This window comes from Dromiciops gliroides, chromosome 3 (assembly GCF_019393635.1).
Source record: "Dromiciops gliroides isolate mDroGli1 chromosome 3, mDroGli1.pri, whole genome shotgun sequence".
In the NCBI taxonomy this organism is placed as follows: domain Eukaryota; kingdom Metazoa; phylum Chordata; class Mammalia; order Microbiotheria; family Microbiotheriidae; genus Dromiciops; species Dromiciops gliroides.
In genome coordinates, this window is record NC_057863.1 from 594,247,930 (window position 1) to 594,307,869 (window position 59,940).

At 45.0% G+C, this 59,940-nt stretch overlaps 1 protein-coding gene across 7 annotated transcripts; it reads left to right on the forward strand.

The window, feature by feature from the left end:
* Nucleotides 1-15,556: 15,556 nt before the first annotated feature.
* LOC122751919 (CYFIP-related Rac1 interactor A-like) lies at nt 15,557-46,996 on the forward strand. 7 transcript variants are annotated; one of them, XM_043999162.1, is made up of 13 exons: nt 15,557-15,750; nt 23,763-23,825; nt 24,166-24,253; nt 30,170-30,250; nt 35,586-35,707; nt 35,802-35,907; nt 40,775-40,911; nt 41,779-41,856; nt 42,649-42,765; nt 43,225-43,304; nt 44,530-44,656; nt 44,860-44,930; nt 46,181-46,996. In XM_043999162.1, exons 4-13 carry the CDS (start codon nt 30,181-30,183, stop codon nt 46,242-46,244), a joined length of 972 nt encoding a protein of 323 aa, XP_043855097.1. In that variant the 5' UTR covers nt 15,557-15,750; nt 23,763-23,825; nt 24,166-24,253; nt 30,170-30,180; the 3' UTR covers nt 46,245-46,996. The 7 variants fall into 7 exon arrangements, with proteins under 7 accessions (XP_043855097.1, XP_043855099.1, XP_043855098.1 ...); XM_043999164.1 differs by having other exon boundaries at nt 23,763-23,789; XM_043999163.1 differs by lacking the exon at nt 23,763-23,825 and having other exon boundaries at nt 15,557-15,781.
* Nucleotides 46,997-59,940: the final 12,944 nt, after the last annotated feature.

A 59,940-nucleotide genomic window follows, 5' to 3' on the forward strand; every position in this document is an offset into this window, starting at 1 on the left:
GCGAGGCTACGGGCAGCAGAGGGCGCCATTGATCACACTTTGGACAAAGCTTGTAAGGAAGTTGTAAGAGAGGAAGCTTTTCCCCCATGTATCATCCTACCTTGGGGTGGATGGGGTGGGAAGGGAAGGGAGAGTTCCTAGGGGGCAGTGGAAGAAGCTGAGGCAGACAACAGGAGCTCCTACTTCTAAGCTTCTAGACAAACTCTTAGAAACGAGAAGGCATTTTATAGAGGACATCTAGCCCAACTTCCTCATTTTATAGGTAAAGAAACTGAAGCCCAGAAAGGTAAAAGGACTTGCCCAAGGTCACACAAATAGTAAGCTGCAGAACCAGGTGCAGGTCTCCTAACTCCTAGGCTAGAGATCTTTCCGTTAAAGCTCTGAGGCCCCTAACTTGGTGCTGGACTGAGCCAGGTACTAAGGTCTCCAATGGATTCTTCCTAATACCAAAAATTGTCTTGGATTTGAAATGGATCTGGGTTCCCCTGAATAGCCTTAGACCATGTACTTTCTGTCTTGCAAGAAAAAGCACCGCGTTCTATTACTGACTCACTGTGTGACCTTGGGCAAATCCCTTTCCCTGTCTAGGGACTCACTTTTCTTGTCTGTGATTTCCTTCCCCCAGTCCTGATATCCTGTGTTCTAAGGGCCCTCCCAGCTCAGACTTTCTGTGTTCTAAGGGCCCTCCCAGCTTTGACATTCTGTATTCTAAGATTTCTCCCAGATCCAAGTCTAAAGTCATAGGGCCATAGATTCAGAGCTGGATAGGATCTGGGAGGCCATGGAACCCACCTTCCCCAGCCCCCAACTTCATTAACTCAATGTGGAAAATGAGTTAAGGGATCATATAGCTAGTCATTATGCCAGGTCTTCCTGGTCCCCAATCCGGCACTCTAGCTGTCACCACATGGCTGCTGAGTCTAACATTCTGCATCCTGAGGCCACTTCCAGGGCTAACAGTCTATGTCCTTCCCAGTTTCCCAAGCATGGGCCGTCATCCCATCTCTCTCTGGTGATGGGGAGGGGCCAGGATCATCATAGGTGGAGGGATTCGTAGACTGGCAAAACCAGGAATGCTCAAAGTCAAAATGGCCTGTTCTCCTTTCTAGCCTCCTCTTCCTCTCCCTCTTCCTCCTCTCTGTCTCTCTGCTACTCTCCCTCTCTGCCTTCCCTCTGCCTACCATGGCCTGTAGGGTCAGAGCATTGAGAGGTAAAAGATGTTCCCATCTAACAAGCCCACAGGAAGGTTAGAGGATGTGCTGGCCTGTGTCCCTGGGCATCCCTCTCCAAAGATCTCCTAGCTCCAAGGTGGGGAGTTCTGGGCTCTGGCCTGAAGGGGACCAGACAGTCCTTGCTCTTCTCTCAGGGTCCTCACCTCCAGATCTTCTGCTGCGTGCTTGCTTTCTTCTTTTTCCCTGCCTCAGCATATATTCTTTCCTGCAAGTTCAGCGCTACTCAGCCCTCCCCCCTCCCCCACGCCATCACCCACCTCCTCTCCCAGCCAGATGCTTAGAATGTTCCCTTACAATATCTCCATTCAGGGGCTGGTGACGCCTGGCTGCATTTTAGAAGTCACACCCATAGCCTTCCTTTCTAGACTCAAAAGTACTTGTAATAGTGAATACAGAGAGCTCCAGCTTCTCCCCATTCTGCACTGTCTCCCTTAGGTTTCCCTTTGGGGGAGGGAAGGTGTTTTTTCCCACCCCCTCATAGAGATGGTTCTTTTCAGGTTGGATTGTTTCTCGAACAGATTGGCTGAAGCAGCCAAAAAGAGGGGTGCCTCCTTAACAGGTAATTGGTACCGTGGAAAAAGCACTGGTTCTAGAGTCAAAGGAATTGGGTTCAAATGTTGGTGGCTTTGGGCAAGTTGTAAAACCTACCTGAGCCTCAGTTTCCCCATCCATAAAATAAGAGTGTTAGACAAGATGGTGTTTGAGAAGCAGCTAGGTAAGTATAGTCGATAGGCCTGGAATCTGGAAGACCTGAGTTCAAATCAGGCTGTAAACATTTACTCACCTCAGTTTCCTCATTGATAAAATGGGGATGATAATAGTACCTACCTTCCAGGACTGTTGTGAAAATCAAATGAGATCACTTTTATAAAGTGTGTAGCATATAGTGGGTGTCTAATAAATGCTTATTTCCTTTCTCTCTTCCGTTCTTCTTCCCTCTCTCCTTTCCTTTTGTTTTTTCCTTCTTTCCTTCTCTCCTTCCCTCCCTCCTTCCTTCCTTCCCTCCCTCCCTCCTTCCTTCCTTCCCTCCCTCTCTCCCTCCTTCCTTCCCTCCTTCCTTCCTTCCTTCCTTCCCTCCCTCCTTCCTTCCTTCCCCCCTCTCCCTCCTTCCTTCCCTCTTTCCTTCCTTCCCTCCCTCTCTCCCTCCTTCCTTCCTTCCCTCCCTCCTTCCTTCCCTCCTTCCTTCCTTCCTTTCTTCCTTCCCTCCCTCCTTCCTTCCTTCCCTCCCTCTCTCCCTCCTTCCTTCCTTCCTTCATTCCTTCCTTCCTGCCTTCCTTCTTTCTTTCCTCCTTCCTTCCTTTCTTCTTTGCTTCCTTCCCTCCTTCCTTTCCTCCTCTGTTTTCCCTTCCAGCTCTAGCCTATATATGATCCCTAATATCCCTGTGATCCAACCTCTTCCTTGTGATCCAGCACTTCCTCCTTTACCCCAAGGTGGCTTCCAGGCTTCATTTGCTTCCTGCTTCCCCTGGGGTCTCCTCTATCCCTTTTAGATCATGGAATCAAACCTTAGGACCATGGCCTGATACCACGTTCTTGCTCAGTGTCCCCAGTGCACTCTCCAATAGGTTTCCCCATCTGCCACAAAGCAGAGGATTAAAGGGCCCGGCTAAAACCAGGTTTCTGGCACCGGGACAAATTCAGTTTCAGAGTGGAGTAGAGGAGCATGCTGGAGAGGGGGATCGATGGTATGAGCCCTGCTGTGCATGGCTAAGGCGGATGGAAACAGAGGTCCAAGGAGCTGAAGCAGCGGAGGGCTGGGAAGCCAGGGTGTTCCAAGGTGGGCAGGGTTTGGGGGTGGAAAAGAAGCCTGTGGGCCAGTGGAGAGAAGGGAGACTGGCCTGGAGGTCTGTAGCAGGGACTGCCACATGGAGCTAGACAGGATGGGGTGAACCTCAAAGAGGGGAAGGTGGCTGCCCAGTGATGGCCATAGGCAGATGCCAACTCCTCCTCCAGACCTGGGAGAGGGAGGGAAGGAGGGAGGGAGAGAAGGAGCCTTCAGCCATGGGGACAGTGCCAGGGGAAGGGTGAGCAAGGTTAGGCTTCAGCCAACCCAGAAAACAGAAGGCATTTCAAAGGGAGAGCTGGAGGATGCTGGAGAGTTTGTTAACAGAGGAGGGAGGATATCAGAGGGTGGAGGAAGATAGACACTGGGCAGCGCCAAGGGCTGTTCCATTTTCTCACCCTTGTCTCCCCAGAACCAAGCACATGGTTCTACATGTAGTAGGTGCTTACTAAGGGTTTGTGGAAACTGAAAATATAATTCAATCGAATAGTTCAGTCTTTGGTGTCCTTTGGGCCTAAGCTTTGCAGAACAGCCCAGCACCCAAGACTTCCTCATCTGTATACAATGCAGGACATCTTGATCTTATTCAGGGAAAGGCATGGCCGACCCCCAGAGTCCACTGCTCTAGCATCTTTCTAACCTACTCATCTCTCTGACCATCACAGGGTAGGCCAGGCCAATTCTGCCTCAAAGAACCCCTCTGTTCTTGAAGCACCTCCAGCTTGACTTTCTCTACCGGGGCCTTCCTCATCTTCCAACTGCCAATGCCCACCCCACCAAGAGCCTTGGATCTATTTTGTCATTGATTCTCTCTTTGCTCATTCTATATATATCTATCTATGCCCTTGTTGTCATCTCCATTAAAAATCTAAGCTCATTGAGAGCGGGAATTGCTTCATTTTTTTTTTTTTTTGGTCGGGGCAATGAGGGTTAAGTGACTTGCCCAGGGTCACACAGCTAGTAAGTGTCAAGTGTCTGAGGCCAGATCAAATCCTGAGTCCAGGGCTGGTGCTTTATCCACTGTGCCACTTAGCTGCCCCCTGCTTCATTCTTTATTAACCAGAGATCTAGCAAACTGCCTGGCATTCAGTAGGTACTTAAAAAATGATTGTTGATTGATTTATCCAATGGTTACAGGGTTTTTTGTTAGTTTGTTTTTGCTGTTTGTTTTGTTGGGGTTTTTTGCGAGGCAATGAGGGTTAAGTGACTTGCCCAGGGTCACACAGCTAGATGGTTATGGTTCTATGATTCTAGATTACAGGGGCTGGAGACCAGATAGATCTCTGGTGGTAGAGAAGATAGACTCTGCTGCTGCTGCTGCTGGTGTGTGTGTGTGTGTGTGTGTGTGTGTGTGTGTGTGTGTGTGAAATAAAATAGAGACCAATTTACTAGGATCAGATGAGACTGAGGCTTGGTCACAGGGGAATACCAGAATTGCCCTATTACTAGAATTGGGATACAGGGGCAGAGTAGGATCTGACAAGGCTCATGATGCTGGACTGCCAACTTACCAGCCAGGCAACCTTAAATTCCCCCTGCCTAGTTAGGGGAGGATGTGTCCCTGGACAATTTTCCATTCCTGGCAGGGATAAAATTACAAGTGAAATTCCCCTGGGGCATCTAGTAAGCACACAACAGTCAAGTCAGGCTATATGCATTTATTAAGCTCCCACTATATGTCAGACACTGTGCTAAGCACAGGGAATACAAAGAAAGGCAAAAGTAGCTCCCAATTTGCCATAGAGACGAGCTATATTTAGAATCAAAAGGGAAATAGTTAACAGAGGGAAAGGACTGGAATTAAGGGGCTCTAGGAAAGGCTTCCTGTTAAAGATGGGATTTGAGTTGGGACTTGAAGGAAGCCCAGGAAGCCAGAAGGCAGAGATGAGGAGGGAGAGAATCTGGGCGTGGGGGAAAGCCAGAGAAAATATCCCCAGCCAGAGATGGAGAGCCTTGTTCAAGACACAGTCAGGAGAGAGGCAGCTAGGTGGTGCAGTGGATAAAGCACCGGCCTTGGATTCAGGAGGACATGAGTTCAAATCCAGCCTCAGACACTTGACACTTACTAGCTGTGTGACCCTGAGCAAGTCACTTAACCCTCAGTGCCCCACAAAAACAAACAAAAAAACAAAAAAAAAAAAGAAAGAAAGAGTCAGGAAGCCAGACTCACTGGGTCACAGATTATACAGGGGAAGAAGGTATAAGAAGATGACAAGTGGAGGCAGGGAGAGACTCTCCTAGATTATATAGAGGGCTTCGAATGCCAAATAAGTCATTGATCTGAATTCATAAAATCATTGAATCACAGGTTCCTAGAACTGGAAGAGACCTCTATACGGGAATCCCCTCTCTGTCATTGCTGACAAGTGACCATCCAACCTCCTTCCCCATCAAGAGGACCATCTCCATAGCATGTTGCCTATCACTCAGCCCAGGACATCCTCCATCTCCCACCCTTATGACATCGGGTAGTGCAGTGGAAAGCAGGCTATCCCTGAAGCCAGGAAGACCTGAGTTCCAATCCAGCTCCAGATATTCAATATCTGTGTGACCCCAGGCAAATCACTTAGTCTCCCTTGGCTCTAAATTTCCTCAGCTATAAAAGGGAGCTAATAATAGCACCTGCCTCACAGGATTTTTGTGAGGATCAAATGAGATAATATATGTAAAGAGCTATATAAATGCTAGCTATTATCACTTGCTATTACACCACCCTGGGTGTACCCTCCTACTTCTTCCTCCCCCTTGCTTTCTAACTCTAGCTCTGAAAACAGCAATCACACCAACACTACCATTCCTGGAAAGAACTAGGAACCAGTCCCCGGTGACTCAAATTGCCAGGCCCAGGCGTTGTGTCCTAGCCGATCTTGCAGCCCCGAAAGCTAGCACTCTTCTGGGCTGCATTAAGAGAGGCTGAGGAGCCCCTCATGGGGAACCACGTCTAGAGGACCACATCCATTTCTGGGCATTGTATTTTAGGAAAGACGCAGCCCAACTTGGGCATGACTGGGGCAACCAGGCCCATGGGGGCAGCAGAGGAACAAGCCTGACAAATGTCAGTTGAAGTCAGCAAGAGATGCTTGGAGAAAAAGGAGACTCAGCGGGGGTGAGGATGTGGTATTTATCATTTTCAAAAGTCTGTTTTGAGGAAGAACAATTAGATGTGTTCTGCTTGGCCCCAAAGGACAGGACCAGGAGCAATGGGATGTAAAGAAGTTCAGTTAGACTTGCTGAATGTAGGTCCTGGGGTCAGGAAGCTCTGAGTTCAAATCTGGACTCAGACACTTACTAGCTGTGACCCTGGGCATTTAGCCTCTATCTGTCTCAGTTTCCTCATCTGTGAAATAGGGGCCATGATAGCACCTTACTTCCCAGGATTGTTGAGAGGATAAAATGCAAGCCACTTTACAAACTTTAAAGTCATATTTAAATATGAACTGACATTATCATTGCTTTTTTTGTTTTGTTTTGTGTTTTTTTGTGTTTTTTTTTAGTGAGGCAATTGGGGTTAAGTGACTTGCCCAGGGTCACATAGCTAGTAAGTGTTAAGTGTCTGAGGATGGTTTTGAACTCAGGTTCTCCTGATTCCAGGGCGGGTGCTCTATCCACTGGGCCATCTAGCTGCCCCCCACCTACAGTATGATTTTAAAAGCATGATTCTGGGAAGAGTCTGTAGGCTTCTCCAGACTGGCCAAGCGGCCCAGGACACACCAAAGATGCAGAATCCCTGGTGGGGGGTGAGAGTTCTTGGTCAGATATGGGGTGATCTAATTGCTCCCAAGTGTCCTTTCTGATTTTTCAGACTCTGGTTCCTCAAGCCCCAGCTCTAACACTTCCTGGCTGGGTGACTTTGGGCAAATCACTAGCCCTCTCTGGGAAATGAGGGCGTCGGAGAAGATGCTCTGTAGTCCCCTCTCCGGCACTGGCTCACTAGATTCTGAGGTCTCTTCCCAGCTCCGATACTCTATGATTCTGACTCTGAAAGGGAAAAAAAAAAGTCCTGCCGGCATCTGACCTGGTTTTTGTGCAGAGAGTTTCCTGATAGGCCCCGGCAGGCTCCATCCTTCCCCTGTGCTGTCCTGTGCCCCCACCGAACAAGGCCTTGGAGAAAAGAGCGAGTTGCCTGGAAGTGTTCCCAATGAGAGCTCCTGTCGGTGGATGTGGCTTCCCAGCTCCCACCTTGGCTTTCAGCTGTAGCCCAAGGGCTCTCTCTGGCCTCTCCACACTAAAAGCCTCTCTCTTGCCTGACGCTCTTTCCTTGGGCGTTGAAGAAGGGGAGGGGAAGGAGGGAGAGAACAGCAGGTGGTGTGTCCATCAGCCATTGCTCTCCTGCCTCTGTCCTGAGAGCCCAAGCCAGGCTGAGGCATGAGTGGATGGCCCCAAGTGCCCTGGCAATGGGTCCAGAGATCGGAAGCTGGGAGGGACCTCAGAGGTCAGCCAGCCCAACCCCTTCACTTTATAGGGGAGAAAACTAAGGCCCAGGGAAGTGATGTGATTTGCTCAATATATTAGAGGAAGCTAGCTAGGACGGTGGATAGAGCGCCGGTTCTGGAGTCAGGAAGACCTGAGTTCAAATCCAGCCTCAGATACTTACTAGCTGTGTGACCCTGGGCAAGTAATTTAATCTGTGTTTACCTCAGTTCCCTCATCTGTAAAATGGACATTTACCTTGCAAAGTTGTGAAAATCTATAAAAAAAGTACTTGGCACACAGGAGCTACACAAATGCTTATTCCCTCCCTTTACCCTTATAATATCTCATTAGATCCTTGTAAGGTAAGCAGTCTTATTATCACCATTTAACAGATGAGGAAATTGAGGCCGAGTCGCCCCACATCTAGGCATGCCCCTAGTGTGTGACACTTGTCTCACACCCAGGAAGAGTCCGTTTTTTGTGTCTTCCTGACTCCAAGTTCATTGATCTATCCATTCAGTCACATGACCATCAATATTGGTAATCAACGATGGTAGTCCTAACAGGCTCTTATAGGGAGGGAAGGTTTTCAAAGGTGCTTTCCCTGGGAAGTGGGTGGTATGAGTGTTAACCCCCACCCCAGCTAAATAGAGGAGGACACTGAGATGCCCACAGTCACACATATTAAGAGTCAGGAATAGGACGTGAAACCCTAACTCCAAGGTAGCATACTTTCCATGATGTCATGCCAGCTGGTGGGGTCAGTTCTATCATTGTGATATCTCACTTGTTCAGCCTCTCCTTTTCTCCATCTCCCCAGCCTAATATAACCCTGTCTGACTGACTACAGTAGTTCCCTATCTGGTTTCCCACTTCCTCCTTTCTATAGTGAGAGAAATTATTATTAATAAGCAATATCTTGGGAAGATTCAGAGCTCTTTCCTTCTTCCAAAGTCCCGATTTTAAGTTCAGTCTCTTGAAGGACGTTAACTCTTCTCAATCTTGATCATACCCCATCCAACCCTACAAGAAATTTAATCTAAGCCCATTGTGTTCTTTTCTTTTTTTTTTTTAGTGAGGCAATTGGGATTAAGTGACTTGCCCAGGGTCACACAGCTAGTAAGTGTTAAGTGTCTGAAGCCGGATTTGAACTCAGGTACTCCTGACTCCAAGGCCGGTGCTCTATCCACTGTGCCACCTGGCTGCCCCCCACTGTGTTCTATTCAAGCTTGGTAGAGATAGCGCAAGGCTGGGAGTGGTCTGGGATAGTTTCTCTCAGCTAATCATTTAATATAGCTCACATTCCATTGTGTTCTCCAATCAGAGTCAATTGTAGCGCCTCATTGAACTCTTCCAAGAGTATATAAACTGTGATGATTGTCTTTGGTCTAAGAGAGAGGCCAAACGACCATTCTTTTATTAATAACCTGCTGATCTTATTAATAAAATGATTACATTACCTAGAAACTATGTCTCTCAAACCTTTTTAATCATCACATCTAGATTTTCATGACAATCTTCATACTGGTTCCCCTCCTACTCATCCGAACACTCTTTCTCCACCTCCCTTGCTGGATCTTTGTCCAGGTCAAGCTCACTGATGGTGAATGTCTCCCTGGCCTCTACCCTGGGAGCCTCTTCTCCCTCTATACTATTTTGTTTGATGACCTCATGGTTTAAATTATCATCTCTAATTCTCAGATTTCTGGCCTCCAGTCTCTAATCTCCAACTGACTACTTGGCATCTCAATCTTAAACTCAACATGCTCCAAAATGAACTCATTATTTTTCCCCACTCAAACACTTCCCCTATTCCAAGGGCTCCACCACCCTCCCAGTCACCCAGGTACAAAACCTCAGTATTTCTCTCTCTCTCTCTCTCTCTCTCTCTCTCTCTCTCTCTCTCTCTTTCTGTGTGTGTATGTGTGTGTGTGTCTGTGTGTGTGTGTGTCTTTCTCTCTCCCCCTTTCTTTCTCCTTCTCGCTGTCTCTCCATATCTGTCCCTTCTTCTTCTTCTTCTTCTTCTTCTTCTTCTTCTTCTTCTTCTTCTTCTTCTTCTTCTTCTTCTTCTTCTTCTTCTTCTTCTCCTTCTCCATCTCCTCCTCACCCTCCTCCTCCTTCTTCTCTGCTAATTCTCTTCTTTTTCTTCTTTTCTCTTCTCCTCTAATTTTCTTTTTCTTCTAATTCTTCTCTTCTTTTTCTTCTTTTCTTCTAATTCTCTTTGTCTTCTCTTCTTCTTCTTCTTCTTCTTCTTCTTCTTCTTCTTCTTCTTCTCCTCCTCCTCCTCCTCCTCCTCCTCCTCCTCTTCCTCCTCCTCCCAAGCTCCCAAAGTCCCAGCTAAAATCCCATCTTCTACAGAAAGTTTTCCCAGATTCCTCTTACTTCTAGTACCTTCTCTCCAATTTATCAGTGGATAGAATTCTGGGCATGGAGTCAATCAGAGACTTATCTTTCTTTTCAAATCCAGCCTCAGAGACTTACTAGCTGTATAACCCTGGGCAAGTCACCTCACCCAGTTTGCCTCAGTTTTCTCATTTGTAAAAGAAGCTGGAGGAGGAAATGGCAAACAGCGCCAGTGTCTTTACCAAGAAAACCCCAAATGGGGTCACAAAGAGTCAGACACGACTGAAACAACTGAACAATAGCAAAAACATTTGCTTATTGTCTCCCCCATTAGAATGTAAGCTTCTTGAAGGCAGGGACTTTCTTTTGCCTTTCTTGGTATCCCCAGTGGAACGTAGGATCTTAATGTTTTTGACTGACAAATTGACCAATCTCTCCTCTTTCTACCTAGCCATCTCTGCCTTACTTAGTGCCCTGGTCCAGCCAAATTTGTGTGATAAAATATAAACTCCTAAGCCTGGGGAACCCATTTGTGGCTACCCAAAATCTGCTTCCACCCTTCTTTTCCAACTTCATTTATCATCATTTCCCTCATACACTCTCTGGTTCAGACAAACTGGATGACTGGCTATTCCCTGCTCATCCCTGTTGTCTCCTGCTTCCAGATATACTCCTGGGCATGGAAGGCACTCCCTTTCCTCACCACCACCTGAGAAAATCCTTCTTTTCTTTCCATACTCAGCTCTGCCACCACTTCCTCCATGAAACTCTCCCCAGTTTTCCCCCTCGGCTCAGAATGTTCTCATCCATCTCAAATTTTCCTAGATCATTTTTTCCTATCCTCCATCCCTATCACATTCTACCTTGTATTGTATTGTATCTTCATTTATTCAACCATTCAACAAGTGTTTGTTAAATGTCTGTGGACCAAGAAATATGCTAGACCTTGGGGATACAAAAACAAAAAATGGCCCCTGCCTTCAAGGGGCTTCAATTCTACTGAAGGGAAACCACTGATATACACAGATGCAAGGAAAGTAAACTATGAAAAAGTAACTAGAGAAATATGACTGAGATTAGAAAAGAGGACTCTAACAATGAGATCAGGAAAAGTCATTATAGGAAATAGTATCTGAGCTGAGTTTTCAAGGAAACTAAGGATTATAATAATAATAACAGTTTATATATATGTGTGTATATTTATATATACATACATACATATATATATAAATATAGATAGATAGATAGATAGATAAATAGATAGATAGATAGATAGATAGATAGATAGATAGATAGATAGATAGATAGATAGATAGATAGTGGGGCAATGAGGGTTAAGTGACTTGCCCAGGGTCACACAGCTAGTAAGTGTCAAATGTCTGAGGCTGGATTTGAACTCAGGTCTTCCTGAATCCAGAGCCCATGCTTTATCCACTATGCCACCCAGCTACCCCCAACAGTTAATATTTATAATGTGATTTAAGGTTTATAAAGCACCTTTCATGCATCATCTCATTTGATCCTTGTGTCAACCCTCAGAGGTAGGTGCTATTATTTTCCCCATTTTACAGATGAGAAAAATGAGGTTGAGAGAGAAGTTAAGTTACTTGCCCAGGATCACACAGTGAGTAAGTGTCTGAGGTGAGAGGCACAGTTTAAAGGAGGAAGTGCATTCTGGGTACAGAGGATCTGTCTGTGCAAAGGCATGGTGATGGGAGATGTGATGCTAAGCACTGGGAAAAGGAAGTAGACCAGTTCTCTTGGCACATAGAGTGTGTGAGGGGAAATGATGCATATGGCCCTACCTCAGGGTCCTGAACAAAACGAGTGTTTGTTGGGTTAAATAAAATTGTGGAAGGGGCTTAGGAGGAAGTGGGGGATGCTCTTTAGGGAAAGGCACTCTCCATTTAGCAAATATTTTTTAAACTACTGGGCATCTCAATCATAGCTACTAGTTGGAGGAAGCTCTAAAATGTAGATCCTTAGGGGGCCCTGCTCAGGAAGATGCCATTTTAGTTAGGAAGAGAAGACAGACTCACAAAGACCAGAAATACAATTCTAAACAATTACAATACCCCCAAAGAATCCGGGATCTCAATTGCTGTGGGTTTTCTTTCCCATAATGCAGAGTGTTACCCTTCCCACTGGGAGGCACAGTAATAGAATGGAAAGGATGCCCGGCCCCTGGAGAACGGCTGAACAAGTTATGGCACATGCATGGGATGTGGCATTATTGTGTCATGAGAAACGGTGAAGGGGATGGCTTAGGGAAGCTTGGGAAGACTCATGTGAACTGATACAGAGCGAAGAATGAGAATAGTTCATACATCTGTAAAATGGGGAAAATAATAGCACCTACCTCTGAGGGTTGACACAAGGATCAAATGAGATGATGCATGAAAGGTGCTTTATAAACTTTAAATCACATTATAAATATTAACTGTTGGAGGCAGACAACTTTGAAAGACTTGGGAACTCTGTCACAATAACTAACCACCCTTCCACAGGACAACCCACCTCCAGACAAAAAGCTGATGAATGTGGAATGCAGATTGAGATATACGTTTTTCAGATGTGACCAATGTGGGAATTTATTTTGCTTGACTTCATATTTGTTAGAAGCATTTTGTTTTTCTTTTTTTCCAGTTGGACTGGGGGAGGTAAAAGGGAAAGAAAGTAGGATTTTTTTTTTTTTTTTTTTTTTTTAGGCAATGGGGGTTAAAGCCACACAGCTAGTAAGTGTCAAGTGTCTGAGGCTGGATTTGAACTCAGGTCCTCTTGACTCCAGGGCCGGTGCTCTATCCACTGTGCCACCTAGCTGCCCCTTATTTAATTTTTTTAATTAAAAAATTCCGGGGCAGCTAGATGGCGCAGTGGTTAAAGCACCGGCCCTGAATTCAGGAGTACCTGAGTTCAAATCCGACCTCAGACACTTGACACTTACTAGCTGTGTGACCCTGGGCAAGTCATTTAACCCTCATTGCCCAACCAAAAAACAAACAAACAAAAAATTAAATGATTCTTTTTAAAAAGTGGAAAGTGCTCTGGAGTCAGAGGACCTGGGTTCATATCCTGTTCCTAATGCTTAGTATCTGTGTGACCTTGGTCAAGTTTACTTCTCTGTACCTCAGTTTCCTCATCTGTACAATTAAGAGGTTGAACTAGATGTCTCTGAGGTCCCTTCCTGGTTTAGATCTGGGATCCATCTATGCCTGGCCCTCCTGTGGGATGCTTGTTCATGTCTTTGGAGCCATAACTAGGGCAGGGCATCTTGGTCTTTGTCCCAGGGGGCTTAAATTTAGAGAGCCCTAATAGTCCTTGCAATTATTTGGGGGCATAGAAACAGAAGAGCTTCCTACTCAGCTAGGAGGCAGACTGAACCTGTCTCTCCATGAGGAAACTCTCTACCAAAGCAGACTGACAAGTGTTCTGTACCTGAGAGAGATGCTTGGGGCACTGAGATTGAAGAAGCGTGCTCAGGGTCACACAGCCAAGATGTGTCAGAGACAGGATTTGAACTCAGTTCTTCCTAACTTTTAGGCTGGTTCTGCCCTTGTACCCCCTTGACAAGTTTCTCTCAGCTAGATGGCTCAATGCATAAAGCATCAGGCTAAGGAGTCAGGAAGACCTGAGTTCAAATATGTCCAAAGATACTTACTGGCTGTGTGACCCTGGGCAAGTCACTTAACCTCTCTCTGCCTCAGTGTCCTCAACTGTAAAATGGAATAATAACAGTACCTACCTCACAGAGCTGTTGTGAGAATCCAATAAGAACATTTGCACAGTCCTTGGCAAACATTAAAGTGCTACATAAATGCTAGCTATTATCTAGTCCAATCCCGCTCTGTATCCACTAGGCCAGATGAGTCAAACATTGCCCACAACACTTCTGGGTGCTGCCTGAACCAGACTAAAATGCAACTGGGAAATCTCTCTGGGCCTCAGTCGTTCATCTGTAAAATGGATGGCCTCGGAGGTCCTTTGGAGTTCTCTGCTCCCCTCTGATCCTAGGAGAGGGATAAGCTGGAGAAAGGGGTAGTGAAGGAGCTCTGAACATGGAATCAGCTGGTGTGGGATCAGATCTAGATTCTCTACCACATGCCTTGGGTCAGCTGCTTCTCCTGGCCTCAGTTTCCTTCTCTGCTAAATAAGGGGAGTGCTCTCTGAGGCACTTTGCCTTGAAGGAAAGGTTTCCTGAAGGAGGAGGCCCTGGAGCTCAGAGTTAAAGGAAGAGCTAACGGTAGGCTTACTGGCCTGGCAGTGGGCTGCCGGGGAGGGGGGGGTCCCCAAAAGGAAGTACAGGGGAGGAGGAGGGGGAATATTTGAGGCTGTAACCCAGAAAGCAGCCCCCGCCCTCATGGGAGTGAGGCTTCCAGGGAAGCTGTGACCCATCGGACACGTTTTCTCAGGCCCTGACTCTGTCCCCGCCGGGCTTCTCAGCCCAACTTCGTTCCCCTGACCTCTCAGAACCCTTCATACCAGGGCTCTTCCACCCCCTACCCCGGGGCTGGGAGGGGAGGGAGCCAGGAGTGAGCAGCGATTGGCTTCAGCATTGATGTAGCTGGCAAAAACCTCTGAATCCCCCCTCTGATTGGATATCCCCATGGAAACAAAACTAGTCTAGCTATGATTGGCAAAAGGGCTGACCAATGGCAACTTTCCTCTGGCCTCTTGGCCAGTCGCTGGGAAGGGGCTGAGAGATTCCTTCCCCAGCCCAGGACTTTAGCTGATGACAGACGGGCAAAGATTGAGGGTTTCGTGTGTCCCCACTTAGAACCACAGATTTAGAGGTGGAAGAGAGAATGTGAGAGCCAAGTCATCTATTCAACCCAACTCCCTCAAAGGGCTGAGGTCCAGGAAGGACCCCATCTGCTGGCCCAGTCCGAGCCTCTTGACGTTAATTGGCGCTGACTTTACTAAGCCTACCCTGGGCCAAGCCTATCCACCAGGAGTTGGTGGCTCCTAGTGGTTTGTGGAAATCAATCCCAGGACAAAGGATGAGGCAGCTAGGTTCCAGACACAGTAGAGAGAGTGCTGGGGCCTGGAGTCAGGAAGACCCAAATTCAAATTCTGCATCGGATACTTACCGGCCACGTGACTCTGGTGAAGAAAACGTTACCTCTGCCTCCGTTTCCTCATATGTAAAATGGGGGTAATAATAGCACCTTACTTCCTAGAATTGTTGTGAGGATTAAATGAGATAATTTTTGTAAAGAAAAGCACTATATTAGCTTTCTCTGTTCTTATTAACTGATAAGCATTCTTCTTTTCCCCTTCCAATGCATGGGTCTTCCTAGTCTGACCAGGAATAATCCTTATCCCCCTCTGCTTGTGAAGTAGGTAGTACAAATCTCCTCTTGATTTTACAGATGGGGAAATTGAGGCTCAGAGAGGGTCAAGGTCACCCAGCCTGTGAGTGTCAGAGCCAGAACCAGAACCCACAGAGTCCCGACTCCAAGCCCAGAGTTCCTTTCATTACGCCCCATTCATGAGTTAGTTGTTGCAAACTGGCGAGTGGGTCAGCCGCACCCCGTAGTCTGAGCGGTGGTCCCAAGCCCTAGGCCCTCTCGGCACAGCAAGAGTTAAGCAGCCGGCGTCGCGGCTGGTTGTTTTGGGGAATGGGGGGTGGGGAGCCGTGGTCTATGGGGGGCTTTGTGAGGCATCTTCCAGGGAGGGCAGCAGCTGCTCGCAGAGGCTGCCTCTAGTAGAGGGAGAGGGAGTGTCAGAGGGAGAAAAGGAGGGGGGAGCCCTTTCCTTTCGTGCGGTGGGTGCGGGGTGCGGGGCGGGCGCTTGCTTAGCCCGCGCGCGCACACACACACTCGCACACTCACACACTCACACACACATACGCGAGCTCAGCAGCACTGCCATTCCCAGACACTCCTCGCAGGATCTGCAGAGGGGCAGGAAGAGAGCCGGTAGAAGCCTCTGCCTTCCCCGCCCGGGTCCTGGAAGGTGCCCACCCCCCGGCACAACGCGGTGAGGAGCTCACCTTTCGCTGGGGAGGTGGGTAAGGAAGCGGGGCAGGAGCCAGGGATGGGGAGAGGGTCCCAAGCACCAGAGGGTCTGTCGGTGCCCAGTGCTTGGGGCTTGGTGAGAAATGGGGCCGTTGGGAGCCTGGAGCTGCGGAAAATTGCTTCTCTGTTCTGGAAAGAGAGACATGCTGCTGCATCTCCGGGACTGTCACATTCGAGTTTTTCCATTCATGATCTATAACAGTCTGCCTCTTCACCCATCCATCCTCCCATCCATCCATCCGTCCATCCACCCATCCCTCCATCCCTCCATCCCTACCTCCATCCGTGCACCCATCTCTCCATCCATCCATCCATCCATCCATCCATCCATCCATCCATCCATCCATCCATCCATCCATCCATCCATCTATCTCTTCATCCGTGCATGCATCCATCTATCCACCCACCCATCCACCTATCCACCCACCCACTGGTCCCTCTGCTATATTTAGCTCCCTGAAACAACTCTTGCCACTTACTTGGAAGGGCTTGGCTCAGATTCACTGGGAACAGTAACCAGCCATGCTTTCTGCCCCAAGCCAAAAGAAGCTTGGATCTACTGCAGGTCCTGAAGGTGACTGAAGGTGCATGAGGAGCTACTGAGTGTCCAGAGGCAGGCGGGATGGAGGGGTGGAAGGATGGAAGGGTGGAGGGATAAAGGATGGAAGGATGGATGAAAGGTAAAGGGATGAGGGTGGAGGATAGAGGAGTGTAGGGATGGAGGAATGAGGGATGGGGGATGAAGGGGAGGAATAGAGAGGGATGGAGGGATAGAGAAGTATGGGGATGAGGGATGGAGGGAAAGAGGATGGATGAATGAAAGGATAAGGAATGGAGGAATGAAGGGTGGAGGGCTGGAAAGTAGAGGGGTGATGGATGGAGGGGGAAGGTTAGGGTACAAGGGATGCAGTGATGGAGGGATGAGGATTGGAGGGTGGAATATGAAGGGATAAGAGGCAGCTACAGGGAGGGTCCTGCCCCAGAGGCAAAAGGAGGGGTCCTAAATTCCGTCCCCCAAGGCAGTCAACCTCAGGGCTTCTTGGGTCTTACCTCTGATGGTGGTGTTAGTTTTTCTCTTTCTCTCTGCCATATAAGGCTGTGCCTCACCCCAATGCCTGGTTTGGGCTGCCATCTCAGCTCCTTGCTTTAGAAGAAGTCTGCTTACTTGCTTACCTACCTACCCAGCTGGCTTTGCTCTCAGGCAAGGTCTTTCCTGGGAGTAGGAGAGGGCCAGAGATGTGTCGAGTGACCCAGGGGTGGGAGGTGCCCAATTCAATGGGAGCCAACCTGTCCCCACTCGACACCCCTAGGTGGAGTCAACTGAAGATTGTCTTTGCAGATTGCTGGTACCCACGGTGTGGTGTCTGATCCTGCACCCCCAGGGGATGCTCAGGAAAAAAATAATTAATTTCGTTTGGACTTTAAGATTTATTAAGTACTTCCCCCCACCACCACCAAAAAAAAGTCTTGAAGGAGGAGGAGGTGGGGAATAGTATTTTTTTTTTTGTGGGGTAATGAAGGTTAAGTGACTTGCCCAGGGTCACACAGCTAGTTAAGTGTCAAGTGTCTGAGGTCGTTTTTGAACTCAGGTCCTCCTGAATCCAGGGCCAGTGCTTTATCCACTGTACTACCTAACTGCCCCAGGGGAATAGTATAAAAAACCATTACCCCATTTTACAGATAAGTAAACTGAGGCTTAGAAAAGTTAAATGTCTCCTGCAAGTTCACCCAGCTTGGGAGTATCAGAGACGAGGTGTGAACCCCAGTCTTTTGAAAGAGCAACAAAATGTACTAGAAAGAAGCTTTGGAAATCATTAGACCTTACTGAGTCGGTATCACAATTATGCTACTTACTACCTGTATGACCTTGGGCAAATCATTTAACCTTTTAGGGCCTCATTTTACTCAAATGCAAAATGGGGGAGGGGAATTAAGGACCCTCTCAGCCTGAAAGTCTATGATCCTAAAATCTAGATTTCAATCCCAGCTGTGCTTCTTGCTTATCTGTGTGACCTTGAGCCAATCCCATGACCTCTCCGGGTCTCAGTGTTCTCCTCTGTAAAATGGGGGTAGGATGGGCTAGCTGATGTCTAAGATCTCCTACAATTCTAAGTGCTGTGAGCTTATGACCCCAAGTCCGAGATTCTGACCACTGAGTGCTGTCTTACCAGAAGAGGCTTTCTAAAATCTTCAGGTGCTTTAGAAAGGAATGAATTGTTCTCATCGTCATTAAGTGGCTGACAGAGAAGCTGTCTTTCAGCTAGTCTCCTCTAAGAGGTTGCCTGCCTGTCTGGGTCTCCACAGGTGACAGGGAGGAATCAGAGACCATCACTGCTGCCTTTTGTCCATGAGCCAGTGAGGGAGGCAAAGCACCAGGGTGGGGCTGAGGCTGACAAGATGAGGGACTGACAGGACATCCACCCAGCCCGGGCTTGTTCTAGATCAGCCCTGAGGCTGTGCTCTGAGATTTGTTTCTTCTTGGTGCCAAATGCCTCTTGGGCTCCCCATGCCCCAAGCCAGTTGGAGATTCATCTTAGCCCAGACCCCCAGGGTCTTCCTCCTTCAGTGAACCTATCCTCCAACAACCCCATCTTCCCCTGGTTTGACCTAAGAGTAACTCATATGCTTATTGGTAAAAAATGAGAGAGATGGGGGGTGGCTAGATGGCGCAGTGGTAAAGCACCGGCCCCGGATTCAGGAGTACCTGAGTTCAAATCCGGCCTCAGACACTTGACACTTACTAGCTGTGTGACCCTGGGCAAGTCACTTAACCCCAATTGCCTCACCAAAAAAAAAAAAGAGAGAGAGAGAGATGAACCAGATAAACTAGGGTCTATTATCATTATCCAAGGCTGTCCTCTCCACACTGTTCCCCTTTCCTAATAAACAGAAGGTACCTCTGAGCCCCAAGGACTCAGCAGAAAGACCCTTCTCTACCCCAACAATGAGCCATTGGGCTAGAGTAGAAAGAGCACAAGGTTGGAAGACAAGTAACCAGGATTCAGATCCTGTGGGATCGGGGCAGCTAGGTGGTGCAGTGGATAAAGCACCAGCCCTGGATTCAGGAAGACCTGAGTTCAAATCCTGCTTCAGACACTTGACAATAGCTATGTGACCCTGGGCAAGTCACTTAACCCTCATTGCCCCACAAAAAAACCCACAAAAACAAAAACAAATCCTGTGATATCTTAAACAAGTTCCTTCCCCTCCCTTGCAGGACCTCAATATCCTCATCTATTTAAAAAAAAAAGGGGGGGGAGAGGTAAGTATTAGACTGAATAATCTTTGAGCTACCTTAATATCATCTCTCTTCCCACCAGCCCAATACGAGAGGTTTGTTTCTAATTACCCAGTATTAGAAACCCTGTCTCCTTTTACATATATCCATAGTGGATCCCTTCTCCAAACTGATAACTTCCCTCTATAACAGTCAAATGTCTCTAGCCTCTGACAAACTTATTAGCTGTGTGACCTTGGGCAAGTCACTTAACTCTGTCTCAGTGCTCTCAACTGTAAAATGGGAATGATAATAGCACCTATCTTGTAGAGTTGTTGTAAAGATCAAATAAGGTAATATCTGTAAAGCACTTAGCAGTGTCTGGCACATAGTAGTAACTATATAAATGCTTATTCCCTCCCCACTCCTTTCCTTCCTCTAACTCACTTTGTTGATGATTGAATGAATGAATGAAAGAATGAATGAAATAGGGGTGAGGTGGGGTGTTGTAGGATGGTATACACACAGATAAGTAGGATAGGAGGCAGAATGTGATAGCGTTCTAGGCAAATTTGGGGGAGATTGCAATAGGATTCTAGGATATACAATTAAAAGCATTCTTTGTGGATATTTGGAATGGAAGCAATGGTCACTAAGGGTCTTCATCAGAGAAAGGTCATCCCAGCATAGCTGCACCTCCTTGGGTAGAGTGTATGTGTATTTCAATGTCATTTGACAAAATCTCTCACAATGATGTTTTTGTGGACAACATGGAAAAGGTGGGAAACAGATGATAGTTCAATTAGGTGAACTGGAAACTGGGTGAATGTCCAGACCAAAAAAAAAATAGTAATGAATGGATAACAACTCACATTCATATCTTGCGTTAAGGTTTATAAAGTCCTTTCATAATCCAGAGGGATGTTTCTAATGGATTGCTCCAGTAATGTGTCCTCTGCCCTGTGTTAATCAACATTTTTATCAGTGGCTTGGATAAAGGCCTTATCAAATTTTCAGAGAATGTTAAGCTGGGAAGGGTAGCTAACTCATTGGAAGATGACAGAGTCAGGTCCAGAAACACTCATTAGGCAAGATCAGAGAGCCAAATCTAAGAAGAAATGTATTAATGACAAAAATAAAATCCTACATGTGGGTTTAAAAAATTGACCATCAAAGTATAGGCTGAAAGAGATGTGGCTAGACAATTTCTTTTCTTTCTTTCTTTCTTTTTTTTTTTTTTTGCAAGGCAATGAGGGTTAAGTGATTTGCCCAAGGTCACACAGCTAGTAAGTGTCTAGTGTCTGAGGCCGGATTTGAACTCAGGTCCTCCTGAATCCAGGGCCAGTGCTTTATCCACTGCGTCATCTAGCTGCCCCTAGACAACAATTCCAAAGAGAAAGACCTGAGGGTCCTAGTGTCCTGTATGGTCAACAGTGCAACACAGCAGGTAAAATTAGTAATTAAATGCAGTGGGCTGCATTAATAGAGATATGGGGGCAGCTAGGTGGCACAGTGGATAGAGCACTGGCCCTGGAGTCAGGAGTACCTGGGTTCAAATCCGGCCTCAGACACTTAACACTTACTAGCTGTGTGACCCTGGGCAAGTCACTTAACCCCAATTGCCTCACTAAAAAAAAAAAATAGAGATATAGGATCCCAGATTAGAGAAATGACAAACCCTTTACTCTCTGCCCTAGTCACACCCCTCTGTGGAGTATTTATTGTTTTCCCTTTCTTTACCTTTAATTAAACTTACATTATCACCCACAAAGTTGTTGTGAGAAAAGTGCTTTGTAAGCCTCAATGCACTAAGGAATTATTATTTTATCATTATTAGAACGTCAGCTTCAAAAAAGAGAGAATCTGCTCTTAACAACTCAGTCCTCACTATGTCAGGGACCAATGTAAGGTCTGGCATGCAATAGGGAATCAGTAAATGTTCACTGTATGAATACACAGTCATATGTCCTCTCCCCATGGTCAGTCATTCAATAAGCATTTATTAAGCACCTCCTATTTGCTTGGCACTGAGCTAAGTACTAGGGATATGAAGAAAGGCAAAAGACAATCTCCACCTTCTAAGAGGTCACAAACTAACAGGGAAGGTAACATGCAAAGAACTATGTACGACCAAGATATGCTGGGGGCAAATTGGAGAGAATCCATAGAGGGGAGGCACTAATATTAAGGGAGGTCAGAAAAGGCCTCTTGTGGGATTTTATTTGGGGTCAATGGGATAGAAAGACTACTGGATCTGAAATCCAAGGACCTGAGTTCGAATTTTGACTCTTCTTAATAGCTACATGGTTTGCTCTAGATCCTTAAAATCCCTTCCAACTCTAAGTATCTAAGTATGATCCATCCTGGTTACCCTCCTCAAAAGAACATATTTCGGGGCAGCTAGATGGCCCAGTGGATAGAGCACCGGCCCTGGAGTCAGGAGTACCTGAGTTCAAATCCGGCCTCAGACACTTAACACTAGCTGTGTGACCCTGGGCAAGTCACTTAACCCCAATTGCCTCACTAAAAAAAAAAAAAAAAGAACATATTTCAGTTGGTCAATATCCCTCCAAAATGAGGCCACCCATATCGAGGGGCAAGGTGATGAACTGAGATAGGGGGCTGGCTGAGGGAACAGAGAGGAAGGGATGGAGACGAGCAATTCCATGGAGATGGAATCAGACTCAGGGTAGGGATTCTTAAGCATTTCGGGGTCCTAGATCCCTTGGGCAGTCTGGTGACGCCTATGGGCCCCTTCTCAGAGTCACATTTTTAAATCCTTGAAGGAAATGCTAAATTTCAGCTGGAGGCTTGTGAAAATAGAGATGTAATTTTTTTCCTATTCATTGTCACCTTGAAATCCATCCATGAACCAGTTGGGTGTCTGTGTATCCCAAATTATAAATATAGAGGCTACTTAGATGTTGGGAGGGGGGTCAGCAAGTTGAGGGGAAAAGGCAGAATTGATTGGGAATCTGCCTGTGACCCCTTAGCCTCATCCCCCAAATCAGGGCAGCACCTTTCATCCCCCTATTTCTACTCCCCAACAAGGTTGGCCTGCTACAACCTGAGTCTGGTATGGGAGATGGAGAATTGTGAAAGCTTGATTGGGGTGACAATTTGGGGGGGGGTCAATAAAAAACCTTTCTGTTCTTCAAGGTTCAGATGTCCTCCCCCTCTTCTGTGAATTTTTCCCTGATTCCACCCCCCCTCCCCCTACCCCCCACCGCCCAGGTCTGCTATCTCCTACAGCACAGGGCACCTTCTCAACTCCTTTGGCACATACCATGAAGGGATGGTTTTGGAAGAGGAAACATCATGAGATGTGCAGAAGGTTCAGGGTGTATGTGGAAGATGACGGGGAGGCCAATCATTGGCCTAGGGGTTTCCTTTACCTCTAGTTGGAGGCAGGGAAAGAGAATCATTCACTAGATCCATTTTACAGAGGAGGAAAACTGAGGCCCTAGATGTGTCCCAGTTTAGGACACCTGAAAAGCTTTTTCTAGCGTAAAAAAAAAGTCATTGTGATCCTTCACTGATGCCTTATTATGGTGTGGAGGTGATCCTGGGTTCTCTGGTTCTGCTGGGGGAAGCCAGGTCTTGTTAAGTCCCACCAAGCTGGAAAGACTTTTAGTCTTGGGCCTATCTAGCCCCCTCCCCACCCCCACCCCCCAGGACCTACCTGACCAATTTCTGAGAGATCCGTAAACCAAAGGCTGCTCACTGTGGGATCTGGGCAGCTAGATGATACCGTGGAGAGAGCACTGGTCCTGGAGTCAAGAGGAATTGAGTCCAAATCCAGTCTCACACAACTACTAGCTGTGTGACCTTGGGCAAGTCACTCAACCTTTGTCTTAGCTTCCTCTTCTATAAAATGGAAGCAACTACCCCTCAAGGATTGTGTAAGGATCAACTGAGATTACCTTAAAACAACAACAACAACAACAACAACAACACACACACACACATACACACACACATATATCTTAGCTATAATAATAATTATTATTAATTCTTTTTGCTTCCTTCCACTGTTACTCATGAAGCCCCTCTACCAAGGCAGGTATACATAGAGAATGCAGATTCCAGTAAGATCCTGGACCATTGGAAGCAGCCAAGTAGGGGGACTGGACAGAAAGGGGGACACTGGAAATCAACATGGAGGGGATCCAAGAACTTCAGAGCTGGAAGGGTCCTTAGGAATCATTTAATCCCCAACTTCCCCTTTTTTCTTTTTAAATTTTACTGATGCCTTTTGGTTTTATATCAGTCATATCTTCTAGTTATATCAGTCTCCTTTTCCTTAAAAAAAAAGGTTAAACAAAACCAATGAACATATCTGACGCTGTATGTGACACGTCACACCCATAGATACCCACTTCTCCTTTAAAAAAAAGGCAAGGAAATTGAGTCCTGGGGAGAAGGAAGTGACTTGGCCAAGGTCACAGAGTGACGCAGTGGCAGAGTTGGCACTAGAATTGGAATCTCAGAATTGGAAGGGACCCCAGAGGGTGTCTAGTGCAGCCCATCCCTGAGCAGGGATCCCCTTCCCAACATCCCTGACAAGTGTTCACCCAGCCTTTGCCATTTGAGCTTCTCAGGACACCTAGCATTGCCGGCTGGCATCTAAACTGACCCTGGGGGATGGATGGGAGATGTCCCACCCCCCTTCCCAGCAGGCTTTCAGCTCCCATGGGGCATAATGGAGCTGAGGATCAGATACCCTGGATCTTAATCTTGACTCCATTACTTCCTAGCTGTACAACCCTGGAGACAAGTGCTTGGTAAAGGCAGAAGAGCTATAGAAACTATATATGTGTGTATGTAAATATCCATTTATAGGTGTGCATATATATATGTGTGTATGTGTAGGTATATACGCATGCATATGTGCAGATAGAAATACATGATGTCCCAAAAGTCTTCATGCAGTTTTCAGTTTTAAGAGCTTAAGCTATTCAGTGGCTTTTAAACTGCATTCACACTTTTGGAATCCCCTGTGTGTGTATATAAATATAAGCATGAAATTACAAAAATAAGTGGTCAGTCTGTGTGTATACCACATGTGTGTATATGTGGACACATCCATGTATATTATGCATGTGTGTCTGTGCACAGGATGGCCTGTGGTGATGCCCTGCCCCTCTGCTCTTTCCCCAGCCCCCTGCCGACTGAGGAAGTGGTGGATGCTGGGCATCCAGCTGGGTCCCCTGTCGCTGTGGTCTCTGGTGAAGTGTCTTCCACTGAGGTAAGACCTGGCTAAGGAGCAGACAGCAGGGATGGAGGTGGGCTATGGGGAAGGAGAGGTCAAGGCAGGCTAGGCCTCTCCAGGAAGGGAAGTAGGAATAAGGATATAAGAAAAGAGCAAATAATTTTATGTCTTAATTTAATTCAACAAACGCTGAGGACCTGATGTGCCAGGAAGAGGAAACTAAGTAGGATGAATGGGCCAGGAGGGGTGATTGGTCAAGAGGGGCAGAGACTGGCCAGGGAGAGGGCCAGACTAGGAGGGGAGGGACTGCCCAGGAGGGACAGAGATTGGTCAGGAGCAGGCAATGGCCAGGAAGGAAGGGGACAGTCAAGAAAAAGAGAGATCAGCCTGGGATGTGGGGGAAGGGATAGACGGGGCCAGGGGCTGGCCAGGAGAAATAAGAGAGGGAACTGGCCAGGATGAGGGACCAAGACCAGCCAGGAGAAGGGCAGGGACTGGGGGGGAGATATAGAGATCAGCCTGCAGGAGGACCATCTTGAAGAAAGGTTGGCCAGGGGGGACAGAGAAAAGCCAGGAGATCCTGGCTAAGAGAGAAGGCTGTCTAAGAGAAGAGACTAGCCAGGGAAAGGCACAGAGATAAACTAGGAGGAGGTACTAGCCAGGAGGGGTGGCTCATAAGAGGGCACTGGTCAGGAGGAATAGGAAGGAGCCAAGAGCAGATTCTGGGGAGGAAGGAAGGAGAACAGCCAAGTAGCGCAACCAGCCAGAAAGGGAGACTGGAAATCAACAAGGAAGGAATATTAAGAATGACCAGCTGGGAAGAATTGTCTAGGTGCAGCTAGTGGCTCAATGGATAGAGCACTGACCCTGGAATCAGGAAGATCTGAATTCAAATCTGACCTCAGACACTTGACATTTACTAGCTCTGTGATCCTGGGCAAGTCACTTAACCCTAATTGCCTGGCAAAAAAAAAAAGAAAGAGGGGGCAGCTAGGTGGCACAGTGGATAGAGCACCAGCCCCGGAGTCAGGAGGACCTGAGTTCAAATCTGGCCTCAGACACTTGACACTCACCAGCTGTGTGACCCTGGGCAAGTCACTTAACCCCAATTGCCTCACAAAAAACAAAACAAACAAAAAAAAATTCAAAAAAATAAGAAAGAAAAAGAAAAATAGTACTACAAAGGAAATCAAATCTACTGAAATACAGTGATACAAATACTTTTTTTAGTAATAAACATTTTTATTTATAGTTTTGAGTTCCAATTTTTATCCCTCCTTCCCTTCCTTCCCTCCCTGCTCCCTGAGACAGTAAGCAATCAGATATGGGCTATACATATACGATTATGTAAAACATTACCATATTAGTCATTTTGTACAAGAAAACTTGAATAAAAGAAAAAAATGAAAGAAAGCGAAAAATAGCATGCTTCAGTCTGTTCTATCAATATCAGTTCCGTCTTTGGAGGTGGATAGTATGTTTCATCAATAGTCCTTTGAGATTGTCTTGGATCATTGTATTGTTGAGAATAGTCAAGTCATTCACAGTTCTTCATCAAACAGTATTGCTGTCTCTGTGCACAGTGTTCTCTTGGTTCTGCTCACTTCACTGTACATCAGTTCACACAAGTCTTTCCAAGCCTTTCTGAAATTGTCCTGCTTGTCATTTCTTATAGCACAATAATATTCCATCACCATCATATACCACAGCTTGTTTAGCCATTCCCCAATTGCAAATATCTGTGTTCAAAGTACACAAACCTCAGATCAAAGACCCTTGTTCTAAGTCCTTTATTCATTCACTAGTTTAGTTTTCATAACAGGGGACAGCTAGGTGGCGCAGCGGATAGAGCACAGGCCCTGGATTCAGGAGGACCTGAGTTCAAATCGGGCCTCAGACACTTGACACTAGCTGTGTGACCCTGGGCAAGTCACTTAACTCTCATTGCCCCACCAAAAAAAAAGAAAAAGAAAGAAAGAAATGCTTAGTTTTCATAACAGCCCAGTAATCAAGGCCAGATTATTCTCTCCATTTTGTAGCTGAGGAAATTGAGTCCCAATGAGAGCATGTGACTTGCTAAAGTTCACACAAATAGTAAATAGAAGAACTGGTCCTCATACTATCTCCAGGCTCTGAGAAAGAAAAATCAAGATCCGGGATTGGCATCACCCAATATCAGAGCAGGCAGGCATCCAGTCCCTTCATTTTCTAGAGGAGACATTTCTGAAGCCCAGAGCGGAAGGTCCTCATCCACAGTCACACAGTGAGTGAATGGCAAGTCTAGGATTCAAAATCAAATAGAAAGAGTACCCCAAAATTTAAATGAAAAATTAAATTAGGGCAGAGAACCAAACCTCTGTCTGAATGTTAGGAATTTTCCTAATTGGAGGTTCAGAGTTATTGTGATCATATTAATAACTTTTGGTCTGATAGAAGCTTCATGGAATAGAGAAAGGGAACATGTCCGACCTGAAGATCATCATTTGCCCCTTGGCTAAAAAGCAAGCTAATTGTCAAAATCAGGTTTGGCTGGGCAGCTAGGTGGCGCAGCAGATAAAGCACCGGCCCTGGATTTAGGAGGACCTGAGTTCAAATCCGACCTCAGACACTTGATACTTACTAGCTGTGTGACCCTGGGCAAGTCACTTAACTCTCATTGCCCTATCCCGTCCCCCCCCAAAAAAATCAATTTTGGCTGCTTAAATCTTCAAGGAGAGCAAGGAAGGAAAGGGTAGTCCCAGGAGAAAAGAATCTGAATTAAAATCTGTATTAAGAAACTTATTGTCATTTAATCACTGTGTGCCTCAGTTTCCTCAATTGTAAAATGGGCATAATAATAGCACCTGCCTCCCTGAGTTGTTGTGAGGATAGAATGAGATAATATTGGGCAGCTAGGCGGTGCAGTGGATAGAGTACCAGCCCTGGAGTCAGGAGGACCTTAGTTCAAATCGGGCCTCGGGACACTTAACACTGGCTATGTGACCCTGGGCAAGTCACTTAACCCCAATTGCCTCACCAAAAAAAAAAAAAAGAATGAGATAATATCTGTAAAACCCTTACCACAGTGCCTGACACATAGTTGTATAATAAATGTTTGTTTGTTTGTTTTTAAACCATACTCTAAAACATCCTCCAGACAGGAAATAGGAAAGGTCTGTGGGAAGCGGTCAGCTCTCCTTGCCCCCAATTCCACAATCCACAGTGACCCCAGTGATGCAGGAGTCTGTTGCTTCCTGGAAAGGTGGCTCACCAGCATGAGTGGAGACAGAAGGAAGCCAGACCAGGATTTAGAATATTTCACCTATCTTCTCTAAATGGGCTCATGCAGGTGTGGCTAGTTAAGAGGTGGACACATTTCTGTTTCCAGGTCTTCTGGTCATTTCATGTTACCAACAGCTCCTGATGATACCATGGGCAGGTGTGTAGGCAGGTACACACACACACACACACACACACACACACACACTACCTTACAACTTCCCTATCCATTGTTTCACACCTGAGAGGGAGTCGTAGTAACCTAGGTGTTATTATGAGAGGTAGTGATTATCATGAATCCTAATCAACTCTCACTTGTGGTGATTCACCAACTCCCAGTGGTAATAATTGACCATTGACAAAACTCTTTTTCCCACAACAACCTCATGATGGAGAGAGTGCAAAGATTATTATCTCCCTTAACAAATGAGGAAACTGAGGAAGCAGAACGGGTATCCAAGTCTCCAACACTCCTAGCCCAATGCTCCTACCATCACTAACCTGTGCTGCCTCTGTGATGCTAGGAAAATCAAGAATAAGGTAGAGTAGACACTTCTTGAGGGCAGGGATGGTTTTAAAAATTTTTCAGATCAATTTAAATCAACAAGTATTTATTGTTGTAATTATTGCTGTCATTCAATCGTGTCTGATTCTTCTTTACCCCATCTGGGGTTTTATTGGCAAGGATACTGGAGTAGTTTGCCATTTCCTTTTCCACCTCATTTTACAAATGGGGAAACTGAGGCAAACGGGATTAAGTGACTTGCCCAAAATATATATAAAGAACCTATAAAGGAATTTGGGGTAGAGGTGGGGATGAGGATGGAGTGGGATCAAGAAAAGATCTTGTGGCCTGAGTTGAGGCTGGGTTTCGCATGGAACTGGGGGTTCCAAGAGAAGGGAAGTGAGGAGCCAGGGCGTTCCAGTCATGGGAGTCAGCCTATGCAAAGGCGTGGGAAATGGAACATTGTATGTTGGGAACAGCAAATTGGCCAGGTGGACTGTGATGATGGAGAGTGAGTGAGGAAGAGCAATGGAAAATAAGTCTAGAAAGATATGTTGGGGCCAGATTGTGAAGAGCTTTAAATACCAAACTGGGCCCTTGTATTCTCTCCTAGAATCAATAGGGAGCCACAGAAGCTGGCTTTATCAGGGGGATGACATGGCCAAGAGTTTGTCTTTGTGTCCTCTGTACCTAGAATGGTACCTTGCACATAATAGGTGTTAAATAAATGTAGAATTTAATATAATTGGAGGTATACATTGAGATTAGGATCACAGAACATCAGAGCTAAAAGGGACCTTAGGGGCCTTCTGGTCCAGCTCCCCTCATTTTACAGATGGGAAAAGACTTGGTCAAGGTAACGTGATAAATGTGTCAAGGGTAGAGCTGGCCCTAGAACCCAAGTCTCCTGCTTTCTTCTTCCAGGGCTCTTTTCCTTGAACCACAGGCTATCCTTAGGTCAGCTAGTTGGCGCAGTGGATAAAGCACCAGCCCTGGATTCAGGAGAACCTGAGTTCAAATCCAGCCTCAGACACTTGACACTTACTAGCTGTGTGACCCTGAGCAAGTCACTTAATCCCCATTGCCCCACAAAAAAAATATGCAAAACCATGTTTTCTAGCAGTCATGTGACTCAAGAGGACCCAGGAGCAAGGACAAAGAGAGGAGTCCACCTCTTTCAACACCCTTCCTCTGCCTCTTCCAGGCCTGTCCTAGAGAGGATCAGAGATTCAGAGATGGAAGGAAACACCTAGGGCCCACTCTTCTCTTCTTCCTGAGGCCCACAAGGGCTGGGAAGAGGGATGCTTTCTCCCTGAATCTCCTTGGCCCCAGGTGTCTGAGAGTCGGCAGGAGCTGGAACAGCCCAGGGGGCTCTGAGGGAAGAGGGGCCGGTCAGGAGGCCTCCCTCCATCAGAGTTGCCAGAGTCGGAGGAGGAGGAAGTAGGGAGGGAGGCAGCAGGAGCTGGGGGTGGGGAGGGAGAGACAGTCACACAGGAAATGCCCAGCGACTCCCTGGGCTACTCAGCTTCCCTTCTGAGCTGGGCTTGGTCAGTGGGGCAGACACAAGTGGTGGCAGGAGCCACCTCTCCCTCTCCCCAGCACAGGTCCCAGCCGAAGTCAGGGCAGGCTGGTTCTTGGTGGGGGGGACACAGAAGAAGTCCTGGGGGGCGACCCCCAGAGTGCCTGGGCAGACAGGAACAGGGAAACTTATCCAGGAGGCCAAAACAGGTAAGTCAGAGACTTAGAGGATTTACCAATGGAAGGGACTTCATGGGTGTTCTGGTCCAACCCTCCCATTTTATAATAGGAAAACCGAGGGCCAAGGCCATTTCAGGGACCTGCCTCAAGTCATCAGCTAGTTTGTAGCAAAGCAGAGATTTCAATGTCAGAGGTGGACAGACCTTAGCGATGACCCTGTATACCTCATCTTACACATGAGGAAACTGAGGCTGAGAAGAGTTCGTTCATTCCCTAAGGTTAGTCAATGCATTAGGGCTAAATTAAAACTCGCCTCCTGTCCAGGGCTCTGTCCAGCTTACTTACCATTCCCTCTCCTTAAGAGTCATGTATTTGGTCCTGCCACAATGGAGGGAGTGTGGCTGGGGCATCACTGGGTGGGGCAAGGGAGGAAGTACAGGGTGGCATTTACTATGCCTGCTGTCCCACGCTGTTCTCTTTCTATCCCCCAGGTGTGCTGGCCATGGGCAACCTCATAAAGGTATTGGGCAAAGATTTCGAAAACTGTCCCCATTTTTTCCTGGATTTTGAAAGTAAGTTTGGGAGGCCCTCAGTGGCTAGAGGGAAGAGGAGGTGCTCTCCAAGCCAAGGGGGGGATTGTAGCTGGATGGCACTCCCTGAGGCCCTGGGAGGCCGCCTTCCTTTGCTAGGGTCAGGTTGGGCCCGGGCGGCCCCTATTTTCCAGGACTCCACGGGGTTGTTGGGAGACTTAAACAAGGTCTGATATGGAAGGCAGTCTACAACCTTCAAAGTACTCTGAAAGTGCTAGCCATGAGTATTATTAACTCACTGAATTAATACTATTCTTTCCAATAGTTATAATATTCCTGAGAAGGTGCTAGGCTCCCCCATCCACAGCTGAGGCCATCTACTCCCACCCCTTCATTTTAACACAGGAGGAAACCAGAGAGCAACTTTCCCAGGATCCTATAAGTAGTAAGTGGTGGGGCTAGGATTCGAATCCAGGCCCTTGTGGCTCCAGATGCAGTGGCCCTTTCATTGTACCATTCTGCCCTGATTGTTAGGAAATATGTCCTAACATCTTAGGTAAGTTTCTTTTTCACCTGTTTTCTGTTGTTCATTCATTCAGTTGTGTCTGACTCTTTGTGACCCCTTGGACCCTACTGTTCACAGGATTTTCTTGGTAAAGATACTGGAGTGTTTTGTCATTTCCTTTTCCAGTGGATTAAGGCAAACAGAGGTTAGGTGACTTGCCCAGGGTCACATAGCTAGTTGGTGTCTGAGTCTGGATTTGAACTCAGGTCTTCCTGACTCCAGGCCCAGCACTCTACCCACTAGAGCCACCTAGCTGCCTCCTACCTGTTTTCTATATCGTGTGCAGCTAGGATGCTGCAGGTCTTATTTTGAACGAGGTTGCTGGGGACTTTAGGGAGGAGAGAGGCTTGGACCCCAAGACCTTGGACCCTTAGTCCATCAGGGTCTTTATAATACTGGAGTGGTAAGAGATAGGGGAGCCAGATGTTTGCTGAAGGAAGATAGCCCACACTCTCTGTGCGTCCATCACGCATTCCCAGGGTTATAACGATGCGAATGCCACTTCCCTTCTTTCTCCTCCCGATCTCTCTCCAATTCTCTCTCCCCCCAAACCAGAGGCTAGTCAGAGCCTGAGAGATCCACAGTCTTGTTGGAGGGAGGTTTGGGGACGGGGGGCGGGGGGGGAGGGGGGATCAGGAAGGCGCCTGAAGTGGGCGGGAGAGAAAGAAGAGGAAGCAAATGGGAAGGAGAAGAAGAAAGAGGGAACTAGGAACAAAGAAAGCAGCTGACGTCATCACTGCGTCCTGCAGAGGGGTTGTCAGCCTGCTCTTTCTTTCCTTCTTGGAAGGCCTTGAATGTTAGACTTGGTAGTTCATATCATTATAGATTTAGAGACAGAAGAGACTTGAGCCATCACCTAGACTAAGTCCTCGTTTTACAGAGGAGGAAACTGAAGCCCAGGGAGGGGAAGAGATTTATCCAAGCTCATGTGGCCAGAGTCTCAGAGGCAGCACTAGAACCCAGCACAGCTGAATCTTTGCCCAAGACTCTCCCCACGAACTCCTTTGAAATGCCCATTCTTGGTGGCAGCAAATCTTCATCCTTAAAAGAGTGGGGGGGACATCTGACATTTGGAAAGATTCCAAAACCATCCAAAGCATTTCATTTTGTGTATTTCAAAAGATTATTCCAGGGCAGCTAGGTGGCGCAGTGGATAAAGCACTGGCCTTGGATTCAGGAGGACCTGAGTTCATATCCAGCCTCAGACACTTGACACTTACTAGCTGTGTGACCCTGGGCAAGTCACTTAACCCTCATTGCCCCACCCAAAAAAAAAAAAAGATTATTCTGAGAATGGGTCCACCAGACACACAAAAATAGGTTAAGAATTTCTGTTCTAGTCCAAGTCTCTCATCAGATCTCATGGTTGACATTTAACTGTGCTTTGCTACCGACCACAGCTCTGGTTTTGCTGAATAGAGACAAAGCCTTGGAAACTTTCTTGGGGATCAATGAATGCATCGGGCTTTGATAAAAGCCTAGGCTGGAAACTGACCCCAGTATCAGAGCTGGAAACATTAGACCAAAGGAGGGGGAGGAATTTGCCTGAGACATCACAGTGAATGATGAGCGGCATCAAGTCTAGAAACTAGAGTCACAGAGATGGAAAGACCTTAACCAGGGATCTTCTAAGCTAGACCCTTCATTTTATAGAGCGGACTGAGAACCAGGGAGAGAGAGAGAGTCAGGGACTTACATGCCAGGGACCTCCGCTGAGTCAGTGGCAGGGTTGGGGCTGAACTAAACATCCCAACTCCTTCCTAGTATTCTTTCCCTTCCCCCCACCCCAATGCCTCCTCCTTTGCACAGCCTCCCCTTATTAGCTTAGCCTGCCCTCTGTTCTGAAGAGATCGGAGCAGCACAGCCAGGACCCTCCTGCCTCCTAAGGCCCCACCCAGTAGGGGAGGCCCAAGCAAATAGGGGTCAGGGTGGGGAGCCACAGAGAAGGGATTCTGGGACAGCTTTCTGCTCTCACTCAGGTAACAGGGCATTCCTGTCTAGAGTAACCCCTGTCCCCCAGCCTCTGAACAAGAACATAACCTATTTCTATGGTACTTTCAAGATTTACAAAGCTCTTTCCTCCTCAACAACAGCATAAGGCAGCTCAGACAAGTATTAGCCCCATGTTACAGATGAGAAAACTAAGACACGGAAGAATAACTTCCTTAAATTCCCACATTTCTTTCCAAAGAGCCAGAGGAGAAGCAGGTCTTTAACAAACATAACAAGTCCCATCAAGGTAGAAAATACAGTGGGGGTTTGTCCCCATTTTACAGAGTCGGAAATTGAGGCCCAGTGAGGGGAAACAACTTGTCCAAGTGACACAGTGAGTCAATGCTAAGGTCAGGACTCTGGACTTCCTCTAGCTTCCATCCATCTCAAGGCCTCACACCAGAGTCATCCCATTTCCACTGATCTTGGTAGGTGTGGGATAGGGGTCCACAAGGGAGAAGGAGGGAAGGAAGGCCTCCCTTTAGAGGAGAAGAGTGGCTCTCTCTCTTTCCTTGCCAGCTCTCGATTTTCACTGTTCCTCTCTGCCAATGCTCATTACCACATTGGGGACGGGAAGAGACTGCAGTGCATCAGCCGCTAGACAGACAAACAGGCAGATGGATGGAAGGACAGACTTCACCATTTCAAGCCTCCTGAGTGTCAGCAAGGCCCTGGATCCCCCCCCCCCAGTTTGATGCCACTTTCCCAGTAGGCTTCTCAGGGCCAGAGGACCATGCTATTGACTACTTAGGATGGCCGTCCCTCTTTACAGTTTCCAAATTTCAAATTTCCCATTTCATGGTGATGTTCTTAAGGGTCTCCCAACAACTTTATGAGTGGGCAGGGACTATTATATCTTTTTTTTTCAGTCATGCAAAACATTTCCATGTTAGGTTGTGAAAGAAAACAGACCAAAAAAACCTCAAGAAAAATAAATTTTTAAAAAATTAGGGGGCAGTTAGGTGGTTTAGTGGATAGAGCACTGGCCCTGGGTTCAGGAGGACCTGAGTTCAAATCCAACCTCAGACACTTAACATTTACTAGCTGTGTGACCCTGGGCAAGTCATTTAACCCCAATGGCCTCACTAAAAAAAAAAATTATGCTCCAAACTATTATATCGTTTTATAGATGAATAAACTTAGGCCCAGAAAGAAGCGAGTTGGTCACAGTGGTTCTAAGGCATATGGCAAGGAGTCCCCAATTCCCAGGCTGGGGTTCTTTCCCCTTCTTAACTCTAGCCAAGGCTCCAGATCAGGATAGTCTTTACTCAGGAGGAAACCAAACTCCTAGAATGTAGAATGTTAGAGCTTGAAGAGACACAAGGACACAGAATGTCAGAGCTGGGAGGAGCTCTAGAACACAGAATGTCAGAGCTGGGAGGAGCTCTAGAACACAGAATGTCAGAGCTGGGGGAGCTCTAGAACATAGATTGTCAGAGCTGGGAGGAGCTCTAGAACATAGAATGTCAGAGCTGGGAGGAGCTTAGGACACAGAATGTCAGAGCTGAGAGGAGCTTAAGACCCAGCATGTTGGAGCTGGGAGAGAACTTAGAATATAGAAAGTTGGGGCAGCTAGGTGGCCCAGTGGATAGAGCACCGGCCCTGGAGTCAAGAGTACCTGAGTTCAAATCCAGCCTCAGACACTTGACACTTTCTAGCTGTGTGACCCTGGGCAAGTCACTTAACCCCAATTGACTCACTAAAAAAAAAATTAAAAAAAAAAAAGAATATAGAAGGTGGACAGGACTTTAGAGATCATCTTGGGGAAAAGATTTGCCCAAGCTCCTAAAGCTCATCAGAACTGGGACTAGAACCCAGGCCTCTAGACCTCCAGGGCAGCACAATTTCTGCTGCCTGGTCCTACCACTGAGGAAAATTAGCCAAGGAAGATGCTATCTTTCAGGAAGGAACATTGAGTTCCTGTGGAGAAGTTCGGAATCCCTTAATTCTTCACTTCTTCACTTAACTCTCCATGTAGGAGTCTCCAAGGGCAAGGCACAAGTCATTTCCTCCTGCCTATGCCAGAGAAGCAGAGGCAGAGTTGGGCAGGAAGTGAGGTTTGGGGGCAATACAGGAATTGGGGCTGGGGTGGTGGGTGAGGGGGGTTGAAAGCAAGGGCTTTGTAGTGCTTTGGAGGGAGAGAAACAGGGTTCGGGCTCCCACCAGGAGGGTAGAAGGTTCATCCCAAGCAAATATGTTGCCTAGCTACTTGAGTTCTTTTCACATGAATCTGTTCTGTTCCATTTATTTTTCTCCCCCCCCCCCCCCGGCCGGGGCAATGAGGGTTAAGTGACTTACCCAGGGTCACACAGCTAGTGAGTGTCAAGTGTCTGAGGCCAGATTTGAATTCAGGTCCTCCTGAATCTAGGGCCAGTGCTTTATCCACTGTGCCACCTAGCTGCCCTGTTCCATTTCTTTTTCAAGGTTTCCCTCCCCATTTTCAGGACATGGGTTGTGGAGATGCTTCAAGCAGTGACAAGGGAGGGGACGGGGGGGGGGGAAGCGATGGAGAGATGACCTGGCCAGAGGAGGGGGCCTTTGTGGAAATAGCTCACTCACTTTTAGGCAGGAAGCCTATGGGAAGGCACCTGGAAGACAAGAGCGGGCCCAGCTCTGGACAGGGTGTGCCTGGATGAGCCACCAAGCTACTGTAGCCGCTTCCCAACCATGGATCCCATCTAATGTCCAGACTTGGGGATGAGAGAGGAAAGGGGGTCCAGGGGGCCTTGCTGCTGTCCAGCAGTAGTGACTGGCCAGCCTGGCCTCCGTGGGCCCACAGGCCCAGAAACTGAAGTGGCTCTTTCTGGGTGGTCCTCATAGATGCACAACCCACAGAAGCGGAGACAGCTGTGTGGAACCAGGTCAGCGCTGTCCTGGAGGAAGCCCAGGGCATCTTGGCAGAACTGCAGTCCTATACAGGAGCTGGCCAGGAGATTCGTGAGGTAGGGACTCCCGGGCTCCCTCCGGGCAGAGGGGTCTTGGATCAGGACGGGCCTGGAGTCACCCTCCCTCAAGCTCCTGACTTTCTATCCACAGGCCATCCAAAACCCAACGGACCTCCCACTCCAGGAGAAGGCGTGGAACGCAGTGTGCCCACTTGTGGTCAAGCTCAAACGCTTCTATGAATTCTCCCTTCGATTGGGTAAGGATCCGACCAGCCCAGGAGGCTGCGCCCAAGCTGTCCCTGCCCTGGCTTCCGGGCCCTGCCAAGTTCATCGAACTCATTTCCATCCCTCACACAGAGCAAGCACCCAACAGAGGAGCTGGATTCCATTTAGCAGCTGTACTGTGATGGGTCCCACTGTGTGCAGTGCTGGGAGCTGGGGAGGAGGGGGGGAACAAGGCAGGGGTTGGGGGTCCCAGAGGGACACCACCACAGTAGGGGACTGAACGGGAGTGTGATCAGGTCATGGGAGGGGTGATCCTAATTCAGCTGGCTTTGGAGTCCATATCAGGGGCTCATTCACACCCCAGCTTGGTCACTTCCTGGCTGGGTGGCCCCTCCCCTCTTCAAGCCTTGGTTTCCTTTTCTGTAAAATGAAGGGATTGTTCCTGAGGGTCCTTATAGCTTCTAAATCTATGATCCCATGAGCTTCCCATGAGGGAGGGAGCAGGGAAAAAGCTTCCTGGAGAATGCAGCATTTGTATGGGCCTCAGTGAATGAAGAGAATTTCTATCAGCACAGATGGAGTGTAGGGAAAGGTCGTTCCTGGTTTAATGATATCTAGCATTTATACAGTACTTTAAAGTTTGCAAAGTGCTTTAGAAATATTATCTCATTTGATTCTCACAATAAACCTGGGAGGCAGATGCTGTTATTGTCCCCCAACTGAGGCAAACAAAGGCTGCGACTTGACCAGAATGATACAGCTAGTAAGTGTCTGAGGCAAGATTTGAACTCAGGTCCTCCTGACTCCAATTCTAGATGCTCTACCCATTGCACCACCTAGTTGCCTTTGATTAAAGAACAGAATAAGCAAAGGGCAGAAAAACCTGAGGTGTTTTGGTGACCAATGTGTTGTTCAATCTGTCTTTCCTTTGATAGAAAGAAACCTGCTTTTCCTCTAAGGCATTCACATTCCTCCACATAAGAGACCATTCCTCCTACCATTACCTCCTCCCCTTCTCTCTCCAGCCAGGAGGAGACATCTGGGTACACTCCTTACTCCCTACAGCCAAATGGACAGTCTATTTGTCCACTTTCATCCCTCCTTCAAAGACCAAACTGCCATGTTCTAGCACCTCATCCTTGCTGCTATAATTTACCAACCTCCAGATCAACTTTCTCAATGACTCTCCACCCTCTCCCTTGCCATCATACTTGGGACTTCAAGATTTGTTTGGACAACCCTCTGAACAACCTAAAATCCCAGTTCCCCAACCTCTTTTTCCTCCTTCTCTGCCCCATTTCAGTTATATTTCATCAACGTGACAGAATTGGGCCACCTCTGAGACCGAGGACTTTGAAACTCCACTCTGACCACAGCCTCCTTTTCTTCTACCTCTCTCACTCCCTGTCTTACTCTTTGCCCTTGCCCACTTTGCTTTGATTGGTCCCTCATGCTCCTGTGCCTGGGCTCCATCAGCTTCCATACCTACCTCAAGTCCTCTGACCTCATGTTTTCTTTTCTTCAGGACCAAGAAGCTTTTTCTGTTTCCCCTTTGGTAACAATATAGCCTCTCCAGCTTCACAAACACTTCATTAGAACTTCTCTGATGCACTTATCACATCATTTTTTCTTTTCTTTTAAAAAAAAGATTTATTTTACATTTTTAAAAAATATGAGTTCCAGATTCTCTCCCTCTCTCCTGCCTGCTCCCACTGCCACTGAGAAAGCAAGCCATGTGATGTCAGTTATATATGTGAAATCATGCAAAACATATTTCCATATTGGCCATATTTTCCCCAAAAGCAATAAAAGTAAAGCAAGAAATTTATAGTTCAATTTGCACTCAGAGTTCATCAGTTCTCTCATTTATCATCATGAATCTTTTGGAATTGTCTTGGATCATTGTATTCATCATTCTTACAACATTGTTACTGTGTACAATGATCTCTTCGTTCTCACTTCACTTTGCATCAGTTCATATAGGTCTTGCCATGTTTTTCTGAAACCATCCTCCTCATTCCTGATAGCATAATACTATCCCATCACAATCATATGCCCCATCTTGTTCAGCCATTCCCCAGTTGATGGGCATCCCCTCGATTTCCAATTCTTTGCCGCCACAAAAAGAACTACTATAAATATCTTTGTACATATAGGTCTTTTTCCTTTTATCTCTTTGGGATATGGATACAGTAGTGATGTTGCTGGGTCAAAGGGTATGAACAGTTTTATAGCCCTTTGAAGTAGTTCCAAATTGTTCTTCAGAATGGTTGGACTAGTTCACAACTCCATCAACAATACATTAGTGTCCTATTTGCTCTCATTCCCTCCAGTATTTGTCATTTCTGATAGGTATGAGGTGATACCTCAGAGCTGTTTTAATTTGTCTTTCTCCAATCAATAGTGATTTAAAATATTTTTTTCATGACTATAGATAGCCTTGATTTCTTCTTCTGAAAACTTCCTGTTCTTATCCTTTGACCATTTATCAATTGGTGAATGGCTCTTATTGCTATAAATTTGGCTTGATTTCTATATTCTACATATTTGAGAAATTAGGTCTTTTATCAGAAAAATTTGCTGTAAAATTTTTTACATCACTTCATTGTCTATGGTACCTTTTAGCAAAATATAATTTCCCTGATTATCCTGCTTAATTATGCCTACTTTTGCTTTTGCTTTGTCTGAGATCATTATTTTTGTTTTGTTTTTTGAGTTTTAGTGAGGCAATTGGGGTCAAGTGACTTGCCCAGGGTCACACAGCTAGTAAGTGTCTGAGGCCAGATTTGAACTCAGGTACTCTTGAATCCAGAGCTGGTGCTTTATCCATTGCTACCCTTGTCTTTTTTTTTTTTTTTTTTAGTTAACATAATGGTGCATATTACCGTTTTCTGTGTATGTGTCATAGGTAGCTAGATGGCTTAGTGGATGGAGTGCTGGGCCTGGAGTCAGGAGGACCTGAGTGCAAATCTGACCTCAGACACTGCTAGCTGTGTGACCCTGGGCAAGTCACTTAACCCTGTTTGCCTCAGTTTCCTCATCTGTAAAATGAAGTGGAGAAGGAAATGGAAAACCACTCCAGTATCTTTGATAAGAAAACCCGAGATGGGGTCACAGAGCGTCAGACACAATCGAAATGACTGAATAACAACAAAAATATGTGTGTTAGAGTCCTTCTACCAGGCTCTGAACTCTTTTTTATCATAAAAGTATTTTATTATTTTCTAGTTACATGTAGAGATAGTTTTTAACATTTGTTTTTATAAGATTTCTAGTTTCCATTTTTTTCATTCCCTCCCCTCCCTCCCCCCTTCCTAAGACAGCAAGCTATCTGATATAGGTTATATATGTAAAATCACATTAAACATATTTCTGCATTAGTGCTGTGAAAGAAGAATGAGAGCAAAAGGGAAAAGCCTCAAAAAAGAAAAACAAAAAAAAATAGAGATAGTATAGTTCAATCTGCATCTATCTTCCACAGTTCTTTTTTTTTTTTCTGGATTTGGAGAACATTTTCCATCATGAGTCCTTTGGAACTATCTTGGACCATTGTATTGCTGAGAAGAGTCAAGTCTATCACAGTTGATCAACACACAATGTCGTTGATACTTTGTACAATGTTCTGCTCATCTCACTCAGCATCAGTTCATGCAAGTCCTTCCAGGTTTCTCTGAAATCCGCTTGCTCATCGTTTCTTACAACACAATAGTATTCCATTACATTCATATACCACATATACCACAACTTGTTCAGCCATTCCCCAACTGATGGGCATCCCCCTCAATTTCCAATTCCTTGCCACCACAAAAAGACAGGCTCTGAACTCTTGTTGTTGCTCAGTTGGTTTGCCAGCTAGTTAGTATCTGAGGCCACATTTGAACTCAGCTCAGCGTTCTATTCACTGAGCTACCTAGATGCCCTCTAAACGCTCTCTCTTTTTTTTTTTTTTTGTGAGGCAATTGGGGTAAAGTGACTTGCTCAGCGTCACACAGCTAGTAAGTGTCAAGTGTATGAGACTGTATTTGAACTCAGGTCCTCCTGACTCCAGGGCCTGTGCTCTATCCACTGTGCCACCTAGCTGCCCCTACCCTCTAAACTCTTACCCAAACTGTGTTTCCTCCTGCCCCTCACTGTGCCTAATATAATGCTGTATACAGAGTAAGAGTAGACAATATATGTTTGTTGCAGTAAAAAGGTGTGCAGGAGATGTGGGTGGAAGGTTGAGATAAGCAAAGATGGATGAGCTGACCATCCTGAGACTGATTCCTTGGGACTAATAATACAGCGCTTTATGACTTGCAAAGTGATAGACCTGAATTCAAATCCTGCCTCAGGCAGTTGCTAACTGGGTGACTCTGAGTAAGTAATTTCATCTCTTCCAGCCTCAGTTTCCTCATCTGTAAAACAGGGCTAATAATAGCACCTATTTTCCAGAGATGCAATGAGATAATACATGTAAAGTGTTTTGCTAACCTTAAAACACTATGTAAATGCTAGCTATTTTATTTATTTTCTTTTTTAAATTTTCTTTTGGGGCAATGAGGGTTAAGTGTCAAGCGTCTGAGGTCAGATTTGCACTCAGGTCCTCCTGAATCCAGGGTCAGAGCTTTATCCACTGTGACATCTAGCTGCCCTAGTTATTCTATTTAAAAGGAATCACAGACCTCAAAATTGAAAGTTCATCGACCTAGGCCCAGGGTTCTACCCATCCCAGTTAAGGTAGATGGCCAGTGATCTGCACAGGGATTCCTGCCCAGAGGAGGTGTGTGGACTCAGGACCTCCAGGAGCCCAGGTTGAGGTTCCTCAATGCTGGGGCCTTGGGGAAGAGGGAGAAAAGAGGCCCTGGCCAGGGCCAGACCCAGCATGTTGTTCTTTCTCTCCATGTTCCCCACCCCCAGAGAACGCCTTGAGGAGCCTCCTAGAAGCCCTCACCAGCCCACCCTACGCTCCAACGCAGCACCTAGAGAGGGAACAAGCCCTTGCCAAGCAGTTTGCCGAAATCCTACACTTCACACTCAGTTTTGATGAGCTCAAGGTAACCCCTGCGCCCCCAGGTATGGGGGAGAAAAGGAAAAGGGGGGAGGGCAGAGTTTTCTAGATATTGTTTGGCTCCTGCCCTGAAATAACCCATCCTGCACTTACACCTTCAGCCCTTGCCAGAGCATCAGAGGGACCCGGGACTGAAAGGTCAGCAGCATGGCTGGAGGAGTCTTGGCTGAAGGGTCAAAAGGCCTGGCTGCTAGTCCCACTTCCCCTATTTATTAAGTGTCTAAGTTTCCCCTGTGAAATGGAGAGCTTGAGCTAGGATTGCTCATTGACCTCAAAGAACTCTCCCAACCCTAACTTTGTATATTCTAATGTTCTATCTTAGGTCCTCCCTAGCTCTGATGTTTGGTGACCTAAGGTCCTCTCTAACACTAACATTCCATGTTCTAAGGGCCCTCCCAGCCCTGAGATTCTGGGTTCTAGGGTCCTCTCCAGTGCTGCCATTGTGTTCTAAGACCCATTCTGTGTTCTAAGGACCCTCCCAGCTCTGACATTGTATGTTCTAAGATCCCTCTCAGCCCTGACATTCTGGGTTCTAAGATCCTTTCCAGAAACAATCTCCTATGTTTGAAAGTCTCCCCTAGCTCCCATTAGGTGTGACCTCCTAATACAGCCTTGGGGGCTCAACCAGGCAAGCTTCCTGGGCTTGTCCAAATGCCCAATGGACACACAAAGCGTTTTTGCTTGCTTCTTACCTTGAAGAATGGACCCAAGCATACAGACCCGATGTGTGTTCTCCATTGCCCTTCTGCACTCTGGTCCCAAGATGGCTGGCATTTCAAAGCTGATCAAAGTGGTACCTGGGGGAAGGTAAGAGCGGGGCAAGGTGAACACCAAGGTTTCCTCCTTCTCTCAGATGACAAACCCTGCCATTCAGAATGACTTCAGTTACTACAGACGGACCATCAGCCGAAACCGTATTAATAACTTGCAGGTGAGATGGGGACTGAGCCAGGACAGCTGGGGGAGGGAGTCATGGACTGAATTTTCAGAGACCTAGTGATCTGTGAGGAAGCTTAGAGAAGGACCAGACGGCCCCGCTCCCAGCTTTGTCATTGTGGCCAGGAAACGTTGGACAAGTCAATGTCCCTCCCTAGGCCTGGTTTTCTCACCTGCAAAATGAGAGTGTTGGTCTAGAGAACCTACAAGGTCGCTTACAGTGCTGACATTCTATGTTCCAAGAGCCCTCCCAGGGGGTGGTCAGGTGGCACAGTGGATAGAGCACCAGCCCTGGAGTCAGGAGTACCTGAGTTCAAATCTGGCCTCAGACACTTAACACTTACTAGCTGTGTGACCCTGAGTAAGTCACTTAACCCCAATTGCCTCACTAAAAAAAAAAATCATGTTAACCAAGAGCTCTCCCAGCTGGGAAATTCTGGGTGCTAAGGTTTCTTCTATCACTGGCATTGTATGCTCTAAGGCCCTTTCCAGCTCCGACATTCTGTGTTCTAAGCTCTCTCTCTTGGCTCGACATTTTGTGGTTCTAAGTCACAAAATGAACTCTGCACTCACTCAACTTATCTATCCATGTCACAGTATCCTTGGTTCTGTTCTCAGTCAAGGTTGGACCCAGTTTGATCCTTTGCCTTGGGGACAGATCCCTCTGAGCCACTGGTGGGGGAATGAGGGTGTGAAAGTGGTAGATGCGGGTGGCCTCCCTCCCATCCCCAGAGCAGTTTCCTGGTGTGACCTGCACCTAGCACCATTTCCCTTTTGGATCTTGCAGCTGGATGCTGAGAGTGAAGTCAACAATGAAATGGCCAACCGAATGTCTCTCTTCTACGCAGAAGCAACCCCCATGCTCAAAACCCTAAGCAATGCAACCACCAAGTTTGTATCTGAGGTAAGAGCCCCAAGGGGTAGATCGGGGAGAGTCTTGAAGTCTATGAACAAGAAGAAAGTCTCTGGAGAAGGGGAGGCCACTGGGGCAAAACTACAGGTCCCAGGGCAGGCATGGTGGTCCCCTGGGTGGGATCTGAGAGATCTTTCCCTAATGGGCCCTTTTTAATAACACACCCACCCATGAACACAAACACATTCCCCTTACCACCCTTCATCTCCTCTTATGAGGCATCAGTAGCCACACCCGTCCTGGGAGGAGTGAAGAATAGTAAGACTGCCTAGCAGCCATGAGTGCCCAGATCTGGTTACGCACCAAAATCTATAGTGGGTCAAAGCAGCCAGATTTAGTGGCTTTCTCCAGTGAGGTGTGGTAGCACAGAACCTGAAAGGTTCTATTTGGTGGGGAATAGGAGAGGGACGCAAGTCAGGGGAGTGGCCAGGTCCTATTCTCTCCTCCCAGAACAAGACGCTCCCCATTGAGGACACTACAGATTGTCTGAGCACCATGGCCTGTGTCTGCCGGGTGATGTTGGAGACACCGTGAGTAGAGCCAGTACCCAATCTCCCTGCCTCAACCCTCCACCTCCAATCAGCCTGGCCATCGCAGTCAGGTAATAGAGAGCCATGTTGTTAGCAGGGCCCTCAGGAGCCAAGAAGCAGAAGGTCTTTAGCAGAGCCCACACCCCGATATCTGACTCTCTAGTGTGGATGAATTTCAGACTATGAGAACTGGATGGGACCTTAGAACCTAGAACGTTCAAGCTAAAAAAGATTTCAGAATACAGAATGTCAGAACTGGCAGAAACCTTAGATCATTGAATATCAGAGCTATAAGGAACCTTAGAACCTAGACCAGGGGGGTACAGTAGATAAGAGGAGAGTGTCGGACCTGGAGTCAGTAAGACCCGAATTCAAATTTTTCCTTGAATATTTACGAGCTGTGTGATGCTAGGCAAATTGTCCTCAGTCTCCTATAAGACCTACCTTACATAGTTGTTCTGATGATCCAATGAGATAGTGTATTTAAGTGTTTTGCAAACCTGAAAGTGACATGTAAAAATTGTTACAATTTTTTTTTGTTTTGTTTTGGGTTTTTTGGGGGTTTTTTTGCGGGGCAATGGGGGTTAAGTGATTTGCCCAGGGTCACACAGCTAGTAAGTGTTAAGTGTCTGAGGCCAGATTTGAACTCAGGTCCTCCTGACTCCAGGGCCGGTGCTTTAACCACTGTGCCATCTAGCTGCCCCAAATTGTTACAATTATAATTATTATATAGACTATTATTATTACTATTATAGCACTTGGACTGAAGACAGAGAGGATAGGCAATGAGAATATTTTAGAATATAGAAACATTAGGGCACAGGGCGTAGAACGTTAAAGACAAAAAGGAATTTCTGGCAGAACAGAAGAGCTGGGAAGTAACTTGGAAATCTCCAACCCGGGCAGCTAGGTGGCGCAGTGGCTAAAGCACCAGCCCTGGAGTCAGGAGGACCTGAGTTCAAATCTGGCCTCAGACACTTGACACACTTACTAGCTGTGTGACCCTGGGCAAGTCACTTAACCCTAATTGCCCTGCAAAAAACAAAAACAAACAAACAAAAAACAACAACAACAAAACAAAAAAGAAATCTCCAACCCTGTCATTGAACAGATGGGGAAATGAGGTCTAGAGAGATCATTGAAGACCTTCTCAAAGAGTCAGCAGCAGGACGGGACTGGGCTTCTTGCCTCCCCCCTTCACTTACTCTCCTCTCTCTCCTGACAGAGAGTATAGGAGCCGGTTCACCAACACTGAGACTCTGCTGTTCTGTATGCGTGTCATGGTGGGCGTCATCATCCTCTACGACCACGTGCACCCAGTGGGGGCCTTTGCCAAGACATCCAAAATTGACGTGAGTTCCCTCCCCCCAACCAGATTCCGAGATGGGTAGTGGCAGGCCTGGGACAGAGGCCAGAGGGGATGATGCTAGCAGGAGGGGCCCTTGGCGATAGGTGCCACACCTGAGAATTGGAGTAAAGCACTGTGCGGGGGGTGGGGTGGGGGGTGGCCTTGACTGGGCATCCCCCCCAACTCCATCCCTCCTTGTCTCCTCAGATGAAGGGTTGTATTAAAGTTCTAAAAGATCAACCTTCCAACAGCACCGAGGGGCTTCTGAATGCACTGAGGTGAGTCTTGACCAGAAAAGTAGATCCTCCACTGCTGATGGGGACAGGGAAATGAAATCCCACCAAGCTGCCCCCAAATTATGACACCTAAGGCGCCTTTTCTCCCCTCCCCCGCTTACATGCGAAGTGCCCCAGCATAGCTTCTCCAGGCTTTCTAGTCAACTAGAGCAAAGGCACTTCGTGAAATAGTAAAGGTTTACAATAGAATAGCCCATCCTCTCCCCCATCACTCCCCTCAAGGGAGGGAATAGAGGTCTGGTGAATGGGGGATGGGGAAGGTCTGGAGAGGAAATGGGAGACAATGGAATGTCTAGGAACCGGCACAACAGAGCCTGGTCCTGGTTCTGTGACTACAAGTAAGTCCTCTCAGCCTCTGGGGCTGAACTAAAAGGAGAGAATCAGACTGAGGTCTCTCCCAGCTCCAAGATTCTGCAGTCCTTGAGGTCATCAAGGCTTACTTCTCCCAACCTAGCGGAGAAGGAAACTGAGGCTGATAGAGAATTGCTTTGCTCAAGGTCACACGGGGATGAAATGGCAAGGCCAGGCCAGAACCTTCACTCTCTCTCTCCTGGACCATACTGCCCACTGGATTGCTGGAGAGGAGGAAGGTACCACATGTATTCAAGCATAACTTCCTCCAGGCTTAGGGGTCAAGGGGAGAGAGGGGGTGGGCCAGGCCCTGAGACAAGCACTTGACAAATATTCTGATCCTCAGGACAACCCTGGGAGGTGGGTACTATTATTATCTCCATTTTACAACAGAGGAAACTGAGGCAAACAGAGGGGGTTTTTTAGGTGACTAACCCAGGATCACACAGCTAGTAAGTGCCTGAGGTTAGACTTGAACTCAGATCTTCCTGACTCCCAGGCCCAGCACTCTAGCTGTCAAGAATTGATACGAGGGGCAGCTAGGTGGTGCAGTGGATAGAGCACCGGCCCTGGAGTCAGGAGGACCTGAGTTCAAATGTGACCTCAGACACTTAACACTTACTAGCTGTGTGACCCTGGGCAAGTCACTTAACCCTAATTGCCTCACTAAAAAAAAAAAAAAAGAATCGATACGAGAGTCCAGGAACTGGTGACAGGAAGACATGAGTTCCAATCACAGTTCTGATGCTTACTACTCACATGACCTTGGGCAAGTCCCTGCATCTCTTTGGACCTCAGTTTCCTCATCTAAAAAATGACAATCAATGAAGTCTCACATCCCTTCCGATTCCAAATCCTATGATTCTGTGGTCCTCCCTCAGGTACACCACCAGGCACCTGAATGATGACACCACCTCCAAGCAGGTCCGGGCCCTGCTTCAGTGAGACGCTTGTGGTGAATAGGGTCCTGACTCCAAAGCCCTGGGCTCCACCTTGAACTTCAGCTGAGTTTTAGTGTTGCCATAATGTGAATATTAAAAAACCATGACCATATTTCTCATTTTATAAAGGGAAAAGTTTAAAAAAACAAACTCAAAGACAGTTCCTCCCCCCCCACCTCCAGCTTCTCTTGATCACCTCCCATCCTGCCTGTCTCCCCCATTCCTGATCCCGTTGAACTCCAGGGGTGGGCAGCCGGCCCCCACCCCTTTTTCCCATGAAGATGATATGACTAGTTTATGCCTGCCTTTCCAGGAAACTGAGATAAGGTTGTCTGCCAGCTTCCACTTGGCCTTTCCCAGTTCTTCCTGTACCCATGATGGTGATTCCCGTGTTAGAGAAGGTCTGGGTACTCTCTCAAATTTGGACTGGTACTGTTCGGGCCCTGGGCACTGGACCTAGCAGGACTCAGGCCTTGAGCCTTTGGGACTCTTCTCTGGGCTTGAGTTGAAGTGTTTGTGGGAGGGAAAAAAGTCTTCCGTATTAAGACCATGAGATATTTATGTAAATAAGGTATGGGATACCTCGAGGGGGGGTTGACCTAAAGACAATAAACAAGTTTGTCTTCAAAAACCCCCACTGGGCCTCCAGGGGAAATGGTTCAGCTACATCTTTTAGATTTTTAATATAAACTATTAAAATCACTCACCTGTTGTTTTGTACATTTTTGTGTGAAATAAAATGACGTTTAATCTGTTCCTAGTGGAATGGGGGTAGCCTTTTAAAACCTATTTTCCATCAAGTATGGAAGGACCTTCCACTGGGTTGGCTAAGTAGGAAATGGTCCCTGAGAGAGTAGGGGGTTGTCCCCAGAGAACAGTGTGGAATGGCCTTTTTGTGTTCTAGGTTATAAGTCTAGCTCCTTGGTATTTCCTCTGCTGCACTCACTCATTCATCCATTCCTTTCTACATTCAACAAATATTTATTATATTTTACCTTCAAAACACTGCCATCAGGTAAATGCAGGTATACAGTCCTCATAGTAACATTTCTCAAGGTAGCACTTCAAGGAAGTTTCTTTTCATGGAAATAAAACCATACATGATTTTTAAAATTAAGCATGCCTTGATAAAAAGTTAAATTTTACTTATATTTATTAAACTTCTAACCCAAATTAAAGGAAGATAAAAAGAAATATAAACACTTGTGTATAGACTGGTGTTGACGCAGAAAATGCATTGGTAAAAAAAAAAAAGAAAGAAAGAAAAAAGAAAATGCATTGGTCAGTAGCTACTACTTAACTAAATTTAGTTTTATTTTCAACCATGAGGAACATCATTACCTTTTTTCCCCCTCACCTCTGGTGCTATCTCAGGGCAATTCATAGTTTCTAGTCATTTACTTGACGGCTCATCAGTATAAAGATGGTTAATTACCATCATTTTAACTGTGAGAGCTTCCTGTCCTATTTATAGCTTTTTCGGTTTTCTGTGCACATTTTAAAACACACCATTTAAAACAAAACAAAACAAAAACAACACTGAACATTATGCAGTGGTTTCCTACCCCTTGACCACTTTCATCTTCCCTCCTCCTCCCCAATCAGAAATAGTTACTAAGTAGCTCAGTTTAGAGACATTAAGATGATGCTGTTTTTCCTTCTCAGACGGTTACTGCTTCTAGTAGCAATGCTTTCATGGACTTGGCTTACCCCTATCTCATGCCTCTTCTACCATGGGAGGGGGACAGGATGGATATTAACCCCATTTCACAGGTGAGTATATTAAGGCCCAGGGAGTTGAAGCAGACTGCCCAAAGTCACACAGCCATTCAGTGGAGGACCTCTTCCGACCAGACCTAGATCTCAGATTTTGCTTTGTCTACAAGTTGAAGGGAGGGAGGGATTGGTGGTTGCAGTAGATCAGGGAAATAGTGCTTCATACTTTAATTGTCTTGAGCTTCATCATCCTCCCCACAAAATCTAGACTTTCATCATGTGGTGTGGTAGAAAGAAGGCCCTACCGGGAGTTAAAGGGTATGGGTTCAAGTCTCAACTCAGTCATTAGGTTGCAAGGCTGTGCTTGAACAAATCACGTCTCTCTTGATTTCAGTTTCTTTATCTAGAAAATGAAGGGATTGGACTAGATAAATGTAAGGTTCAGTTTTATTCGACACATATATTAAGGGCCTATTAAATCAATCAATCAGCTATGTGACAGGCACTATTCTAAGCCATGGAAATAAAAAGCCAAGCCAAGCTCTGGGGCTCACTCTCCCAACCTCCACTGCTCCTGGAGCTCCAAAGCCCCACGGGGTGACTTCAGATTTTCCCCCTCAAAATTCAAGGTAATAGGGGGCAGCTAGGTGGCACATTGGATTAAGCGCTGGCCCTGGATTCAGGAGTAGCTGAGTTCAAATCTGGCCTCAGACACTTGACACTTACTAGCTGTGTGACCCTAGGCAAGTCACTTAACCCCCATTGCCTGCCCCCCCCCAAAAAATTCAAGGTGATGCTTAGGAACTAGGGAAATGTATTTATAATACTATTGCTCATTAGCCCTGATATATGCCCTTCCTCCTCTCATACCCTTGACATCAGTTAGCTAGATTTAATTCACTTTGAGAAAGCTATATATACTAAGATGATATAATAAGCAATTGGTACAAAACATCCCCTTAAGACTCTGTGACACACTCTCCTAAAAGTGTGGGGAATGGACTCAAGGTTAGAAGGTACCTGGGAAAGGGGCAACCCTTAGCTCTTGATTGCTGGAAATTCTTTTCTCCACCTTGAAGGATACTCAGAAAGTTGCCCTTAGGTGTGGTATTGGTTGCTTTTTTTTTTAGTTGAATAATTTTATTTTTCTGCCCTACTACCTTCTAGTTTTCCCAGTTCTCTTCTTTAAAAAAGGGTTTTTTATAATGAAATATCATTTTCTCCCCTTGTCTCTCCATTGAGAAAATCATTTTAAAAGATTTTTTAAAATAAAAAAATTTTTAAGAGAAAGCAAGATAAACAAAGCTTTTCACAAACATGTACAATCAAGCGAAAGAAATTCCCACATTAATCATGTCAAAAAGAAAAAGGTGTCTCAATTTGCACTATGAGTCCATCAGGTCTCTTATTATAAGGAGTTGGGGGATCTGTTTCTTCTTGAGTCTTCTGGAATCATGGTTGGTCATTGTTCCTAAGAGTTCCTAAGCCTTTCAAAGTTGTTTGTCTTTACAATATTTGGGGGGGGGCAATGGGGGTTAAGTGACTTGCCCAGGGTCACACAGCTAGTACGTGTCAAGTGTCTGACGCCGGATTTTAACTCTGGTACTCCTGAATCCAAGGCCAGTGCTTTATCCACTGCACCACCTAGCTGCCCCCTTAAATATTATTACTGTATAAATTGTTTGCCTGGTTTTGCTCACTTCACTTAACATCAGTTCATATAAGTTTTCCCAGGTTTTTCTGAAAACATCCCTTTTATCATTTCTCAAAAGCACAATAGTATTCTATCACTTTCATATACTATAACTTATTCAGCTGTTCCTCAGTTGATGGGAAGCCCTTCAGTTTCCAATACTTTGCCACTACTCCAAAAAAGAAAAGTTATTATAAATATTTTTGTACACACGGGTCTTTTTTCTTTTTCTTTGATCTTATTGAAGCATAGGCTTAGTAGCAGGATCGATAAGGCAAAGGGTATACTTAGTTTAATAGCCTTTGGGACACAGTTTCAAATTGTTTTCCAGAATGACTGGACCAATTCACAGCTCCCCCAACAGGCTATTAGTGTACCTGTTTTCCTACATCCCTCCAATGTTTGTCAACTCTGCTGACCTAATGGATATGAGGTGATGTATCACCTCACGTAGCTTTCTTCTCAGCTCCACCTAGAATCCTTGAAGCTGCTTTTCCTTAGTGCAGCTATTTTTCCTTAGGTTCCCAATGCACATATGGTAATCAACTATTCTGGGGATATTGCTAGGAAGTCCAAAATATTCTGACCCTCTGAAGTTCACATAGTCATTTCCTTTTTTTCTTTGTTTTTTTGTTTTTTTAAAGTGAGGCAATTGGGGTTAAGTGACTTGCCCAGGGTCACAGAGCTAGTAAGTGTCAAGTGTCTGAGGCCAGATTTGAACTCAGGTCCTCCTGACTCCAGGGCCAGTGCTCTATCCACTGTGCCACCTAGCTGCCCCTCACATAGTCATTTTCTAGTGGAGGAGGAGGGGGAGGAGACTGAGGTTCCCTCCTTCCCTTCCTCCCTCCCTCCCACCTTATGTGATTTCCTTTTGGGAATTTGCTTGGAATTGCTTTCTTCTGGCTTACTACTGGGATCTCTTAGGTTCAGAACTGGTCTGATAATTAAAATTTTTAATTAGCAAAAATCCACCCTCTCCTTCCTTCCCTCCTTCCCTCTCACCTACAATTGAGAAAGAAAAGCAAAAGTCCTATAACAAACATATATTATCAAATAAAACGAATTTCCACATTGGCCATGTTAAAAAAAATTCTCATTCTGTATTGAGTCCACTTCTCTATCAAGAGGGGGGGGGCGATATGAAATCCTTAATTTCATTAATGATGATCCTCTGGAATCAGGGTTGGTCATTATGTTGATCAGAGTTCATAAGTCTTTCAAAATTGTTTGTTTTTACAATATTGTTGTCATTATATAAATTGTTCTGATGCTTCTCACTTCATTCTGTATCAATTCCTACAAGTTTTCGCATGTTTCTCTGAAACCACCTTATCATCTTATAATGCAATAGTATCACATCATGTTTATATACAATAACTTGTTCAACCATTCCCCATTTGATGGGTACCCCTTCAGTTTCTAATTCTCTGCCACCACAAAAAGAGCTATAAATATGTTTTATACATCCTTAGAGTTTCTTTAGGATGAATCCCTTCTTTAATCTTCTTTCCCTCTCCTCTGCTTTCCCTCCTATTTCCCTATTGAATGAAATGTATTTCAGTACCCAATATTCTTCCTTCCTTTGACCAATTCAGATGAGAAAGAAGTTCAAGTGTTAGCTGCTCCCCCCAGTTCTTCCTTTTTTCTATAGATTTCTATTTGCCCACCCAATTATGTGAAATAATTTCCCCTAATTTTTCACTCTCTTCCCCCACCCCCTAGAATTTTCATTTTCCTCTTCTTTTTCTTGCTTTTAGGATTATAAAGATACACAGAACTGCCCCGCCCCCCCAGACCTTTTGTCAAATTAGATGCTCTCTATGACCCATGATGATAGTAAGGTCCAGAGATAACACAGGTATGATCTCTCCATATCAGAATGTAAGCAGTTTATCCCTGTTTAGTGTCTTACAATTTTTCATGTTCACCTTTTTGTTTCTTTTGACTTCTGTGTTTACACTTCAAAAAAATCCATACAGCTCTGGTTTTATCATCAGGAATGTTTGGAAGTTATTTATTTCATTAAAGGTTTATTTTTTCCCCTCTAGGATTATATCCTGTTTTGCTGGATAAGTTATCTTTTGCCTTCTGGAATATTGTATTCCATGTGCTCTGTTTTTTTATAGTGATAGCTATTAACTTATGCACGATCCTTACTGTGGCTCCACGGTACTTCAATTCTTTCTAGCTACTTGTAGCATTTTTTTTCTTTGATCTAGAAACTGGATTTTGGCTATGATGTTCCTGGGAGTTTTCATTTTGGAGTTCCTTTTAGGAGATAAGCAGTGGTTTCTTTCTATTTCCACTTTGCTCTCAGATTCTAAGAGACCTAGGTAATTTTCTTTTTTAAAGTATTTCATTATTTTTCTAGTTGCTTGTAAAAATAGTTTTCAACATTTGTTTTCATAGGATTTTTAGTTCCAAATTTTTCTCCCACCCTCCCCGCTTTCCAAGATGAAAAGCAATCTGATATATGTTATATATGTACAATCACATTAAACATATTTCTGCATTAGTCATAATGTGAAAGAAGAATCAGAATACAAGGGGAAAACCTCAAAAAAAAAAAAACAGCCAAAAAGTAGAAACTGTATGGTTCAATCTGCATTCAGAATCCACAGTTCTTTTTTCTGGATGTGGAGAACATTTTCTATCATGAGTACTTTGAAATTGTTTTGGGTCACTGCACTGCTGAGAAGAGCCAAGTCTACCACAGTTGATCATCACAAAATGTTGCTGTTACTGTGTACAATGTTCTCCTGGTTCTGCTCATTTCACTCAGCATCAGTTGATGTAAGTCCTTCTAGGTTTCTCTGAAATCCTCCTGCTCCTCATTTCAGTATTCCATTACATCCATATACCACAAATTGTTTAGCCATTCCCCAATTGATAGGTATTCCCTTGATTTCCAATTCTTTGCCACCACAAAGAGAGCTACTATAAATGTTTTTGTACATGTGGGTCCTTTCCCATTTTTTATGATCTCTTTGGGATACAGACCTAGTAGTGGTATTACTGGGTCAAAGGGTATGCACAGTCCCATAGCCCTTTGGGCATAGTTCCAAATTGCTCTCCAGAATGGTTGGATCAGTTCACAGCTCCACCAATAATGCATTAGTCCATAGCTTCTCCAACATTTATTATTTTTCTCTTTTGTCATATTAGCCACTCTGTTAGGTGTGAGGTGGTATTTCAAAGTTGCTTTAATTTACATTTCTCTAATCAATAGTGATTTAGAGCATTTTTTCATATGGCAATAGACAGCTTTGATTTCTTCATCAGAAAACTGCCTGTTCATATCTTTTGACCATTTCTCAATTGGGGAATGACTTACATTCTTATAAATTTGATTTAGTTCCATGTATATTTTAGAAATTAGGCCTTTATGGGTTAGCTAGGTGGTGCAGTGGATAAAGAACCAGCCCTGGATACAGGAGGACCCGAGTTCAAACCCAGCCTCAGACACTTGACACTTACTAGCTGTGTGACCCTGGGCAAGTCACTTAACCTTCATTGCCCTGGAAAAAAAAAAAAGAAAGAAAAGTAATTAGGCCTTTATCAGAAATACTGACTGTAAAGATTGTTTCCCAGCTTTCTGCCTCCCTCCTAACTTTGGCTGCATTACTTCTATTTGTACAGAAACTTTTTAATTTAATGTTAATCAAAATCATCCATCTTGCATTTCATAATATTCTCTATCTCTTGTTTGGTCATAAATTGTTCTCCTTTCCATAAATCTGAGAGGTAAACTATTCCTGACTCTCCTAATTTACCTATGGTATCACCTTTTACGTCTAAATCATGTTCCCATTTTGACCTTATTTCTGTATATGGTGTAAGATACTGGTCTATGCCTAGTTTCTTCTATACTATCATCCAATTTTCCCAGCAGTTTTTGACAAATACTGAGTTCCTATCTCAGAACCTGGAATCTTTGGGTTTATCAAACACTAGAGTACTATAGTCATTTACTACTGTGTCTCCTGTGCCTAACCTATTCCCTTGATCCACCACTATTTCTTAGCCAGTACCAAACAGTTTTGATGACTGCCGCTTTATAATAGAGCTTCAGATTTGGTATGGCTAGCCCATGTTCCTGTGCGTTTTTTTCATTAGTTCCCTTTATATTCTTGACCTTTTGTTCCTCCAGATGAATTTTGTCATTATTTTTCTAACTCTAAAATAATTTTTAGGTAGTCTGACTGGTATGGCACTGAATAAGCAAATTAATTTAGGTAGAATTGTCATTTTTATTATATTAGCTCAGCCTATCCATGAGTAATTGACATTTTTCCAGTTATTTATATCTGATTTTATTTGTGTGAAAAGTGTTTTGTAATTGTGTTCATGGATTTCCTGGGTTTGTCTTGGCAGGTAGATTGACAAGTATTTTATATTTTCTATTGTTATTTTAAATGGAATTTCTCTTTCTATCTCTTGCTGCTGAGCTTTGTTGGTCATGTATAGAGATGCTGATGATTTAATTGGATTTATTTTATATCCTGCAACTTTGCTAAAGTTGTTCATTGTTTCAAGTAGTTTTTTTAGTTGATTCTCTAGGATTCTCTAAGTATACCATCATATCATCTGCAGAGAGTGATAGTTTTGTTTCCTCCTTGACTATTCTAATTCCTTTAATTCCTTTTTCTTCTCTGATTGCTAAAGCTAACATTTCTAGTACAATATTAAATAATAGAGGTAATAATGGACATCCCTGTTTCACCCCTGATCTTATTGGGAATGCCTCTAATTTATCCCCATCACATATACTATTTGCTGATGGTTTTAAGTAGATTCTACTTATTATTTTTTTTTCTTTTTCTTTTTTTTTTTTTTTTTTGGTGAGGCAATTGGGGTTTAAGTGACTTGCCCAGGGTCACACAGCTAGTAAGTGTTAAATGTCTAAGGCCGGATTTGAACTCAGGTACTCCTGAATCCAGGGCCGGTGCTCTATCCACTGTGCCATCTAGCTGCCCTCTACTTATTATTTTAAGGAAAGCTCCACCTATTCCTATGCTCTCTAGTGTTCTTAATAGAAATGAGTATTGTATTTTGTCAAATACTTTCTCTGAATCTATTGAGATAATCACATGATTTTGGTTAGTTTTGTTATTGATGTGATTGATTATGTTGATATTTTTCCTAATGTTGAACCAGCCCTGCATTCCTGGTATAAATCCCACCTGGTCATAAGTGTATTATCCTGGTGATGAATTGCTGTATATTGCTAATATTTAAGATTTTTGCATCAATATTTGTTAGGGAAATTGGTCTGTAATTTTCTTTCTCTGTTTTTACTCTGCCTGGTTTAGATATCAACACCATATTTGCATCAAAAAAGGAATTTGGTAGAACTCCTTTTTCACCTATTTTTCCAAATAATTTGTATAGTATTGGAATTAATTGTTCTTTAAATGTTTGATATAATTCACTTGTAAACTCATCTGGCCCTGGAGATTTTTTCTTAGGGAGTTCATTGATGGCTTGTTCAATTTCTTTTTCTAAAATGGGCTTATTTAAGGGTTTTATTTCCTCTTCAGTTAACCTGGGCAATTTGTATTTTTGTAAATATTTATCCATTTCGTTTAGATTGTCAAATTTATTGGCATACAGTTGGGCAAAATAGCTCCTAATTATTGCTTTAATTTCCACTTCATTGGTGGTGAATTCACCCCTCTCATTTTTGATACTGGTAATTTGGGTTTCTTCTTTCTTTTTTAAAATCTAATTAACCAAAGGTTTATCTATTTTATTGAGTTTTTTTAATAAAACCAGCTCTTAGTTTTGTTGATTAATTCTATAGTTTTCTTGCTTTAAATTTTATTAATTTTTCCTTTGGTTTTCAGGATTTCTAATTTAGTATTTAATTGGGGATTTTTAATTTGGTTTTTTTCCTATCTTTTTTAGTTGCATGCCCAATTCATTGATCTCCTCTTTCTCTTTTTTAATTCATGTAAGCATTTAGAGAGATAAAATTTCCCCTAAGAACTGCTTTGGCTGGATCCCATAGGTTTTGGTATGTTGTCTCAGTAATGTCATTCTTTTGGATGAAGTTATTGTTTCTGTGATTTATTTTTTGACCTGCTCGTTCTTTTTTTTTTTCTTTTTTTCCTTTTTGGTGAGGTAATGAGGGTTAAGTGACTTGCCCAGAGCCACACAGCTAGTAAGTGTCACGTGTCTGAGGCTGAATTTGAATTCAGGTCCTCCTGAATCCAGGGCTGCTGCTTTATCCACTGCACCACCCAGCTGCCCTCCCCCACCCCAACCCTGCCCCACTCATTCTTTAGGATGAGATTATTTAGTTTCCAATTAATTGTCAGTCCACCTTTCCATGGCTCTTTATTACATATCATTTTTATCACATCATGATCTGAGAAGGATGCATTTATTATTTCTGCCTTTCTACATTTGACTATGAGATTTTTCTGCCCTAATACATGGTCTGAGGAAAAGGTATATTCTTTTCCATACCCATTTAATTTTCTCCAGACATCTATCATATCTGACTTTTCTAACATTCTATTCACCTCTTTAACTTCTTTCTTATTTATTAATTCATTTAATTTTGGGGGGCAGGGCAATGAGGCTTAAGTGACTTGCCCAGGGTCACACAGCTAGTAAGTGTCAAGTGTCTGAGGCCGGATTTGAACTCAGGTCCTCCTGGATCCAGGGCTGGTACTTTATCCACTGCACCACCTAGCTTCTCCTTCTCATTTATTTTGTGGCTAGATTTATCTAATTCTGAGAGGGAATGATTCAGATTTCCCACTAGTATAGTTTTGCTGTCTATTTCCTCTTGTAACTCACTTAACTTCTCTTCTAAGAATTTGGATGCTGGGGGCAGCTAGGTGGTGCAGTGGGTAAAGCACCAGCCCTGGATTCAGGAGGACCTGCGTTCAAATCTTACTTCAGACACTTGACACTTACTAGCTGTGTGACTGTGGACGTCACTTAACCCCCATTGCCCCCCCCCAAAAAAGGATTTGGATGCTATACCACTTGTCACATACATGTTTAGTATTGATATTACTTCATTATCTATTGTACTTTTTAGGAAGATGTAGTTTCCTTCCTTATCTCTTTTAATTAGATCTATTTTTGCTTTTGCTTTGTCTGAGATAAGGACTGTTACCCCTGCTTTTTTTACTTCAGCTGAAGCATAATATATTCTGCTCTAAGCTTTTACCTTTACTCTGTGTGTATCTCTGTTTCAAATGTGTTTCTTGTTGACAACATATTGTAGGATTCTGATTTTTAATCCACTCTGCTATTCACTTTTGTTTTATGGGAGAGTTCATCCCATTCACATTCAGTTAAGATTACTGCTTATTTCCCTTCATCTCTTTTCCCCTTTGTACTGGTAATTTTCTTTAAAGATTTCTTGAAATACAATATCTAGGCTTCTTCTTTTTTTTCTAGTCATGACTTTCAGTGATCCTTAAATTTTTTCTCCTTGAACTGTTTTTCAGGTTAGTTATTTTTGCTATTAGATAACTTGAATTTTCTTTTCCCCCTCAGTCTTCTAACTTTAAAAAAGATTTCTTATTGTCTAATGAAGTCATTGGCTTCTCTTTGTTCCATTCTAGTTTTCAGGGAGTTTGTTGCTTGGGCAAGGTTGTATACCTCTTGTGCCAAACTATTAATTCTTCCAATGCTTTCTTCCACAGTTCTCATTTCTTTTCCATTTTTTTCCTTCAAGCATTCTCATTTTTTTTTAACCTTTTAAATTCTTGCTTCTTGCTTGTAGGAATTCTAGCTGAATTTGTGCCCAAGTTGTGTTTTTCTTTGAGGCTTTGCTTGTAGGTGTTTTGGAATAATTTTCTTATTTTGATTTTTGATCTGAGTATCCCTGTCACCCTAATAGCTTTATATGGTTGGATTTTCTTGTTTCTTTGCTCATTGTTCCTGCCTGCTTCCTGATTTTGGACTTGATATTAGGGCCAGGCTCTATGTACTTTTTTTTTTTAATTAATAAAGTATTTTTTTTCCATTACATGTAAAGATAGTTCTCAACTTTTGTTTATACAAGCTTTACAATTTCAGATTTTTCTCCCTCCCTCCCCCCTCCCCTAGACAGCAGGTAATCTGATATAGGTTATATATTCTATGTACTTTTTGAGGGAAGGTCTGGGCTGGTCCTGCTGATGCTTTCTCAGAGTATTGAGTGTTGTGTTATTCCAAGATCTTACACAACCTAGACCGTAAGCTTCCAAAGCAGTCAGATCCAGGACAAAGTCAGATCACTGTTTCCCTGATTTGAGTGCTGCAAGTTTCTCATTATGGCTATAATGTTCTCACTTGGGTTTGGATCTAAGCAACAGACCTGTGGACTTGCCTCATTTCAAGCTCCAGTAGACTATTGCTGGACTCCGTCACTATGAGCTAATTCTATTCAGTATTCATTAAGTGCCTACTTTGTGTCAGGCACTGTATTAAGCACTGGTTATGCAAACAGCCAGAAAGCTCTGCTGCTTCAGAGTGATAGAACTGTAGATTTTCCTTTAGTTTGGGATTTCTGCCTTGGTTATATCTCTGCAATCTTTAGACTTGAGCTAGAATCTGGAACTGAGACTCTGGTCCACATAGCTGCTATTTGCTTCTGAACTTTCTTCTTCTTAAATAGCCTAAGGCCTATGACTTACCACTCCTCCCCCTGATCTGCCACCCCTTGGCACAGGTCCCAGAACTGGATGGTGAGCAACAGAGCTGCCAGTTGGCACCTGTCTCCACACTTTACACAAGTTTAGGCCCCTCTGTGCTGGATGTGGGACCTCTTCTTACCCAGAAAACCTCCCTCTGTGCTAGAATGCTTCCCACTGTCCTGGTTAGATACCATCCCCAGTGTCTGCACACCTCTCTATCTGCTGTATGCATGTGCTAGGACTTGAAAAAGGACTTGATTTTTTTTGTGTGGGGGGGGCAATGGGGGGTTAAGTGACTTGCCCAAGGTCACACAGCTAGTAAGTGTCAAGTGTCTGAGGCCAGATTTGAACTCAGGTACTCCTGAATCCAGGGCCACTGCTTTATCCACTGCACCACCTAGCTGCCCCTTGATTTTTTTTCTTAGATTTTCCAATCAGCATTTGGCCAGGTACATTTTCTAGATCTGTCTAGAGGAGTTTTGGGGTGGGGTGAGGGGAGTTCACTGTACTTCCTGCTACTGCATCATCTTGCCTCTGCCCCATGGTCGGCTTTTCTTTACTTTCTTTCTTTCTTTTTTTGCTGGGCAATGAGGGTTAAGTGACTTGTCCAGGGTCACACAGCTAGTAAGTGTCAAGTGTCTGAGGCCAGATTTGAACTCAGGTCCTCCTGAATCCAGGGCCGGTACTTTAACCACTGCACCACCTAGCTGCCTCCCCCATGGTCTGCTTTTTAATACAAAATCACAGGGTCTTGGTTTTTTCCCCACAATTTCAATACAACCCCTGTTCATCGACACTGCATTTCACCCAGTTGCTATCAAGGACTTCTCCCTCTTAGTCTAATGCCCTGAATTGCTTGACTCAATAGTGATGCCTAGGCCTTGTTCACACTTAGTTTGTGGCTGATTGATTTGTTCAGTGGAGCTGTTCTCACCTGATACTCTAAGCACGGTGGGGTAACTGTTTGATTCAATGGATCCTAGACAAAGAAAGGCAAAAACATGATCCATGTCCTCAGATTTTAATGGGGGAGACAGTATGTAAATAGGTACATACAAGATGTGTGTGTGTGTGTGTGTGTGTGTGTGTATGAGAAGAAAGGGAGACAGAGAAAGAGAGAAGAAAGGAAGGAGGAAAGAGAGAGAGAGAGAATGAGAGCAATAAAGAGAATGAGAGAATGAAAGAGAGAGAGTGTGAGAAAGTAAATTGAAGCTAGCTTCTGACACGAGAAGCTGGGGAAAGTGGACAAGGTCTCTTGCAGAAGGTCGGACTTTGAGTCACATAAGCAGGGGAGAGAGCAAGCCTTCTATGCATGGAGAGCAGCTAGTGGAATAAATGGAGCATCATTTGCAAGGAACAGGATGTAGGCCCCTGTCGCTGGATCCCAGCATCTTTGTGTTTTATGGTTTTTAAAGCCCTTCACAAATATTATCTCATTGTTCCTCACAACAATCTTGGGAAGAAGGTACTATTATCATCTCCATTTTTACAGCTGAGGAAACTGAGGAAGAGAGGGGTGAAGTGACTTGCCCAGTCACACTACTAGTAAGTATCTGAGGCTGGATTCGAACCCAGATCTTTCTAATTCCATGTCCTGGGTGCAATTCACTGAACCACACAGCATGAATAAAGTATAAGAAGATTATTAA

Excerpts from the sequence above, each read along its gene's own strand:
- LOC122751919 (XM_043999163.1), top strand. The coding sequence starts at position 30,181 with ATGGGCAACCTCATAAAGGTATTGGGCAAAGATTTCGAAAACTGTCCC. Across the intron at positions 42,766-43,224 it reads CCACCAAGTTTGTATCTGAG|AACAAGACGCTCCCCATTGA; the intron begins GTAAGAGCCCCA and ends CTCTCCTCCCAG. Across the intron at positions 44,931-46,180 it reads GGGCTTCTGAATGCACTGAG|GTACACCACCAGGCACCTGA; the intron begins GTGAGTCTTGAC and ends GTCCTCCCTCAG.